The sequence below is a fragment of the Miscanthus floridulus genome, chromosome 4 (genome assembly GCF_019320115.1).
Source record: "Miscanthus floridulus cultivar M001 chromosome 4, ASM1932011v1, whole genome shotgun sequence".
Classification (NCBI taxonomy): Eukaryota; Viridiplantae; Streptophyta; class Magnoliopsida; order Poales; family Poaceae; genus Miscanthus; species Miscanthus floridulus.
Genome location: NC_089583.1, coordinates 16,202,505 through 16,267,305, shown reverse-complemented (window position 1 = coordinate 16,267,305; position 64,801 = coordinate 16,202,505). Strand labels below are relative to the sequence as shown.

Genomic DNA, 64,801 nt, shown 5'->3' with positions numbered 1-64,801 from the left:
AAACGTGGTAAGTGAAAGTGATTTGAATAGGGCTTAAGTTGGAATATGCAAACTACAGCGAACATGTGCATTCCCCGAGCATCCCCGACATTCGTACATGTGCATCCATGATATTTATCTTGCGTATTCATGCAATAGGTGTGCCGGAGGGAGTGACGTTGCTAGGAGTTCGAGGGAGCCAACCAGGAGGAGGAACCCGAAGTGCAGGAAGCCGACGAAGCAGTCGTCCGCGGAGGAATTGCCCGAGTGCCCTGACCACCAGCCTTCCTCGTTCCTGAAAGGCAAGCCCCGGAGCATATTAAGCCTCCTATGTTTTCACAAATACATTGAGTATCTTTTATTGTTGATGATGCATTAAGTATAGGAATTGGTTGAAACCAATTGCTGCATTATATCCTTCCTTGTCCAGATATCGCACTGGAATCCTATTTAAGTTCAGGAATGGGTTAAATGCTTAGCCATGCTTAGTGCGGTAGAAGTCAGGTGATTTCCTGTCACCTGCGAGCTTTAGGATGAGGTGGATCACGGTTGGCTATATTTGCTATCGTGGAAAAGAACCATGTAAATAATGAATTAAGACCGGGCGGGGTCTTGTGTAGGTTTGAACATAGTGACTCCGTCTGAGTCGTTTAAGGACCGATACACTGTACGTCCTCATGTCATGTTGAACGCAGCCTAACACTTAGCTGGCCGGATAAGTCGTTCCGACCGCGAAGCCTAGTAGCTCGATTCAGGCCAGGGAACGCGAGCAGTGGCGGCACTCTGGAGGTAGTAAGGATGTGCGGAGAGCCATTGGCATAAGTCCAAGGCGGGTTAGAGTCCCGAACAACCTTGGCAGAGTGGTTCTCTGAGAATGCCGATCTGTTCGGACCCGCGACTTCTGAATTGTACCAAAGGTGACTTGTTGTGACCCTGACGGGGGAAGCAGGGTTTGTGTTTAGGAATAACCCTCCAGCTGGATAGGAATCGATTCGAATCGCCGTCTCTCCCGGATAGTGAGAACTTGACTGAGCAGCGGCAACGTAGATTCAATTAATTTAACGATATGGTTAAATGGATGATGACAAGGTTGCCACGATGAATACCTGATATGGTTATTAATGTTTGCACCCTAATAAAATGATTGCTTAGTACAGGTGCTAATATAGATGACAGGTTAATGGCTAAAAAGTTACTGCTAGTTCAGGTTAAGAGTTGATCATTATTACTTATGCTTTTCTGCAAAAAGAAAATGTCAGCCAGCTCCACTACATTAAGCTATGCATAATCCTTGGTGTCATTTGTTTGGTTTTCGACGGGTAAGTCTAGCTGAGTACATTCCCGTACTCAGGGTTTATTCCCTCTTGTTGCAGATGACCTCCTATATCAGGGATTCTGCAAGTATTGTCTCCACCCGGCGGGTGATGACGACTAGATCATGGGCATGATCTCCTTTCTCTTATCTGAATGCTTTTGCGGTCTGTGATCAGCGAACCAGTATGTGTATTTAAACTCGGTGTGTGAGTTAAACTATTTGCTTCCGCATGTTTTACAAGACTCGTTTTGTAATAACAATGACTCTGTGATGATGTAATCTATTTGCGAACATCTGTGAAATGTTGTAACGTACGATATGTTATGTTGGATTACTGTGATCTTGGTTGTATGCAAGTTGGTTTGAAATCCTTCGAGATTTCGGTTGACTACCGGGTTTATATGGGCTCAAGTTCGAGAATTTGATCGTTCCGGCGATTGTTTTTTGTACTTGTGCTCTTATAAATTGGTCGGTTCTGTGACAACTCCATTGGTACCCCGTGGCCCCAGCGACACGGCTCCTGCTCCTCCCACCGGAGACGAGGACGACGGTGGTGGCTCCAACGAGATAGGTCGGTTCTTCTCTGAATCTGAGCCTTCCTCCTCCTCCACCTCCTCCTCTGGATCTAAGCGCTCCTCCTCCTCCTCCTCCTCTGGATCTGAGGGACGCGGCGGTGGCTAGAGTTCCGGCGAGCTCGGTTGCAATAGCCTTGTGTTGCTGTTGCAACAAGTAATATTTCTTTGTTGCATTAGTCTCTTTTTTTGTTTCTGATGTTGCATCTCGCATTGCAGTATCCTTGTTCTAATGTTGCAACAAGTGATATTTCTTTGTTGCATTAGTCTTTTTCCTGATGTTGCTTTCTCACATTGCGCTTTGTTCTGTTGTTGCAGTAGCCTTGTTCTGATGTTGCAACAAGTAATATTTCTTTGTTGCATTAGTCTCTTTTTTCTGATCTTGCATCTCACATTGCAGTAGCTTTATTCTGTTGTTGCAGACGTCTTGTTCTGATGTTGCAGTAGACTTGTTCTAATGTTGCAAACAAGTAATACTTCTGATGTTTTGCATCTCGTATTGCTCCATGTTGCAAGGTGATGGAGCACGGTGGGGATGGGGTGTGGATGGCAACGGGCGTGCAGGGGATGGCGGCACGGCGGGGGATGGCGACACGACGAGGCACGACAGTGCAGCGGTGGATGGGCCGCACGCGGGGGCGCGCTCGTTCTATTCGTATCGGATTGGTGGTCCCGTGGGGCGCGGCGGGAGGACGAGCCGCGGTTGGAATCAAAACGTTACGTGGATTTGGTGCATCCGGGCGTTAGTTGCGTCGTATATTCATATCATAATATTACTAACGGGATTGCTGGACGCCCCTAACAGAGGCACCCCACCACGTCACCCCTATGAGAGACCACGCTAGGGAAAAAAAAGTATGAAGACCAAAAATTCTCATAATAAATTCATATGGATCTAGCCATCAAGTTTTTTTTTTTTTTTGCGCAAAGATCCGGCCACCAATTTCATAGACTCTAATCACCATTCACCAATGACAACGCTAGCCAGTAGATCTATTCTTAAACTCGTGGGCCTTGCTAGTGTTTGGCTTGGAGTGATTTGTGGGCGCTAGGCCTAGTGGGCTCATGAAGAAATTGGAACAAATGGAACCGGATGGCAAGCCACAACCAGGCCCGTCTCTGGGGAGGTGCACCGGGTGCGACTGCTTTGGGCCCAGTCCAGGGAGAGGCCCAAACCCAGGTATGCAACCCCCAATAGGCCATTAGCAAATATGACCTTCCCAGTGCCCAAAGCCGACGAGAGCCCAAGCAGGAAACTTGAAACATTCGCGCGAACTCTGCTGCCCTGTCCTGGGCCTCCTGGCCCACTCCATCCGTGATCCGTCGCATCGCTTCAGTTCCCTGACGCGTGCATGCTCGCGACACTGCAACAGAAGTCACCCTCGCTGATCGCCGCGGCCTTGGACGCTAGAACGGACACACGGATGGCAATGGGACTGGCAGTCTGTCACACCCGAGTCGGAGTACTGGCCACAAGGCCACGGGAACGAGACACTCAGGCTGCCGATCAGCAAGTTTGAGGAATGCAATCGACGTAATTTCCTTGTTCGGTTTTCACACAATTTAATCTTTCTAATTACTCCATCCGTACACAAAAGAATGTAGTTTTTATTTTTCAAAGAGCCAAGCGATTAAATATTTGACCACTCCTAGTGCTATATAAAAAAAATACTACTTGTTTCATTCTAAATTTTAAGTCTTTCTCGGACATAGTTTTTATATGTATCTAGACATAGACATAACTCCTCGCAAAAAAAATGTATCTAAACATAATATATCTTTAGATACATAACAAAAAAATCTACATACCTAGAAAAGCTAAACAATTTACAATTTGGAATGAAGGGAGTAACATTTATGATACAAAACAAGTATCATTAAACTAATTATGAAATATATTTTCGTAGTAAATCTAGGTTGGAGACATAAATGTTAATACTATTCATTACAAATTTGGTCAAAATTAAACTATTTTAGCTTGCACGAATCTCATAGTTTTATTACTGTGTGGACAAAGGGAGTTTGTAGTAGTCTAATAGGTTACATATACATACTGGTAATTCATATAGTCATATGTTTTACTAAGAAGGATATTTTGAATACTCTTGAGATTAACTCTCGAAGGAAATGTAAATTTTGAGATCATGTCCCGATGGCAACAAGTGGAAGAGTCCAATTCAATATGAATTTATGAGAATGCTAAAGTGCAATGGGATTGTAATCATGGAATAACACCTTGTTGTTCTTGTGTTGCTATGTATAGTGATTGTAATCTTGGAATTATTCTATATTCTTGCTATTCTTTTTGAATTTGAAATGCTCAAAATCGGCCGCATCCGCATGAGCCTCTTCTTGCTGGCTGCAGTAGCTAGGCTGTGAAGTAGCAGCCGATCAAACTGACTATTTGGCCGTCGTTGCAACCACAGTAGTTGGATAGCAGCCCCAAATAGCATGAGTTGTGGCAATTTATAACATTTTAAAAGAAAATTATAACCGTATTTGCTAAAAAATAACCATTTTTAAAAACAATCAAAAAGATAATAATGGTCAAGTTTCAAATACGTTGACCGGCTCGTTTGTGGAATGTGGGAACACGAAATTTTCTTGTCGCGCATACGGAGTATTTTGCACCACGGCGGCCGTCGACAAGCACAACCGTCCCGACTCCTGAAACTTCGAGAAAAACACGGCAGCCGGCCGACGAGCGCGGTGACGTGCGTAACCCCGCGCACGCGCCCCGCAATGTGGACCCGCCAGGGCTTTTCGGTCATTTTCCATCCCAGTCGCTGCGCCTATAAATGCTGCGTGCACGCGCCCCGGATGAGGCCACCAACGAAATCTTGCAATCCAGCCCTCGATAGAAACCTTAATCCACAGAAGCTTTCGATCCCAACGAGGAGGAAGACGACAGAAATGGCGTCCGAGGAGGGAGTCGTGATCGCGTGCCACACCAAGGAGGAGTTCGACGCCCAGATGGCCAAGGCCAAGGAGGCCGGCAAGCTGGTACGCGCCCCCCGCGCCTCGTCTTCCCCGATCCTCATCTGTCGTCTCCTTGTAATTTTCCCCGTGTTTTTGTTTGGAGGAAAGCTGTTGAGGGGATTCGTCGCGCGCGCTAACGGCTAGGTTTTACTCGATTCGTCTTTGGTTTCCTTGTATGCGGTCGCCCCCCGTGTTCAAATTTGTTCGGAATCGCATCTGAGATGCTCGCGTTCGGGCGATTTATAGGGTGTGGCGCGTGTAGTGGGGAAGATTTTGGTTGGTCGTTGCCGATTTTGGCAAATACTCCGTACAATCCAGGGGATGCTGTTGATTGATGTACCCTAAGAGGATTGGATGTCCACGGTGTGCGCAGATTTATTGGTGGAGTGGTGATATGGGGATGCAACGAATTTATTGCACATGCTTTTCGAATCGATCCCCAATTTGTAGCTGAATCTCTGGTGGTTATTTATATACTAGTAGTCATAGGCGTGATTTAAATTATTTTGCCTACGGTTGATCTCTATATATTGAACCGGAAACCCATATGAGCCTTGCGGTAATTTTGTCTCACTGATTTGAGCTGTCGGTTGTTCTGTTTGGATATCTGTATTTCCACTTAATTTACGAAGTAGTAGATGAATAAACTTAGCTATCATAGGAAGTCATTTAAAATTTGGCGGAAACTTAGCAGTTACAGATGTTATGAACCCATGATGTCATGTTGAAATTTGGAACACTTAGGGAGCTCGTTTAAAATTTGGGGGAAAGCTTAGCAGTTACAGATGTCCTCTGTTGATGTCATGTTGAAATTTTGTACACTCAAGGGGAGTAATTTGGAATTGGGGGAAGAATTCAACGTCTGCAGTTGAGATCTGCTAGGAAGTCATGTTGAAATTGGACATGGCTGGTGAGGGTTTCCAATGCTACATACTGTATGTGCCCATGCTGTATAATTCAACCATAATTGAGTTGTTGTTCTTGTTGTTTTCTTCTGATGTTACAGTTGACCTGCGTTACACTCGACCTTAGGAATATACTCCTACAGTATAATATATAACAAATCTACAGCCTCTAACATGGTGCTTTGTCAACTTGTGCAACCTTTCAGGTGGTCATTGACTTCACTGCCTCCTGGTGCGGTCCTTGCCGCGCCATCGCTCCACTGTTTGTTGAACACGCCAAGAAGTTCACTCAGGCCGTCTTCCTGAAGGTGGACGTGGACGAACTGAAGGTGAGAGCACAGCGTCCCGACAGCGATTCGCCACTTCCCTTGGCCTCCTCCATTACAGTGTACTGATGCTGGTCCCCTTGTTCCACAGGAAGTTACCGCGGCCTACAAGATCGAGGCGATGCCGACCTTCCACTTCATCAAGAACGGGGAGACGGTCGAGACCATCGTCGGTGCCAGGAAGGACGAGCTCCTGGCCCTGATCCAGAAGCATACCGCGTCTGCGTCTGCCTAAGGACATAGTCTGTCGTCGTCAATAAGGGCCAGCGCATGGCTGTAAATGTTGTCCTTATCAGTTTGGTTTTGTCATTTGTGGGCGACTGTGAACCAGTAAATATATGTTCGTTCTAGCCGGAGGCGATCTGTTGGCTCACGTGTCAATCTGAATACCTTAACTATGGATACTTGTTGTGAGTTGTGATTGTGAATTTGTGACTGGAATTGGAATTTGGATGTCTGGCTTCATTTCTGTTGGAGTAATGAGCCACATGGTGATGGCAACGCTGCTCACCCCTGCATTAGGTTATGGTGACAGTGATTTCCTGTCATGAATGATCTTATGGATATACATCACGTTGCGCTGCAAGGGGCAAGCTCGGGAAATTATTTACAATGAAACTAGTGGGCAAATTCTGTATATAAGCCCTCTCTGAAACTGAGATTTTGTTTCATGTGTTTTTTCTGTGAAAATTAACTAATCCACTAATTCTTGTAAAGTTTGTATATAAATTTTTATAGATTTCTGCGTTTATGTTAAAGTAATGTTTACGATGAAGTTATCGCGTTGATCTGCACAATCTCAACAATTCTTTTTTTCTTTGACACTGCCGATGTCATGGAAATCTATCCCCGTCTTTTGTTTGATGTCTCTAGTTCTGTTCTCATTTTTCATTTTGGCTGCATTGCCCATGGCCACTGCCAAATGAAATGCTAGCAGAAAGATCAAGGAAAGGAGATCTGTAGAGATCTAGTACCATGGCTAAAATTCAGATGGAGCGGAGTATTAGTGGTGCTGAAACATTTTGATCTCCTGTGTACACGCTGGCGTTTGCAGGTTGCAGCTCTCTATAGTTCGAAGCTATCTTTAGTGAAGCATAGACTCAACTGAACCTGCGGTGGACACGAAAAGCATTTTCAGTGTCGGATGTGATGTGATTACCGCATTCGCATCCATGAGTCGAGCATACAAGACTTGATGCTAATTTTCTACCCAGCCTTGAAAAGCATATCGCAATTCTGCTTACAACATCTGTTCGAGGAAATGCGGCCTGGTTCTAATGTCTTCCTGCAACCATTGTACTGGTTTGGATATGCTGCAAAATGTCTCTGTGGCAACTCATGCCCATAGAACAACCTTCAGTGGAATCGACCAATGAGAAACTGAGAGTATGCTGGTGTTGTGGACTTGTGGTTGTGTTGTGCCCAGTGCTGAGAGTTGGTTAGCAGCTATGGCCTCTGCACCTGCGACCTACCTACGAAGCATAGTGATGGGTTTGCTTTGCGCCCAATGCCATGGCCGTCTCTCAACATGATTGATGAGGACTCTATTAGTTGTTATTTGAGTTCAGGTTCAGCCTTGAAGGCCACCTCCAGGCCTAGGAAGTATCAGGTGCGCAGTGCTCCCATGCTGGAACTGCAGAGTACCTGGAACTGGAATGCAGTGTGGTGATGTCAGTGAATATTGGGTGCTCTGAACATCCAGATCATGGTGCTTGCAAAGAGTACTACCATTTTCACCTCCCTGGCGAGGTGACTTGTACTATTCTGTTTCCTGTACTTTAGTGGAGCATACGGAGATCGTGACTGCCGACTGATCATTCAAATAAAGCTTTGTGGTCTATCACATCTTACAAGTGTGCTCAAGCATCTGTCTAATTGGACATTTCATTGCCAAACAATTTGCAGATTTAAGTTCCTGGTATGAAGTGAAAGTGCAGCTTAGGCCCAAGGGTATACTAGTATCACACAAAGATACAACTATACTCCAGTAATATGCAGTGTGGCAGCATCCGAGTTCAAGTTTAGTAACCTGACTTCCTTGCAAGCTGAAAAGGCTGTTCTGGGATTAAGTGCTCTACAGGATGTGGTAGTTCCATGGATACATTGTGAGCCAACAATGAGATCCAAGGCAGCACAAGTGTGCTTAAATGCCACACGAATATCAGGTCAAGTTTTCAGTGGAACTGGTTATAACAAACAAGTACCAATTATCTATTCTAACTCATATGCAGAACAGTGAAGTCCTTCATGAGCTTACTTGTGCATCACGGGAGAACCCAATGCCCAGAACCACTTTTCATGATGCTCTTTTTTTTTCTAAAAAAAAGGTCAGATGATAATACCAATGCACTTTTGTTTTGGCTAGTGCTCACTGGATTGATTCTTCAACTTGAGTTGATAGAAAGAAAAGCCATGAATAAGAGCTTTGGTCGTAAAGAAGCCAAAGTTTCAGAGTAGCACCATCATGTGGCTTACTTTATTTGCATTGAAAGTTCTGCTAACTGCAATTATCCTGCCATTTTTCAAAGATGCTGCACTTAATGGCCCTCAGCAAAACTATTATCGATCAGCTCCTGCTACATATGTTCGAGTTGCTGCAGTTACATGGGCAAAACTGGCCAGATGCTTATTGTTTCAAGTGTACTATAGGGAGTACAGATTGCTGTTGTGAGGGAATTTTCTCTATTGTCCGTATGATCATCAGAGGGATATATCTACTGCTGGAGGCTTGGAGCTCCCTGGTGCATTTCATTCCTCTGGGAAATAAAGGAATCAGTAGCAGTCACTGAAAAAAAAGAAGAAGTAGGTAAAGCAAGGAGGAAATCCAGCTTATTAGCCATTCTCCAGCGACTCTCTGAACGGTTGTCAGACCTTTGCACTGGTCAACAAAGCCACAGGCCAAGCCATCAAGCATGGCGTAGGGTATTGGATAGGCTGGTCCGCTGGTTGAAGTCATTGCAGGGTGTGCTACAGACAACTATTGTTCAAGGTCATTTCCTTTCTCTCGTCATCACGCCAACATGGGCCCCACCTTGACTTGCCATCATGGCTACACTCTCTTCATCAAAGCAACTCTTCTTAAGAAGACCCCTATCGCTTCTTTGATCAATAAGCACTGGGCTTTTCGCCTGAAAGGATCAAGATGCCCAAGAGAAAGGTGAATTGGATTAATTCTTAATTTTCTTGCAATAATCAAATCCTACGGATAGCTCAATTAACCCCTTGTGCCTAGAAAAGTGTTTCTATCAAATTAACGCACAAAAGACTTATAACCTATGTTCCAAACTTACTCTAGCATGGCAATTCTATGAATGTAAAGACAAGTATTGAATTGCTCAAAGTAAATACTTAAAGTAAATGCTCAAAGTAAATGGAGAGAGGAACGCGGCGATGTTTTGCCGAGGTATCGGAGAGTCGCCACTCCCCACTAGTCCTCGTTGGAGCACCCGCGCAAGGGTGTAGCTCCCCCTTGATCCGTGCAAGGATCAAGTGCTCTCTACGGGTTGATTCTTCGACACTCCGTCGCGACGAATCACCCAAAGCCGCTCACAACTTGAGTTGGGTCACCCACAAGCTCCGTCGGGTGAACACCAAGCTTCCAATCACCACCAAGCCGTCTAGGTGATGGCGATCACCAAGAGTAACAAGCACGAACTCTCACTTGACCACGCGAAGCCTAATGAGAAGATGGATGCACACTTGTCTACTCTTGATTCACTAATGAGGTTTCACTCTTGGATTCTCAAATCACAAACACCTCACTAGGACCTTGCTCTTCTTAGCACTCACAAACGTGTTTCTCAGCTGTTGGAATGAGCAAAAGTAACTCCACACACGAGTGGAGCTTCTATTTATAAGGCAGCCTGAAAAACGAACCGTTATAAGCTTCTACGGGGTGACCGGACGCTCCGGTCGTGTTGACCGGACGCTCCGGTCAGTTCAACCCGCGAACCAGTAAAAATGTATTGACCGGACGCTCGCAGGGTCCGGTCAGCACTGAACGGACGCGTCCGGTCGCATAAAACCCTTACTGGAACCTTACTGGAGTCGACCGGATGCTGCCTTTCAGTGTCTGGTCACATGACCCCTTCAGCGTCCGGTCGCACCGAACGCAGACAGCTGATCAAATGAACTGACCGGACCCTGCGGCCAGCGTCCGGTCGCACCGGGGCCAGCGTCCGGTCAGCATTTGACCCTCCATTCACTTCCAACTCTTGATCATATGTGAATGAAGTTTGCTCCAAAGGATCTTAGGCATTTATAGGAGCTACCTAGAGCTAGTTTTAACAAGTGTGCACCACACCTAACTCACTAGGCTCAACTAGGTCAAGCTACCCGTCCATACCCCCCTTAATAGTATGGCCAAAGGAAAAAAAAGTCCTAAACTACTCTAAGTGTTTCTCCAACTCCAATCGACACTTAGAACTAGTCATCCTTAACCTTGTCGTCCATCCTTTGAAAACCGAAACGATTTCCATCGTAGGGGCATGACAACTTTGATTGGCCGATTGATCTCCATTACCATGACCTAACTTAATTGCATCTGCAAAACACATGTTAGTCATAGTAATCTTGTATTGTCATTAATCACCGAAACCCAACTAGGAGCCTAGATGCTTTCAATCTCCCCCTTTTTGGTGATTGATGACAATACCACCTCGAGTATGTGAAAGAGTGAGGTTTTTAACGGGCTTAGTTCATATAAGCTTTTGTCGATAAAAACAAAAGTGTTAGTCAAGCTTATATGACCCAAGCCAATATAGTGTACTCAAATAATATGAATTAAGCATGAGTATGAGTAACAAAGCTCATTTCCATCAGAGTAAAACTGCGGAAGCAAAGGCAAATGAGCATAACACAAGTGATATGACACATAAATAATGTAAAGTAGATATCACTGTCACATGGATATAATAATATGCATGAAAGTAATCACACGAATGCATAAGTAAGTGTATCTCACAAATAAAACTCCAAATGTATATAATACTCTAATACTATATAACTAGCTCCCCCTAGATCACGCTCCCCCTGAGTCTACATACTCAAACCCTCTCCTCCTTTGGCGTCAAACACCAAAAACTAAGGGTCGGTCGGCGGGGCTGCAGCGGATGAGTCGGGCGCTGAAGTACGTGGGGGCAAGCTAGAACTAGGCACCATCATCATCTGACCCTGAGCTCTGTACTGACTGACCCTCTGTGGCAGGAAGTGTCGCTGAAGCGGTCTGGGTCTGAGCTAGGACAGGTGCTGCCTGTGAAGCTGCTGGTACATCTATAGGATCTGATGATGCGACTGAGCTAGGAAGCCTTTGAGTAGTCACTGTGACTTGGGCTGCTGTAGAAGGACCGGCGGCATGCATATGAGGTGGTGTAGGCATGCCGGTCAGCTCACTGAAGGATGCTCCAAGACTCCTGAAGACTGACGTGTCAGGCACAAATAGCGAGGGTGACTGCTCTGGTGAGAAGCCCGTGTGATATGGAGTGAACTGCAGGGCAACCACCGGTGAGGACAACCACTGGGACACCTGAATTGTAGGTGAAGCAAACTGAGCTGGAGGCTGTCCCTAACTCTAAAGCCCACTGGGCTGTATAGCTGGAGTCATCGTGGTGGAGGCAGGCTGAGCAAGCTAGGGCGAAGACTGTGGCAGTGGGGCCCCAAGTGCTGTCACGACATGCTGTATGAAGCCCATAAGCTGCTGCTGCATAAGTATCTGCTGGTGATGCATCTGCTGCTGCTGCTGCTGCTGGAGAAGCTACTGCTGCCTCTGGAACTTGTCCTGAAGAGCCTAGAACTATGCGAAGTTGGCAGCAGTCTCCTGTGCCTGTCGTGCCTGGTCCTACTGCATCCGCTCAAGAATAGCTATCAATGCGGGGTCCATCTGCGGTGCTGGTGGAGCTGAGCTAGAACTACCAGCCTCTGCATCATATCTGCGTGGAGGCATCTGAGGAATCAATAGATAGTCATCATTCAAGCTATCACTGGACTCGGTCATCTCCTGCTGTGCCTCAAGCTGCTCCTCCTCTATAGCGGCGATGCCTCTAATGATCTTGTCCTGCTGAGCTACTGACTCGAGAACATCTAGACGACGGCTGGGCCAAGCTGGTGCCTATGGAGTGCTGTGCCTGATCCTCTATGCCATGTTGTATGCTGGAAACTCTATGGTGGCAGCCCTGTACTCGGCAACTAACTCAGGAGTCCTAACCTGCACACACTTGAGCATCAAGAATGTGACCCAATGTGCATAAGGAAGTTGTCGGTGACCCTTGAAACCCTTAGCAATAGTATCCTCCATCTCTGATAGAAGGAGGTCCCAAATGTCGAACACTGTCTGCTGCATCAGGGCATTAAGAAGCCAGAGCTGTAAGCGAGTCAGGCCCTCCCTGTATCCCAACCTGGGAAGCAGTGTCCTCCTGATAATGACCTCTAGCACTCTCGCTGTAGGAGTCAAGTCACTGGGGTTTCTGCTTGACCCCTCACCAAAGGGCTCCTTGAAGCAGTGTCGCACTAAATTTGTAGGGGGCACCAACCCTCCATGAGGACATCTAGGAGGCTCCTGCTATCCATAGCATACCTCATGCAGCTTGACAGGCTGATCTTGTAGCCGTAGTATCTCTCAGGCCCTGGAGCTCCTCACCCGGTAATCTCTGGCGTTGAATGCAAAATGAATGAAGTTATGATGCGGATCAACGTAGAGTGAAGCATAGAACTGCCGGACCCAAGATGGTACATATACTCCTATCCGGCCAATTAGATCTGCAAGCCCCGGTAAATATGACAAGTAGGGGCGGATGTGCTCTCCAGCTGCTACCACAATAGACTCCAAACTGCAGACCCTCTGTGATCTGAATAGTACCCTACTGTTGATATAGGCATTGTAGAAGTCCTAAAGCGGTGTATAGAACCCCTCAACTGCTCTCTCATCCCTCATCGGAGGGAACCACACGTCGAACTCAACAAAGCGCAGCTGGTGAACCTGCCTGGCTATAGCGGCCCTCAAGTCGAGGTGTACCACTAGAGGCGGACCCTGTGGTCTGGGAAGAGGGCGTGACCCCCTACGCTGTGTAGCTAGCCTCGGTGGAACTGTAGCACTGGTACGACCTGAGCGGCATAGCTGGGGTGCCGGCTTGGTCTCCTCAGTCTGCTGACTCTCCTGAGTCTCCTGGGCTGGCTGAGGCTCTGCTGGTGGGGGCTGCTGCTGTGCCTCCTGCTGGGACTCCCCCCTAACGCTGAGGCTCCTCAATGACTAGACGACGTCCTACCATCATGATAGTCCCAGGTGGACTACCATGAAACCACTCAATCTTCCTCAGTCTGCCCTACGCATCTGGTGCTAGCTGATCTGCTATGACGATTCCACTACGGGCATCGCCTCTCTCGGCACGCTCTACGGCCTCTGCAACAGCTGCTGCTCTCACTGTCTCTGCGTCGGGGTACTTGCGCTTCTTGGATGTCACCTGCTTGGTTGACTTGCCCTTTGATCCTGCAGGCTGGTGAGGTGGGGGCCTCCGATCATCATCACCTGGACCACCACCAACATTCTTAGTGCGAGCCATCTGATCTGACAAGAGGGTGAACTGCCGCTGATGAAGATCAACAGACAAACTGACACTCTCGAGGCTTGGCCTCGATCCTTACTTGTGAGCTTGGCTCCGAGTTGACTGCCAACTGCCACAAGAACCAAAATGGAACCGACTCACTGCATGATAGAATAGATAGATATACGAATAAATACAATATATCTAATAGATGCGAAAACATAGGAAGCAAGCAATGTAGGTACGAAATTGAGACGACGGGCAAGCTACCTGACGATCTGGCGATCCAAGAAAAGAAAAGACATCGCGCGGGGAACCTCGGAACCGACTAGGGTTAGGGATCGTGAACCGCTTCGAAGAATTTCGGCGGCCCTGAATGATTTAGGTCAATGCATTGAACTTTGAACTAGATCATGTGCGAAGAAATTTGTGGAGGAACGGATTGGCACTTACCAATCGAATGGGGGAAGCTAGGGCAAAGCAACTGCCCTTGGTGGTAGAGAGGCCAACGGTGGCACTTGAATTGGCCTTGAGACCCCCTTGGTCTTGACTCAGGCATCACATGGCTTTGCAGTGGAGCAGGGGCGAGCGTGGGCAAGGGTAGGCGCGGTGGCGACTTCGGCTGCGAGCTTAGCTTCGGTAGCGCGGTGGTGAGCGTGGCTAGCGCAAGGAGTACGGCAAGGAGGTTGCGGCGGTGTGGCGAGCTCGGGCGTGGGAGCGGTGGCGCTGGCACGGCATGGCACGGCGGGATTCGGCAGCGCTGGGGGCTATCCAGATTAGGTCAAGGAGAAAAGAACCCAAAGGCGTGGTTATATGAGGGTCCCAAACGTGATAGAGAAGGAAACGGAAAAGAGTCCTAAAAACGCGCGAGATCCACTGACCGAACGCTCCGATGGTAGCGACCGGACGCTACCACCCAGCGTCCGGTCGATTCCAGAGAGGTCCAATTCCTCTAGAATTGGGACCGGACGCGTCCGGTGGTCCATGACTGGACGCAGGCAGGGTCCGGTCAGTACAGTCTATTCTTCCTTCGATCGACCGGACGCTGGATCCCCTCCTGACTGGACGCACAAACGCAACGTCCAGTCACTCCTTCGGCAGTAGTTCACCTCCTATGAACTGACCGGACGCTGGACAATAGCGTCCGGTGCAGCGTCCGGTGCACCTTTTCCAGCAAATCTTCAACCTTCCTTTGCGCTGCCTGTTCCCAATCAAGTCCCAACTTGAATAAGATCCAAATAAACACCAATTGGGACTGATATGAGTGACCTCTCTCAAACCCTCATATTTTTAAAAATATTTTGCCTTAGGCTATAATTCTTTTTAAGAAAATAGGCAACAAGAGGGCAAATGGAACAAAACGACAGAACAACATTCATGCATATGCAATACTTGTAAGTAAATCTAGTTGCTTGTCAAGTTTGATCCAAGGTTAAGCTTCTTCACGCGCTTTTCGGCGGTTATCTTAACTATGTTAGACAAGCCCTATATGTATTGCCACAAATTAAGCATGTTGTATATTACAATAAATGCAAGGGACAACACAAGCTCAGTTTTTAGTGAAGTTACTAAAATCAAGTACATTGAGCTCATTCCGCAATCTACAAAATGTAGCCTCATCTAGCGGTTTAGTGAAGATATCCGCTAATTGATCTTTGGATCTTACACCTTCTAGTGATATATCATTTTTAGCAACATGATCTCTTAGAAAGTGATGGCGGATATCTATGTGCTTGGTGCGAGAGTGTTGAACCGGATTATTTGCAAGTTTTACCGCACTTTCATTGTCGCACAAAAGAGGTACCTTTTCTAGAACAATACCATAGTCTAGCAAAGTTTGTTTCATGTATAATATTTGTGCACAACAAGCACCCACGGCAATGTATTCCGCTTCGATGGTGGACAAAGCCACACTATTTTGTTTCTTGGAGGACCAAGACACAAGTGATCTACCAAGCAAGTGGCACCCTCCGGATGTGCTCTTTCTATCAACTTTGCATCCGGCGTAATTCGAATCGGAATAGCCAATTAATTCAAATAAAGCTTCTTTGGGATATCAAAGGCCAATGCTTGGTGTGTGCTTAAGATACCTAAGGATTCTTTTTACAGCAATTAAATGTGTTTCCTTAGGACTAGCTTGAAATCTAGCACACATACACATACTAAACATGATGTCGGGCCTAGATATGGTTAAATATAACAAGCTACCAATCATAGAACGGTAGAGAGTTTGATCAACCGGGTTACCTCCCTCATCTAGGTCGAGATGTCCATTGGTAGGCATTGGTGTCTTAATTGGCTTACATTCATCCATCTTGAATCTCTTGAGAAGATCTTTTGTGTATTTCTCTTGAGAGATGAAGATGCCTTCTTTCATTTGCTTGACTTGAAAACCAAGAAAGAATGTAAGCTCACCAATCATTGACATCTCGAACTCCTTCGACATTAATTCACCAAATTCTTTGCATGAGTCTTCATTTAATGATCCAAAGATGATATCATCAACATATACTTGACAAATGAAGATATACCAATCAAGCTTCTTGGTGAATAGTGTAGTGTTGACCTTCCCAATGGTGAAGCCCTTCTCAATAAGGAAGTCCCGAAGGCGCTCATACCAAGCTCTTGGGGCTTGCTTAAGCCCATATAGTGCATTGGACAACCTATAAACATGATTAGGGTATCTAGGGTCTTCAAACCTGGGAGGTTGATCAACATAGACTAGTTCATTAATAAAGCCATTTAAAAATGCACTTTTCACATCCATTTGATATAGTTTCATTTCATGATGTGATGCATATGTAAGAAGGATACGGATGGCTTCTAATCTTGCAACCGATGCAAAGGTCTCTCCAAAATCCATACCTTCAACTTAAGAGAACCCCTTTGCTACTAGTCTAGCCTTGTTCCTCACAACAACACCTTGATCATCTTGCTTGTCGCGGAACACCCACTTTGTTCCAATGACTCTTGCACCTTTTGGTCACTCTTCAAGAGTCCAAACTTCATTGCGAGTGAAGTTGTTCAACTCTTCATGCATGGCATTGATCCAATCCAGATCTTTAAGAGCTTCTTCTACTTTGGTAGGCTCATAGCAAGAGACAAAAGAGTGATGAGCAATAAATAAAGTAAGTTTTTGAGATCGAGTCATTACACCCTTTGATGGACTCCCTATGATGAGATCTTGTGGATGATCTTGTAGGAGAGGTGTATTTCTTCTATTGACCACTTGAGGAGGAGGTTGTGGAGCATCAACATCTTGTGCTTCTACCACCATTTACTCATGGGAGATATGAGTATCTTCATTTTCTACTCTCCTATCTTTTTCACCATCTTGTGATACACTTGATGAAGAAGGTTGGTTAATGACTTGTACATCATCTTCATCATCTTTTGGCTTGATGTCTCCCACCAGAATATTCTTCATAGCCTCTCTCAACGGTTCATCACCTACATCATCAAGATTCTCATGTGCTCCTTGGGAGCCGTTAGATTCATCAAATTCCACATCATATGTTTCTTCAACCAAGCCGGTGGCATGATTAAATACTCTATATGCTTTGGACTTCAATGAGTAACCAACAAGAAAACCTATATCACAACATCTTTGAAACTTCCCTAGGTGTTGCCGCTTCTTGTAGATGTAGCATTTGCAACCAAACACCCTAAAGAATGAGACGTCCGGCTTCTTCCCATTGAGCAACTCATAAGGTGTCTTGCCAAGGAACTTTTAAAGGAATAGGCGGTTGGATGCATAACATGCGGTGTTGATTGCTTCCGCCCATAGAGCTTCAGGGGTGTTGTACTCATCTAGCATTGTCCTTGCAAGAGTGATCAAAGTCCGGTTCTTCCTCTCAACTACACCATTTTGTTGAAGAGTATAAGTTGCAAAGACTTTATGTTTGATTCCAACTTCATCACAATAAGCTTCTATGTTTGTGTTGTCAAACTCTTTACCATTGTCACTTCTTATCTTCTTGAGCTTCACTTCAAATTCATTTTGAGCTCTCTTGGCAAACTTCTTGAAGCACGAGGCAACTTCGGATTTGTCATGAAGGAAGAACACCCATGTGTACCTTAAATAGTCATCCACAATCACAAGACAATAGAGATTTCCTCTCAAACTCTTGTATGTTGTTGGTCTAAATAAATCCATGTGTAGGAGTTCTAGCACTCTTGTGGTTGACATGAAAGCTTTGGTTGGATGAGTGTTTGCAACTTGCTTGCCGGCTTGACATGCACTACAAAGCTTGTCCTTCTCAAACTTCACATCCTTCAACCCTCTCACCAAATCATTCTTCATAAGCTTCTTGAGTGAGCTCATCCCAACATGAGCAAGTCTTCTATGCCATAGCCACCCAAGTGTTGTTTTGGTGAATAGGCAAGTCTTCAAGTTTGTATCTTCGAAGGTGAAGTCAACTAGATATAAGTTGTTGTATCTAAATCCATTGAATATTACTTGATTGTCATCTACCTTGGATACAACAACCTCCTTCTCGGTGAATAAGCATTGAAAGCCAAGATCACACAATTGCCCAACGGATAGCAAGTTGAAGCTCAATGAAACAACATAGAGCATATTGGAGATGGAATGATCATTTGATATTGCCACTTTGCCCAATCCTTTAACCTTGCCCTTTGAATTATCTCCAAATGTTATTTTCTCTTATCCATCTACCTCTTCATCTAGTGAGGTGAACATACGAGGATCACCGGTCATATGTTGAGTGCAACCACTATCAATAACCCAATGACTTCCACCGGTCTTGTAGTTCACCTACACACATGAGATTCAAACTTTAGGAATCCAAACTTGTTGAGGACCCTTCACCTTCTCAACAAGTGACTTAGCCACCCAAATCTTCTTAGGCCTACTCTTGTTAGGGGGTCCTAAGAATATAACTTTCATCTTTCCACTAGAATCTTTTCTAAGCATATAGTGAGCATTGAAAACAAAAGGTCTAGCATTCTTGGGCAAGGGTTGTGGCGGTGGAGTTTGACACTCATGAGCAAAGTGGCCTTCTTGTCCACACTTAAAACATCTCTTTGGCTTTGGCTTTGGCTTTGATTGTTGTTGTTGAGCTTGAGCCTTCTTCTTTTCTACACTTGCCATATATCCAATGCCACTTCTATCCATCTTCATGACGGTGTTCATGAGTAGCTCACTTTGGAGATGCTTGCCTCTAGCAAACTTGCTCAATCCAATCTTGAGATGCTCTTTCTCCAACTTAAGCTTCTTATTTTCTTCTTTTAGAGCATCATCTTTCTTTTCTTCCTTGAGCTTCTTGTTTTCTTCTTTGAGCTTCTCATTCTCAAGAATCAACTCTTTGTCATGATCAAGAGTTTCTAGCACAATGATGTTGTGGCTTTTCATCTCTTCAAGATATTTCATGAGCTTCTCATTATCACTCTTGAGCTTGACATACTCATTATAATCATTGCACTCAACCACTTGCTTGCCTTTGCTACTAGATCCATGCTCAATGCTTTCATCAATTAAATCATCACATGAAGTAGCTATATCAATCTTGACAACATGGTTAGTAGCATCATATGGCTCATTTGGTAAAATTCTTGAGCAATAACAAGAGTATCATGATTAATCTTAAGAGTAGTGTATTCATCTTTTAGCTTGTTGTGGCTAGTGATGAGTTCATTGTGCACCCACTCAAGTTTATCATGTTTATCTTTAAGCTCTTTCTTGGAGGATTTGAGCTCCTTGAGTTTGGATGATATAGCATCATTAGTTTCTCGAAGCTCATCATTAGCCTTTTCCAATGTATCACACTTAGCTAAGAGTGAATCATTTTTAGCATCAAGCTTTTCATTTGTAGCTCTACTCTTTCTAATGATCTTAGTGTATTTTCTTAATATTTTGACAAGATCATCATATGTGGGTGAGTCATCATCATCGCTATCGCTATCATCATCACTAGCATATTCATCATCACTACTATCATCACTCTTAGTTACCTTGCGTTCACCTTTGGCCATAAAGCATAGGTGTGTAGAGGATGATGGCGATGGTGGCGGTGAAGATGCAAGATCAATAGCAATGGCGGTCACCTTTTCATCGTCACTATCTTCATCGGATGATCCACTTGATGAATCTATATCCGTGAGCCAATCACCGACAATGTAGGCCTTTCCACTCTTCTTCTTCTTGTGGAAGTCCCTCTTCTTGCCATCTCTCTTCTTGTATGGCTTGTTCTTTTTCTTCTCATCTTCATCTTCATTGCTTGAGTCATGTTTCTTGCCCTTGTTCTTGTTCTTAAACTTGTCTTTCTTGGGCTTTGTGTATTGATGAGCAAGATGGCCAAGTTCGCCACAATTGTAGCAATCCATCTCAGAGATTGGCTTTCTTCTTGAGCTAGTGAAGAACTTCTTCTTCTTGCCATCAAACTTGATGCCACTCTTGTTTAGCTTCTTTAGCATCTTGGCAGTCTTCTTCACCATGAGAGCAAGACTTTCTTCATCATCTTCTTCATCACTTGAGCTCTCATACTCAAGTTTAGCTTTGCCCTTATCTTGACTCGCTTTGAATGCTAAGTCCTTCTCTTTCTTCTTTGTAGAGGATGAGCCATCTTGTGGGGTGATGTGCTTGTACATCTCATGAGCATTGATCTTTCCCAAGATTTATGTTGGTGTAGCGGTGGAAAGATCACCTTGGTGTAGCACGGTCACAATATGGCCATATTTGTCAATGGGGAGGACACTCAAGATCTTTCTCACAACGTCGGATGGCGACATTTGAGTAAGTCCAAGCCCATTGACTTCCTCTACAAGAACATTCAAACGTGAATATATCTCATTATCACATTCTTTGGGAAGCATCGAAAATGAATTTAGCTTTTTAATCATAAGATGATAGCGTTCCTCACGCTCACTCTTAGTTCCCTCACAAACATCCGACCATAGTGCATGGGCGTCTTTATGGTTCCTTACGCGGTTGAACACATCTTTGCAAAGACCTCTAAAGATGGTGTTGTGAGCCTTTGCATTCCATTTTTCATAGTTCACTTCATCGCCTTGAAGTTGTGCGGGATTCTTAGGTGTTGGGAACCCTTGAGAGGCGGCTCTAAGTATTCCAATGCCTAGAGCTTCTAGATATGCCTCCATGCGAATTTTCCAATATGGAAAATCATCCCCCTCGAAGATAGGAGGAGGTCCATCCCTGTGAGACATCTTACTCTAAGCGGTTAAGCTTAAAAACGTGAGCATGAGGCTCTGATACCAATTGAAAGGATCAAGATGCCCAAGAAGGGGGTGAATTGGGCTAATTCTCAATTTTCTTGCAATAATCAAATCCTACGGATAGCCCAATTAACCCCTTGTGCCTAGAAAAGTGTTTCTATCAAATTAACGCACAAAAGACTTGCAACCTATGTTTCAAACTTACTCTAGCATGGCAATTCTATGAATATAAAGACAAGTATTGAATTGCTCAAAGTAAATACTTAAAGTAAATGCTCAAAGTAAATAGAGAGAGGAATGCGGCGATGTTTTGCCGAGGTATCGGAGAGTCGCCACTCCCCACTAGTCCTCGTTAGAGCACCCGCGCAAGGGTGTAGCTCCCCCTTGATCCGCGCAAGGATTAAGTGCTCTCTACGGGTTGATTCTTCGAAACTCCGTCGCGGCGAATCACCCAAAGCCGCTCACAACTTGAGTTGGGTCACCCACAAGCTCCGCCGGGTGAACACCAAGCTCCCAATCACCACCAAGCCATCTAGGTGATGGCAATCACCAAGAGTAACAAGCATGAACTCTCACTTGACCACGCGAAGCCTAATGAGAAGATGGATGCACACTTGTCTACTCTTGATTCACTAATGAGGTTTCACTCTTGGATTCTCAAATCACAAACACCTCACTAGGACCTTGCTCTTCTTAGCACTCACAAACGTATTTCTTAGCTGTTGGAATAAGCAAAAGTAACTCCACACGCGAGTGGAGCTTCTATTTATAAGGCAGCCTGAAAAACGAACCGTTATGAGCTTCTACGGGGTGACCAGACACTCCGGTCGTGTTGACCGGACGCTCCGGTCAGTTCAACCCATGAACCAGTAAAAATGTATTGACTGAACGCTGGCAGGGTCCGGTCAGCACTGAACGGACGCGTCCGGTCGCATAAAACCCTTACTGGAACCTTACTGGACTCGACCGGACGCTGAACCCTCAGGGTCCGGTCAGCACTGACCGGATGCGTCCGGTCGCAGATTCTCTTCTCTAGAACCTTACTGGAGTCGATCGGATGCTGTCTTTCAGCGTCCGGTCACATGACCCCTTCAGCGTCCGGTCGTACCGAACACAGACAGCTGATCAAATGAACTGACCAGACCCTGCGGCCAGCGTCCGATCGCACGGGGGCCAGCGTCCGGTCAGTATTTGACCCTCCATTCACTTCCAACTCTCGATCATATGTGAATAAAGTTTGCTCCAAAGGATCTTAGGCATTCATAGGAGCTACCTAGAGCTAATTTTAACAAATGTGCACCACACCTAACTCACTAGGCTCAACTAGGTCAAGCTATCCGTCCATACCCCCCTTAATAGTACGGCCAAAGGAAAAACAAAGTCCTAAACTACTCTAAGTGTCTCTCCAACTCTAATCGACACTTAGAACTAGTCATCCTTAACCTTGTCGTCCATCCTTTGAAAATCGAAACAATTTCCATCGTAGGGGCATGACAACTTTGATTGCCCGATTGATCTCCATTACCATGACCTAACTTAATTGCATCTACAAAACACACGTTAGTCATAGTAATCTTGTATTGTCATTAATCACCGAAACCCAACTAGGGACCTAGATGCTTTCACCGCCTTGATCTCTACTCCCCCCCACACCCTAAAAAAACGCAATTCTAGCTTTGAATCTGGACATGCGCCGTGTACAGGTTCAAAGCTAGAATTGCGTTTTTTACGGACACTACTACAATAATGATTTGTGAGGCACTGTCCAAACATTAAATGAGGCGGTCACAAAATCCAACCGTCTCAGTTAATGTCTGGCGATTAATGGAGGCGGTTGTTTTTATTTACAGAGATGGTCAGAAAATACCCATCTCTGAAAATGTATTTACGGAGGCGGTTGTTTTAAGACAACCGTCTCCAAATATGTTCTATTTTCGGAGGCAGTCGTCTTAAGGTGCCCGCCTCCGTAAATTGATTTTCGGAGGTGGGCACACTATAAGGCCCGCCTGGGAAAATCTTGGCCTAGCTCCAAGCCCAGCAAAGCCCGTATCCAATCCTCCTGGCTTATATATACCCGGTTAGGGTTTCACCTCTCCCTCACTTCTCCCTAGCTCAGCCGCACTTCACCTCTCTCAGTCTCTCTTATCTCCCTCGTAGGTCCCTTTCGGTCCCTCCCTCTCCCACCCTCGTAGGTCGTCAGCGCGCCCTCCCTCAGCCGCACTTCTCCTCTCTCAATCTCTCTTCTCTCCCTTGTAGGCCCCCCTCTCCATCGTAGGTCCCTCCCTCTCCCTCCCTCATGGTGAAGCCAGGCTGCTGTGCTCTGGTCGCCATGGATCCAGGGTAGAGAAGGTGGTCATTGAACTCTCTCCTGCGGAGCAGATCCAGGGCAAGCCGGCCCCCACCTACGTCCGCGGCGCAAATCCACGGCGGGGCGGTCCCCACCCGCGGAGACGGCAGCCGGACCTAGCTCCCTCCCTCCCTCGGCATGGTGGCGCGGGCTCAGACTCCCTCCTTCGCTCAGTGGCAGCGTGGATCTAGCTCGATGGCTTCGTCGGCGGCGGACACGGCGAGCTCATGCTCGGGAGCGGCGGATCCGGCTCGGGCGTGGCGGATCAAGCACTGCCGAGGCAGATCCGACGAGCGGCGACGGCGCACGCACGGATGGGCTCGGTGGGCTTGTCAATGGGCTCAAGGGCCTCATCGACGTGCTCTCTGGATTTTTTTGTTTTTTTATTGATTAACCGAGGGCGGGAATATCAACCATCTCGGAAGTTCGCGATTTATTGAGGCCTTTGATTGGAAGCGGTTGCGTTGCCCGTCTCTATTAATCGTTTTTGTCTGCCTCCATTAAGTTTTCTATACTAGTGGGAGGGAGTATGTATCTTTTTTTTAATCATTTCCCTAATATCTTTTTTTAGTTCGCAATGCACTTTGTCTCTAAATTGCATTAAAGAAAATAGAGGGAGAGAGAGGGAGTAGACCGATCCTATCACCTATAACGAATAGAAAGATCTTCGTCATGGACTTTGCCTTAAACTAATGAAACAAAGCTAATAAGTAGGCTGGGTGAAAAAAGGAAAGGGACAAGGGCGGTCCTCCCTTGGTGCGAAGGCTGCTGGTTCGGTATGGTACTAAAGATTCTCGGACTTTCAGGCGTTTTTTCTTTTGGGCTGCTATGAACCCAGCGTGTTTGGTTCAAGGAACCATATCATGAGGAATGAGTTGATCCCGGTGGGTTCATCTTGACTAGGATCGGACATACGGAGAACGTGGTCGTCCGATGATTTCTTTCTGAGGAGCTAGATGGTCACAGGAAACAACTTGCACATAGATTAGTCGGTGACGAATGGATCCGTCCAATAAGGCAAACCAAACGGCACGGCTAGCTTTGGTTTTTGGATCGGATCATTCCGGATCATACGGCGACGCAAACCAAACACGACGGCAACTTCAGGTTAGCTCCGGACCAAGTGGTTTGGCCTTGTTCGAGCTGCATCCACATGGGAATATGGGATCCGGATGGTTACATTTCCATCGGCTTGGGCGTAATGCCGAATTCTGAGGAGAGAGGATTGTCAGGGTGGTCTTGTGGGCTGCATCCACTATGGGCCAAGGAAATGCAGGCTGGACGCCTGGACTTGGCAGCGGCCCATCGTTTTTTTGTAAGAGCAGTGGCCATTGGTGGAGGTGTCAATTTAAGCTCGCAATGCCATCAGACAAAAACACAGAACATCAAATCGATGCCCTTCTCCGATGGTGTTGCGAGCCGTAAATGGAGTAGGTGGAACATCAATCCTGTCTACATCGATGCCCTTCTCCCACCTTCGTCGTCTTCTCTGGGCTGCTTCTCTACTGTTTATTCTCTTCCCTCCAAGATATTCCATCTAAGCTTCCATAGTTCCATGTACCTTCACCCTAGCTAGTCTGATCTGCTGACTCCTTGATTGTTGCCTATCCCTCACTCTAATTCCTCCCATATTGTATCAGATCGTACGGGTTCAGTGCTTGTAAATGGAGTTGTGAGGAGGATTGATAACAGGCTTTCTAACAAAACGTTCCCAGGTCATGCTTCAAGGCAGAACGTGTGTGTTCATCTCTATGCACCTGCAGCTCTGCACACCACATCGTGTGGGCAAATACATACACGACGCACTCATATGTCATAAATATATATGTGCAGATGCAACTGCAAAGAATTTGTATAACCTACTGGTTATCAGTCTCCTCCATTATCTAAAAAAAACTGGTTATCAGTCTCATGGCAACACAACAAGAGCTCTGCCTTAGGATCTCCTTACTGCATAGTACTGAGCGTTTTAGACCTTTTATAAGTTGATGAGTCACCTATTTCGGACATATGTTGTAGCAAATGCTTTATGTTGCAAGTGTTTCATGAGCAAATGCGGCAAGGGGCGCAGGCGAAGGTGGTCCCCTCGGGCGCAACGGTCCCCGCATGCGCACAGGAAGCGAAGCGGGCGTGGTAGCAGGCGCGGAGCACGAAGCTGTATGCATGGACGTGGCAGTAGGCACGCATCACGAAGCTGCATCCATAGACGGGCAGCAGATGCGGAGCACGAGGCGAAGCGGAGCACGAAGCTTCATTCATGGGCAGGCAGCAGTCGTGGAGCACGAGGCGAAGCAGAGCACGAGCTGCATCCTTTATGAAAACGGATGGGCAGCAGGCGCGGGCGTCCGGACATCCGGATGCTAGTCTCTCCGTTTTTTTATCGGTACAACTTGAATGCACACAACAAACGCACTTCACACGCACACATACGCATGTATGTCCGTACACAACGCTGTTAAGTGATTAAGTCCTCCTTCATGAGAGGGCCAGGCCAAGATCGGTGACATGATTAGAATGTGCACCGAGGTGTGGCAATGTCATCGCCCATGATCAACAGACCCAGAGTCTTTGCGACGTTATTCATCGAGAGACACACCTGGAAAAGGTCGTAGGAGAGTATATCCTTTCTAATTTGTTTTTGTGAATTGTTTATATCATGTTTAATTCCACCATATATTATTCAAAAATACTGCCTACCGTTACATTATACTATAATAACGAACTTGTGTTTAGGGGCAGGCATGTCTACACCCAGCTTGTGTAGCAAAACACCGACGAGTTCCGCCCCCAATACAGCAGTAGCACTTGTTATTTTTGCAAGGAAACAATACTTGTCTACATTGTGCTCTTGTTTGTCAAGTTGCAGGCGGGGCGGGTTGTTAACGTAACCCGCCCACCCGTCCCGCAAAACTGAGCTTCGTGGCTGTTGTGGACCAGCTGCAATTTTTTTCGTGGGCCGAAGACTTCCAGACCTCCGAGCCCGTTGGGCGAGCGAGAAGGCTCGCAGCAACCCGTGAGACCCGCGACGCCCTCTTCTGCTCTCCCTTCCATCGCCGGGCCACCGCCACCGCCGGGCCAGATCTGAGGTTGCCTTCCGCCTCCCGGACGACCTGGGCCTCGGCGGCGGCCCCGACGGCGACGCCTTCGACGAGATCGGCTCCGAGGACGACCTCTTCTCCACCTTCATGGACATCGAGAAGATCTCGTCCTCCGGGCCCTCCAACCGCGACCGCGACGGCGCCGCCGAGACCTCGTCTCCGCCGCGCCCCAAGCACCGCCACAGCAGCTCCGTCGACGGCTCGGGCCTCTTCTTCTCGCCCGGCATCGGCGGCGGCGCGGGGAAGGATGCCGCGGCGTCGCTGGCCGAGGTCATGGAGGCCAAGAAGGCCATGACTCCCGAGCAGCTGGCCGAGCTCGCGGCCATCGATCCCAAGCGCGCCAAGAGGTACTGCATCCTCGATCGCGGCAATCCATCCATTTCTTTAGTTACCATTACCGTGCGGCAATAAGTCTAGTCTATAAGGTTTCTGTGAATGCTACAAATCCATCCTGATTTTCTCCAAACAGATCCACACATGGGTAATGGAAAAATAATTACATAGAGTTGTGTGGAACTTCAATTGTTATTACCTTTCTTCTTAGAGAAGAATCTGGTGACACGAGTTCCTGAGCTCGCTGTTCTCTGACCTTATTCCTCTTTCTAATGTTATTGTTGGTCTTGCGTAGCAGAAACCATCTAAATAAAGGTATTGCAAAAAAGGAGCCAGCGTATATCTAGAAATGATCACATTGTATCAGTACATATCATTAATTTATAGGTAATTCAATAATCATCAATTTTGCAACATTCACAACATTTGGAAACTCCCTTAAAAAGAGAAGGGCTAGTGATTTCTGTCAGGCCAAATATGCATAAATGGAGTGACTAGAGTAATGACCACGATATGTACTAAACCGGCATATCAAGCCCAGCCATACCTGAAGCAAAGGATATAACTGTGCCGCAAATGAGATTAGTCCACTAGGTGTCACTGTCATTTGCCTTCATGATAAATTTTAATACATATTGTTAGCATTACATATCAATGATATGTGGGGCCAGAATTATTATAATTCTTACTTCAACAAGTTTCCAAGAATGATGACACCAAAGAGATTGAGTCCTCCCAAACCAGCAACTATTGCCTTCTCTGATGCATTCGCTTTACTGCAAAATCAACAGGTAGGTGTATGGAAGGGCATAGAATAGATTAAAATAGCAAATTTAGAGCGAATGAAAAAATACCACTTAATGAATCAACCTATATAACAACGCCTAATCTCTAGATCCTCATGCATTATGCTCCTGATGTAACGTATTTACAATATAACATTTAAAATCCACATACACTAATTGTATTACAAATCTAAAAAAATTATCATGGGAGTTTCACACTTCTTTATTTGGTAAAATTGCAGCCTGGGTTAGTTCAACTTCACTAAGGATGACAATGATATATACTGACCTGAATTTCCACGGTTTCTCCTCTAAGTACTTTTCAATTCCACTGAACATTGCTGACCATTTGGTACCCACATATTCCCTGCTCCTACCACTTTTTGATGAAGCAGTACGTTGCAGCGATGGGAATCGATACAGGATATTGCCCTATAAGAAAAACAAAACCATTAAGTTACTCAGAAAAATGCCATCTTTAGTATGTAGCTGGCACAGGCAGAGCTATCTGTCAGCTAAGGTGGGCAACATTTAACTCGCTGTGTACTACTGATGTGTGATGGTTGCACCCCATATGCTTGTATTCCCCTTCTTCCTCAACCTCAAATGAAGGAACTAGTGCATGTAATGTAAGGGTGTTTTTGCTTTGGCTGATGCCTCCATGGCATCTGAAACCACCACTGCACCCTTCATCATCCAGGACATGGCATTTCCCAGAACCTTTTTTCTTACATCTACTCACACATTGCATGTTCCTTTATCATTTTTCTTCGTTGGAAACTTGCAATAAATCTCAAGGATTAGATACTTAGGCATGCAAGTCAATTGAGATCTTCTAGTATTTTATAGTAGAGAACCTGACATGATTGGGGTTGTTTGTTTATTCCAATTTTTTGATGCTACCTAATAGAGAGAAAAAAAACAGTAATACCCCCCCCCCCCTCACCCCCCCCTGGCCCTTGGCCAGCGTTAGCTGGGTGGGTTGAAAGTGTAGGCCATATTTGACAATCGTCCTGCAGTTCAAGAAATGATATGAAAATATGAATACGATAAGCCTCCCCTCAGTTTATTATTCAAAGGAAGAGTAAATTGCTTTCCCAGGTGCAGGGAGTAGAGAACTTAATCTCTTAACAAAACAAGCAATACTTAGGGAAAGAGTTCCCATGCCTTGGACTCTTCTGATGGAGGTGGCACATCAAGAAACGGTGCCAGTTCTTCAGCTGTAACAACTCCACCATTTGATGAAATGTACTGCCCAATCTGTGAATTCAAATAGGAATTAGAAATCTGTAATAGCAAAAATGAATATATAATAATGTGGGATCATCACTTTGAAAGCTATTTTCTAATTTTACATGTGTTAAGTGTTAGTAAGATAATGTGATCAAAGACTTTTTATTGATTTGTGCGGTGGTTGTCAGGATCAGATTTTTCTTGCATGCAAAGTACAAATGGCACCTTGCAAACATTTGTTAGTCTTTTGCTGATCAAAACTGCTACACGAAATTTGATTGATCAGTCCTCTACAGTTCTCTCTTGATCAGTCCATTTGGTTGTCCTCTAGCTTATCATGTTATTGTATTCTATCTAGATGTGCTGGTGTGGACATGGCAACCCTGCCATCTGAGCTTGCGATAGAAGAATTTAGTGGTCAAGAAACAGATCAACAAAGCAGTAAGCATACAACTTCAAGGAGTGTGAACGTGAAGAAGTCATTGCTAGTGAAACGGATGTCATCTGCTGTTAATGCTCCAAAGCCTCCAACAGAGAAGCGGAGGAAGTCATCTGCTTCGAACGTGCAATTTGTGAGGTCCCCGCTACTGAATAGGATCGTAGCATCGCCAAGGATGCGTCACTCCAGAGCCAAACACCAGAGGTCACCATGTGCAGGATTGTCATCTTCAACCTTACCTGATGATACAAGAACGACTGCTTCTCCTAATCTTGGCAAAGATGCAGCATCAAGGAGTGTGGATAGGATCAAGTCCTTGCTGTTGAAACGGAAGTCATCTGTTGTTAATGCTTCAAATCATTCAGAAGGAATGCAGAGGAAGTCATCTGCTTCACGTGTGCATTATGTGAGATCTCCGGTACTTAATAGAATGCTACAGTCACCAAGGATGAGCCAGTCTCCAGTACTATCTGCAAGATCATCATCTTCGTCTTCATCTGATGATACAAGAATGGTTATTTCTCCTGATCTTGGCCCAGGTTAGATTTAACTTCCTGCATATTGAAGCAACCAGTTTATGTCTCAAAATTTTCATTAGCATCTTTAATTTCCATTGTTGCTGCATCTATGAATCATTTGAGTTGGGGGCAAACTGATTCATTGGTACGATAATTCATTATTACTTGGTCCTGTTTCTACTATCCTGGTCCTTTAGATGAATTTTCTTGCTGCATGAGATGCCTTTAGTTACTGACTATGTATACTTTAGTAAATGCTTGTACTAATCAATATTTACATACTTATTGTATAGATGCATCAAGACCAATTAAGAGACGTAAACTTAGATCTGATGTGTGGAAAGAATTTGAGCCTATTTATGAGGGGAATCTAGTAGTACAAGCTAAATGTATTCATTGTTTGGAGTTCTTGTCTGCTACTCGAGATAATGGTAGAAGTGCTTATCGTAGGCATTTGAAAGTGTGCAAAGAAAGGACTAGAATGAACCAGTTGGTTGAAAGCATGAACACAGGACTATCCCCTGATTCACTAGCTCTGAAGAATTGGAAGTTTGACCAAGAGGTGTCACGTAAAGCCATGGTCAACTTCATCGTATTGCAGGAGCTGCCCTTTAGTTTAGTTGACCATGCACCGTTTCAGAAATTTATTGCTACCTTAAATCCTTGGTTTACCATAGTGTCTAGAACTACAGTTGCTGAGGATATTATGAGCTCATATGAGGATCGAAGGTTAGCCCTTCGGGAAACTATCAAAAATTCAAATTCAAGGGTCTGTCTAACTGCTGATATGTGGACTTCAAATCAGAACCTAGGTTACTTGTGCATTACTTACCACTTCATTGATAATGACTGGATGATGCAGAAGAGAATAATAGGTTTTGGTCTTGTAGCTTCGCCCCATGATGGTTTTACTTTGTTTAATGCATTGTTGAAGTGTTTGCAAGAATGGAAGTTAGAGCACAAGGTATTTAGCATCACATTAGATAATGCAAAGAACAACAACAACATGGTTGGTTCCTTAAGGAAAAATCTTTCAGAAAGACACCTTATGCTTGGAAATGGTGATCTGCTACATATGTGTTGTGTAGCGCATGTGTTGAACCTTATTGTCAAGGAGGGATTTAAGGTGATAGATGGTGCTACTGACCGCATTCGAGATAGTGTCAAGTACATTAGAAGCTCACAAGCCCGTAAACAGCGTTTCGAGGAAATCATTGTACAATTAGGTATATCCTGTGAGAAGAGACCGTCTCTTGATGTTCCAACTCGGTGGAACTCAACTTATTTAATGCTGAAGTCTGCAATAGAGTATAGGACAGTCTTTGATGTTATGGAGTCACAAGATCCTAATTACATGGACAAGCCTTCTAATACAGATTGGAACATGGCAGACCTACTTTGCAATGTGTTCAAACCCTTCTATGATGCTACAAATGTAGTTTCTGGTACATTATACCCAACAACAAACCACAGTTTCCATGTCCTATGGGAAGTCAAAGGAAAAATAGAAACTTTGGAATCAAATACAGATATTTCCATTGCAGTTATGGCGAGCAAAATGAAACTAAAGTTTCAGAAATACTGGGACATATGTTTGTTGCAGATATGTGTTCCAGTAGTTCTAGATCCTAGGTTTAAGCTCAGTTTTATATCATTTCGTTTGGACGCTGGTTTTGGTGATAAAGGTCCAGCATACACTGAAATGGTAAAGGCCACATTGCAAAATCTGTTTTCTGCATATTCATCAATGGCACCTGATTTAAACTACTCACAACCAGAGCCCAATGATGGAAGTATTGATGAAGATGACTGCTGGGCAGACTTTGAACAACATCTTGCAGCACAAAAAAGGAAGAGAGTGAAAAGTGAGCTTGACACATATCTGCAAGATGATCTTTTCCCTCGACAAAAGAAATTTGATATTCTGCAGTGGTGGATGATGCATTCTACAAAGTATCTTGTGGTTTCTCGTATGGCAAAGGATGTGTTTGCAGCACCCGCATCGATTATAGCTTCTGAATCTGCATTTTCCACTAGTGGAAGAATTGTTAGTGACTACAGAAGCCAACTAACAAGCAAGAAAGTTCAAGCCTTAGTATGCCTGCAGGATTGGTTGAGAGCAGAAGGTACATTTTCTTTGAATTGTACAAAGTAGCATATTGTTAGTTTGAGTATTGTTGTTTGAGCAATAACGACACCTTATAACTCATTACTCGCTCTTGTTTCAGGTTTATCAGATGTTAAATTATCAGAAGATGATATTGGCGATGGTGACGATATTTGAGGAAAGGAGGTGTCAGGTTGAGCAAAGAAGGGTGGCAAAGAAGGGGTGCAAGACACGGAGAACTGGAGAAGAAAATGACATTTTTTTGTCTTTGTAGATATAGAACTCCTTTCAGTTTAGCATTTCAACTTTATTTATGTTACTGTCTTTTGGAATTCTTAAATATTTGGTCCTGGATTATTGCAGTGGGGGCATGGCTCCTTTTCCAGATCTTGTTATTCCTTTCTCAGGCTATCTATCATATTTTTTGTGCCATTGCTTATTTCCTGGACTTATATTATGTAGTTGTTGATGGAAAGTTATCTCAAACATGCTGCTTGATGGCTCTAGATTCATGTTATAGACAGTTTTGTACCAAGTAAGCTTGCTGCGATTACTATTGTATTGGTCTTGAGTAACATCCTATTCATGCATGGTGAGTGACATTAGGTATGAAAAGCTAGTCGGAGAACAGTTCTCAATATCTGATGCAGATTATTGCGTGTTCCATTCTCCATATAATGCAGGTGGTTATCATCCAATGCGCATGAACTCCGGAAATGAGTAAGCATTATCATCTCTGTTTTTGTTTCCTAAATTCTGAACTTTTCATTATAAGTCATTATATTATGTAGTTGTTAACTTGATATGATAGTACTGCACAATCAGCTTGCTACAATTAGGACCAGATGGCTCATCAAGAGACTCTATTAGATCCTTAGGGCAGCTCTGGAATTTCAGCCTCTCCCCATTTACCTCGTGGTAAGCTTCAGCTTGACTTGCCAGTGATGATGGATGTAAAGTTATGCATTTGTGATCTGCTTTCAGATATGTGGTATATTCATATTTAAATTATTTGCAGGCAAAGCGTATATTGTCACTGGACGTTGGTCTACTTATTGCTGGTGCAAAGGAGAGGGGTGAACTGGAGTCTAGGGTTACTAATATAATCCGTGAAGTCCGGGAAGTAGGTCAGTCAGTAGTGCATTCTGAAATGTTACCAGATACGGAGCTTCTGCACGTGGTCATGAATGAATATTAAAAATCATAAGAACTTTATGCAGGCGATGTTATTCTTTTTATCGATGAGGTTCACAATCTTATTGGATCTGGAACTGTTGGAAACGGTAAGGGTTCTGGTCTTGACATTGGCAACTTACTGAAGCCCGCACTTGCTAGAGGTGAACTGCAGGTATTAGATTCATCTGATTTCTTGCTTAGTGCACTCGTTCTGTGTATATAGAAAATCATACCTTATCATATTTCCTATCTTATGGACAATATTTGTTTGCATTTTTAGTGCATTGCAGCTACAACTCTAGATGAACACCGGATGCATTTTGAGAAGGATAAGGCTTTGGCCCGCCGCTTCCAGCCAGTATTAGTAGATGAGCCTAGTCAGGTACTGTGGTTGTCTTATGAAAGTGAGGTAGTTTAACATGTAAATTTCTCTCTCAGCTATTTTTGAAACTAACTGCAGGAAGATGCTGTGAAGATATTACTGGGTCTTCGTGAGAAATATGAAACTTACCATAAATGCAAATTCACATTGGAAGCCATCAATGCAGCAGTTTATTTGTCAGCAAGATACATTCCTGACAGACAACTTCCTGATAAGGCTATTGATCTGATTGACGAGGCTGGAAGTAGAGCTCGGATGGAATCGTTTAATAGGAAGAAGGAAGGGCAGTTTTCAATTCTCTTGAAGTCACCAGATGAATACTGGCAAGAGATAAGAGCTGCTCAGGCCATGCATGAAGTGGTAATGAAAAATTTATGCACTGCTTATATGATTTTATCTTTTTGGTCCATCTAGTGAGAAAAAAAATTCTAATATTATTGTCCTTGATTACTCAGGTGTTATCTAACAAGGCAAAATATTCTCCAAATGAGAATGCTCAAGAAAGTGGTAGTGCTAACGTTGAAGCACCAAGTCGAGACAATATTGAGTCAACATCTGCTTCATCACTCTCAGCTGATGAGTAAGTTTTATCAGTCAACATGTCATACAAGATAATCTCATGCCCTACATATCTTCAGATTCGGACATTTTGCTTGATTCCCTAGACCAAGATGATATAGGTAACTGTGATTCTCATCCGACGTATGTATATCATTCGACCCTAAGTGCAGCAATCCTGCTGAATCATCGGTGTGCCTGTCAATTCTTTTTTGCAGTTGAATATTTTGCTGACGCCATCAACGGGTCTCAGTCATACGAAGAGAAATCATAGTGAAGCTATAGTTTCATAGACGTCCCCCATGCATTCAGCCATTCAGGTTCAGGCAGGGCTGTCATCTCATCTCATGTAGTGTAAGCTTGCTGCTTCTCTCATGTAGTGTAAGCCTGCTGCGACGCCTCGGCAAATCTAACTGTGTAAACCACAGGAACTGTTTTTGTATTTCTTGCGGGTACATATCTGGAGCCTATGCGGGTCTTGCGGGTTTTGCGCAGGCAAGCCAATCGCGTTCGATATGTACAATATTCTCGTTCGATATGTACTGTTTTTGTATTTTGGCAAATCTAACTATTTTTGTACACCATACATACATACTGTACTGTACGTCTTGCGGGTCGTGTGGGTTTTGCATATAAGTTTGTTGTATCCGCGGAACACTTGTCCGCAAGATCCGCATCTTTGTGGCAAGCCGCAAGCCCGCTAATAAACTTTGCGGCAAGCGAGGCGGGTTAGCGGCCGTCCGCGAATGAGCCCGTCTACAAGTTGACTTGTTTGCATAATTCCTTCTACAGCTGGAGCTGGAGCGCCCACTTGATCTGTGCCATGACCTATTTGTGAAAGGTAATAAAGGATAAGCGCTCTACCGACAAATCACAGATGGGTTGAGAATAGTTGTAAAATATTTTAGCAACAGATTATTGCAGATATATATGTCCGCATTATTTGAGTAATTTAACACATATGATATATGGCCAATAATTCGCAAAGATCTATACGGTATCTTCTAAATTATCTACATCTACCTAAGCACACATAGTTTTCACTTACCATTCCCCTGCGTATGAGCAGCAAAGTATCCGAGGAGAAGTAACGAGAAAAACACTAGCGCATCCACGCGCCTTGTGTAATTCACCATGTCGGAAGAAAAACAAAGAAATTCCTCGCGATCCTAGAAGAGTTTATACGTATGTTATAGCGTAGTATATGCAATGCTGGCTTGTTCTACGCAGTACATATATATAGATGAGAAACCTAGTAAGTAGTAACTGATATGTAGTATTGATCAAAGACAGGCTACTACAAAGTTAGTAGTGGTTTATCTCCTGACACTTTTGTGACAAGTTTTAAATCCTTTCCTTTTATTTTAGACAAAACCGCAAACTATTGATCACAGAGAGACACTGGCCATACATATATAATCCTAGTTAGATTTTATTTATTTTGAGCTATGTCTGTGACAAGATACCAAATGATATCCTGCTATTTTAAGACAAGCTGGTCACTAGGCAATTAGTAGCGATTTATTTTCAACGGACTCCATCCCAAAATACACCGAGTTTTAGTTTATTCTAAGTCAAACTTTTTTTGAAGTTAACCAAACTTGTAGAAATAATAAGGGGCTCTTGCATTTTTACCCCTGTTTTGTATCGAAATTGTGATTTTGCCCCTGTTTTTTGACTTTGTAAATTTACCCATGTGATTTCAAAACGAAGCACCAGTTTATTCCTACTCCGTCATCCTCCACTAAGGGTATTAAATTTTATATAAAAAGACAGAAATGCCCATATAATTTTGCCCCTATTTATTATGCCTATTTGTGATTTTACCCCTGATTTGGAATTAGACATTTACATTGTATGTAGACAAAATTGATTAAATTTGGTCAAATATATTTGGCACAACTTGTAATTATTTCAATTCAGATTTAATATCTAAAAATACCCAAAATCATCATGCCCTAAATGGCCTCCCCTGGCAATAGTTTTCAGTCCTTCAAGGCCTTGTGCCGGTCGTGGAGGAACATGGCGAAGGCGCGGTCCGAGACACCGAGCTTGGGGAGGAAGCCCATGGGGTCGACAGCATCGCCACGGCCACCGGGGTGCTGCTGCCTCTGCTACCGCGACCTGGGCAGGCGCTCGCGAGGCGCGGGCGAGGAAGAACACGAGTCACAACGGAATGCAGCCATCCACTGAGCAGGATTGCAGCCATGCGGTTCTCTGCGCACCTTGACGCCCCTCCCGTGTCCAGAAGAACAAGAGGCGGGCGCCCCTGACCCGAGCCCAGAAGAAGAAGAACGGCGAGCGGGCAGGCACCGCCGTGAGCCCCGGCCGGGCACCGCAGGAGACCCGCCGCCAGGCACCGCCGCCGCCTAGCGAGATCTACGACCGCCCTGCCGCGCGTGCGCCCCCATGCTCCGGAGCAGGAGCCGCACCGCGCACGAGCCAGAGGCTGGGAGCCGCCGCATCGTCGCCAGGCACCGCGCCGCCCGCTCCCCATGCGTGCGTGTGGTCATTTGGCCTTTTCTTTTTAGGTTTTGAATTTTTTTAATTCATTTATTCCTTCCATGTGACTGACATCCAAAGCATGGACGGTTCATTTCAAAATAACAAGGGTAAAAACACAATGTTGAAAAAACAGAGGCAAAATCACAATTGAAGTACTGGACAAGGACAAGAACACAATTTTACCAAATAATAATTAGCATCTGTGATACTAAATAAGTACAATGTGAGAATTTATTTCATAATCCATATAGTGCTAATTTAGTCGTAGATGTTGATATTTTGTCCTGCTCCCTTCATATTGAAATATAGTGTATTCTAAATATTTTTAAGATAGATTAAGAAGAAGTCACAAAAAAGATAGATTAAGAAGAAATACAAAGATGCAGTAACCCTTACTTCATTTTTTTAAAAAATAATTCCCAATGTATAGGCGTTGTTATCCGCATGATTAAATGAGGTTGTTTGCATAAATGACAAGTAACAATATAGGGCCTGTTGGGGACTATTCCGCTTCGCGTTTTTCAACTAAACAGATGCAGCTCCACAGACCCTACTCCAGGAAAAAAATAGAGTTATGAGAGCACCAAGGGTGCTCCAGAAACTCTAGTTTTTTGTAGAGCTGCTCCACGATAGAGTTTATGGAACAGTACCAAATAGGCCCATATTGGCTAACTAATTTATGCACCTATTTTAAACACAATTATCCTTCTATTACCAAATCTTTTATATTTGGGTATAATTTTTGAACGCTTCTATACACTATATTCTAAGACGGAGAGAGTACAAATTCAGCCAAACCTAATATAGTTATATTTTGGGAAGGAGAGATTATTCTTTGGCAAAATTTCTTTCACTTTAAGCAAAAGTATAAACTCTTCAACAGGTTGGCCAAGTATCTAAGTCCTTCCATAGTTTAATACTCACCCCATCCCAACAAATGTAATTCTAGCATTTAAAATCTGTTCTATAAAGAATGAAATTATAGCTTCTAGACTAGTTATATGGGTTCCATCTAACAAATGCAATGTCCCCTCATCTCATCCAATTGTCTGCTACCTCATGTCTGATTGATGTTTGGTTTGAGAAATGAGGTAGTTCATCATCTTTTCATCCTTTCAATGCCCGACTGGACGGACCAATTGATGAGGGGTGAATAGCCCATAAAAAATTTCCTTGAAGGCACAACCACTAGGCACAAAAGTTAGTAACAAAGGTGAGCCCAGCAAGGACTCCACCCCATCCATCTAGCTAGCACCATGTGTCATCTTCTTGACCTACGTGACGCTAACTCAATGGTCGTAGAAGGATCCATAGAGTCGTCACCCGCGAACAATACTAGCGCAGCTTAACAGTGGGATCAAGTCGTAGATACACACACTATGTACACTCCCATCAAGTATCATCAAACCTTTAAATCTAATGGTCCCAACTCAAATACACAACACGTCTTCTACTGCTCCGCTCACGTATGCTCGCTACATCAGAGTTAACCGCAGCTGTTGGAGGATGCCCATCCCCCTGCTCTGCTATACCGTCGACTTCACTCAAGTTTGGCTTGAGTGATCACCAAGTCTTTAGCACCTAAAAACAACTTAACGGTAGCATCGTGAATAGGATTGTACTCATAGGGGTTATTCCAATATAAGTGTTTGGTGGATGCAAAGGAGGTGATTAATAGGTATTTGTGACTTTAAGGCATGGCGTGAGTTAAAGGATGGCATGCTATGCTCACGTTGCTATTGTATTAAGTGAAACAATTCTAGTAAACTTGTGATCATATGAACAACTTGAGTACAATTTAACCGTTTGCTCTCACTTCTCTAAAATTAGAAGTAAAACAACCAAAACATCGTCCGAGAACATTCATGCTTTTGGTGAAAACTCAGCAGATGTGTATAATTGTACCCACATGTAAAACCTAGGGCAAACCTCCATATACCTGTGCCTAGATATGGGTTGCCTCGAGGTTCTAACCTTTCTCTAGTGTGGCCAATACATTCCGAGCTGAATCCACACGATTGGATCAGCACCACCACTCTAACTCATTATCACAAAGAGACGGTCCATAGCTACTCCACAAGCTACGCCACTCGAGATCCACCACTTGTTGTGACCTTACCCCTTGTTGAGTCAAATCCTCGCAACAATTTGTACACATGCACAAAAAGGAGAGCTATTCATGAGAGAAAAAGGAAAGTTCAATCGCTATGCAAGGGAACTAACAAGTTGGAAGAGCCCCATGATCAGAAACTGGCTACTCTCGAATACTCTCATTCTTCCTCTTGGAATTAACCATCCAATTCCTCTAGGTATCCTAGATTGAGTACCTCTATCAGATTGAGTCACTTGTATCGCATTCCTTTTTTTCTATTCATTTGGGATTGTGAGTTGTGTGTGATTTGGTGTGGAGGTCTGTGATAGTGGGCACTGGCGAAAAGGTGACTGGAGGGACCACGCGCGAGGCCTAGATCAACAGTTTGGATGTGCTCAATCTTGTTAGCACCAATGCCATTGCTGTTCAGAGCGTTGGCAAGCTCGCGCATTGGATGCATGCGCGCGTGAGTGATCTTGGCTTTGTTTGCACTCGAGTTTGCTCCAATCCACATGGAGTTTTAAGGGTCCCTCCCAAACCCACGTGAATCAAGGTAGATTAGAGTGTTGCCAAATTTGGTTGTTCTATGCCAAAGCGCATATAGAAAAACCTTGCACCAGGACCTCAAACATAGAGACATCCAAATTCATGGTCGCATAATGAATCCCTCCTGTACCGCTAATCCAGCATGGCCTCTATCCCCAAGCAACTCCATGTGTGGACTCCTCTAGCTCCAATCATCAATCATCCTAACTTCATGAGAAATTTGGAACCCATTCTTTTAACAAAACGGGCAGGAACCAATCATCCTAACCACGTGGGAAATTTGTAACTGAGTGGAATGTATGGGTTTTCCATTGCAAGGAAACGGCGAATCAAATACTTTTGGCCAAAGAAAACAATCAAAGATGAAGTGGAAATGTGGCAGGGGTAACACTTTGCGGCCTTAACACACAACGGTGTTGAGTCACTCCACGAGGGGCTCAGGCTAGACCAAGCTGGTGACATGATTAGAACGTAGCGATGTCATCCATGATCAATCTAGTAGAGTTGTTGCTATGTTATTCACCCAGAGTCACACGTCTGCAAAAGGTCGTGAAAGGATCAAGATGCCTAAGAGGGGGGTGAATTGGGCTAATTCTAAATTTTCTTGCAATAATCAAATCCTACGGTTAGCCCAACTAACCCCTTGTGCCTAGAAAAGTGTTTCTATTACTCTAACACACAAAGGATTTGCAACCTATGTTCCAAACTTACTCTAGCATGGCAATTCTATGAATGTAAAGACAAGTATTGAATTGCTCAAAGTAAATGCTCAAAGTAAATAGAGAGAGGAACGCGGCGATGTTTTACCGAGGTATCGGAGAGTCACCACTCCCCACTAGTCCTCGTTGGAGCACCCACGCAAGGGTGTAGCTCTCCCTTGATCTGTGCAAGGATCAAGTGCTCTCTACGGGTTGATTCTTCGACACTCCGTCGCGGTGAATCACCCAAAGCCACTCACAACTTGAGTTGGGTCACCCACAAGCTCCATCGGGTGATCACCAAGCTCCCAATCACCACCAAGCCATCTAGGTGATGGCGATCACCAAGAGTAACAAGCACGAACTCTCACTTAACCACTCGAAGCCTAATGAGAAGATGGATGCACACTTGGCTACTCTTGATTCACTAATGAGGCTACTCTCTTGGATTCTCAAATCTCAATCACCTCACTAGGACCTTACTCTTCTTAGCACTCACAAACGTGTTTCTCAGCTGTTGGAATGAGCAAAAGTGACTCCACACGCGAGTGGAGCTTCTATTTATAAGGCAGCCTGAAAAACGAACCGTTATGAGCTTCTGCGGGGTGACCGGACGCTCCGGTCATGTTGACCAGATGCTCCGGTCAGTTCAACCCGCATTCCAGTGATAATGTGTTGACCGGAAGCTGGCAGGGTCTGGTCACCACTGACCAAACACGTCTGGTTGCATTAAACCCTTACTGGAACCTTACTGTACTCGACCGGACGCTGAACCCTCAGGGTCCGGTCAGTACTGGCCAGACGCGTCCGGTCATAGATTCCCTTCTCTGGAACCTTACTGGAGTCGACCGGACGCTGCCTCTGAGCGTTCGGTCACTTGACCTCTCTAGCGTTCAATCGCACCGAACATAGCCTGCTTGATCAAATGAACTGATCGGGCCCTGCGACCAGCGTCCGGTCGCACCGGAGCCAGCGTTCGGTCAGCATTTGACCCTCCATTTACTTCCAACTCTCGATCATATGTGAATGAAGTTTGCTCTAATGGATCTTAGGCATTCGTAGGAGCTACCTAGAGCTAGTTTTAACAAGTGTGAACCACACCTAACTCACTAGACTCATCTAGGTCAAGCTACCCGTCCATACCCTCCTTAATAGTACGGCCAAAGGAAAAAAACAAAGTTCTAAACTACTCTAAGTGTCACTCCAACTCCAATCGACACTTAGAACTAGTCATCCTTAATCTTATCGTTCATCCTTTGAAAACCGAAACGATTTCCATCGTAGGGGCATGACAACCTTGATTGCCCAATTGATCTCCATTATCATGACCTAACTTAATTGCCTCTGTAAAACACACGTTAGTCATAGTAATCTTATATTGTCATTAATCACCGAAACCCAACTAGGGGCCTAGATGCTTTCAATCTCCCCCTTTTTGGTGATTGATGACAATACCACCTCGAGTATGTGAAAGAGTGAGGTTTTTGACAGGCTTGGTTCATATAAGCTTTTGTTGATAAGAACAAAAGTGTTAGTCAAGCTTATATGACCCAAGCCAACACAATGTACTCAAAGGATATGAATTAAGCATGAGTATAAGTAATAAAGCTCATTTGCATCAGAGTATAAACGCGGAAGCAAAGGCAAATGAGCATAACATAAGTGATATGACATATAAATAATGTAACGTAGAGAGAACACATGTCATATATCACAATCACGTAGATATCACTATCACATAGATATAATAATATGCATGAAAGTAACACACGAATGCATAAACATAATAGTGTATCACACAAATAAGACTCCAAATGTATATAATAGACTAATACTAGATAACTAGCTCCCCCTAAATGTCGCTCCCCATGAGTCTACATACTCGAACCCTCTCCCCCTTTGGCGTCAAACACCAAAACCTAAGGGTCGGTCGGTGAGGCTACAGCAGACGAGCCGGGCGCTGAGGTACGAGGAGCAAGATGGAATTGGGCGCCATCATCATCTGACCCTGAGCTCTAAACTGACTAACCCTCTATGGCAGGAAGTGTCGCTGAAGCGGTCTGGGTCTGAGTAGGGGCAGGTGCTGCCTATGATGCTGCTAGGATGTCTGTCGTAGGATCTGACGAGGCAATAGACGAGGGGAGCCTCTAAGTAGTCATGATGACATGGGCTGCTGTAGAAGGACCGGCGGTATGCATATGTGGTGGTGTAGGCATGCCAGTCAACTCACTGAAGGATGCTCCAAGACTCCTGGAGACTGACGTGTTAGGCACAAATAGAGAGGAAGACTGATCCGGTGAGAAGCCCGTATGATATGGTGTGAACTATGGGGCTACCACTAGTGAGGAAAACCACTGGGACACCTGAACTATAGGTGAAGCAAATGGAGCTAGAGGCTGTCCTTGACTCTGAAGCCCACTGGGCTATACTGCTGGAGTCGTCATGGTGGTGGTAGGCTGAGCAAGCTGGGGCGAAGGCTATGGCTGTGGGGCCCTAAGTGCTGTTACTACATGATGCATGAATCCCATAAGCTGCTACTGCATGAGTAACTGCTGTTGCTGCTGCTGCTGAAGAAGCTACTGCCTGAAACTGTGTGAAGTTGGCAGCGGTCTCCTGTGCCTGTCGTGCCTGATCCTGCTGCATTCGCTCAAGAATGGCAATCAAAGCGAGGTCCATCTATGGTGCAGGTAGAGCTGAGCTAGAACTGCCAGCCTCTGCATCATGTCTGCGTGGAGGCATCTGAGGAATCGGCTGATAGTCATCATTTGAACTGTCACTGGACTCGGTCATCTCCTGTTGTGCCTCAAGATCCTCCTCCTTAGTAGCGGCTATGCCTCTGATGATCTCGTCCTGCTGAGCTACTGACTCTGGAACATCTAGACGACGGCTAGGCTGAGTGGGTGCCTATGGTGTGCTGTGCCTGATCCTCTGTGCCATGTTATAAGCAGGGAACTCAGTAGTGGCACCCTTATACTCTGCAACCATCTCAGGGGTCCTAACCTGCACAGACTTAAGCATCAGGAATGTGATCCAATGTGCATACGGAAGCTGCCTGCGACCCTCGAAGCCCTCAGCTATAGTATCCTCCATCTCTGATAGAAGGAGGTCCCAAATGTCGAACATGGTCTGCTGTATTAGGGCATTAAGGAGCCAGAGCTGTAGGCGAGTCAGACCCTCTCTGTAGCCCAACCTAGGAAGAAGTGTCCTACTGATGATAGCCTCTAGCACATGAGCTGTAGGAGTCAGGTCACTGGGGTTCCTCCTCGACCCCTCACCAAAGGGCTCCTTGAAGCAATGGCGCACAAGATCTGTAGGGGCCACCATCCCTCCATGAGGATGCCTGGGAGGCTCCTGCTGTCCATAACATACCTCATGCAATCTTATAGGCTGATCCTATAGCCTCAGTATCTCCCAGGCCCTAAAACTCATCACCCTGTAGTCTCTGCCGTTGAATGCAAAGTGTATGAAGTTATGCTGCGGGTCAACGTAGAGTGAAGCATAAAACTGCCAAACCCAGGATGGTACATATACTCCTGTCCAACCAATCAGATCTGTCAGCCCCGGCAAATATGACAAGTAGGGGCAGATATGCTCTCCGGCTGCTGCCACAATAGACTCTATACTGCAGACTCTCTGAGATCTGAACACTGCCCCACTGTTGAGATAAGCATTATAGAAATCTTCCTGCAGTGGCGTGTAGAAACCCTCTACTGCTCTCTCATCCCTCCTCAGAGGGAACCACATGTCAAACTCAACAAACCTCAGCTGGCGAACCTATCTGGCTGTGGCGGCCCTCAAGTCAAGATGTACCACTAGAGGCAAACCCTATGGTCTAGGCGGTGGGCGTGAACCCCTACGCTGTGTAGCTGGCCTTGGTGGAACTGTAGCACTGGTACGACCAGAGCGGCGTTGCTGGGGTGCCGGCTCGATCTCCTCGGCATGCTGGCCCTCCTGAGTCTCCTGAGCTGGCTGAGGCTCTACTGGTGGGGGCTGCTGCTGTGGCTCCTGCTGAGACTCCCCCTGACGCTGAGGCTCCTCAATAGCCAGACGACGTCCTGCCATCATGATAGTCCCAGGTGGACTACCATAAAGTCGCTCAATCTCCCTAAGTCTACCCTGTGCGTCTGATGCCAGATGATCTGCTATGACAACTCCACTATGGGCACCTCCTCTCTCGGCACGCTCTATGGCCTCAGCGATTGCAGCTGCTCTCGTTGTCTCTACATTGAGGTACTTGCGCTTCTTAGATGTCACCTGCTTCGTTGCCTTGCCTTTCGGTCCTACAGGCTGGCGAGGCGGGGGCCTCCGATCATCATCTCCTAGAGCACCATCAACATTCTTCGTGCGAGCCATCTGATCTGACAAGAGGATGAACTGCCGCTGATGAAAATCAACTATCAAACTGACACTCCCGAGGCTTGGCCTCGATCCGTACTCACGAGCTTGGCTCCGAGTTGACTGACAACTGCCACAAGAACCTCAACGGCACTGACTCGCTGCACGATGGAATAGATGGATATACAAATAAATACAATATATCTAATAGATACAAAAACCCTAGGAAGCAAGCAATGTAGGTATGAAATTGAGGCGACGGGCTTTCTACCTGACAAACCGGCGATCCAAGAGATGAAGAGACGTGTCACACGGGGGAAACCTCGGAACCGACTGGGGTTAGGGTTGCGAAGAACTTCGATGAACCGGCGGCCCTGGATTATTTGAAATCAGTGATTTGCAATTGATCTAGGTCAAAAACAAGGCAAATTGAAATCTAGGGTTTGGCCTTACCAATGAGGAGGCAGGGCTAGGGCATGGCAGATCGGTGTGGTGGAGCTGCTCGCTGGCTGGCGGAGCCGGGCGCACAGTCGCAGGAGGAGGAAGGCGCATGGCTGCGGTGCTCGGTGCAACACGGGAGGAGGTGTGGCTGTGATGGCACGAGGTGCTCGGCGGCGTGGGCACGGGAGCTGCTGCGGTGAGCTTGCAGTGGCGCACGGTCGCGGGAGGCACGGAGGAGCTACGGCGGCGTTGGCTAGGGCTCGGTCATGGCGGCGTATGGGGTTAGGTTAAGAAAAAACTCACGATGGCTGTGGTTAAATGAGGACCCCATGCGTAACGGAGAAGGAAACATGGAAAGAGTTTTGATTCCACACGTTCTCTACTGACCGGACGCTCCGGTGGTAGCGACCGGACGCTACCACCCAGCGTCCGGTTGATTCTAGAGAGGTCCAATTCCTCTGGAATCGCGACCGGACACGTCTGGTGGTCCATGACCGGACGCAGGCAGGGTCCGGTCAGCACATTCTGTTTCTTCTTCAAATGACCAGACGCAGGATCCCTTCCTAACCGGACGCACAAACGCAGTGTCCGGTCACTCCTTCAGCAGCAGTTCACCTCATGTGAACTGACCGGACACTGGATAGCAGCGTCCGGTGCAGCGTCCGGTGGTCCTTTTCCAGCAAATCTTCAAAGTTCCTTCGCGTTGCCTGTTCCCAATCAAGTCCCAACTTGAATAAGATCCAAATAAACACCAATTGGGACTGATGTGAGTGACCTCTCTCAAACCCTCATATTTTTCAAAATATTTTGCCTTAGGTTATAATTCTTTTTAAGAAAATAGGCAATAAGAGGGCAAATGGAACAAAACGACAAAAACATCTATGCATATGCAATACTTGTAAGTAAATCTAGTTGCTTGTCAAGTTTGATCCAAGGTTAAGCTTCTTCATACGCTTTTCGGCGGTTATCTTAACCATGTTAGACAAGCCCTATATGCATTGCCAAAAATTAAACATGTTGTATATTACACTGAATGCAAGGGACAGCACAAGCTCAATTTTTAGTGAAGTTGCTAAAGTCAAGCACATTGAGCTCATTCCGCAATCTACAAAATGTAGCCTCATCTAGCGGTTTAGTGAAGATATCCGCTAATTGATCTTCGGTTCTTACACCTTCTAGTAATATATCATTTTTAGCAACATGATCTCTTAGAAAGTGATGGCGGATATCTATGTGCTTGGTGTGAGAGTGTTGAACCGGATTATTTGCAAGTTTTATCATACTTTCATTATCGCACAAAAGAGGTACTTTTTCTAGAACTACACCATAGTCTAGCAAAGTTTGTTTCATGTATAAAATTTGTGCACAACAAGCACCCACGGCAATGTATTCCGCTTCGGTGGTGGACAAAGCCACACTATTTTGTTTCTTGGAGGACCAAGACACAAGTGATCTATCAAGCAAATGGCACCCTCCGGATGTGCTCTTTCTATCAACTTTGCATCCGGTGTAATCTGAATCGGAATAGCCAACTAATTCAAATATAGCTCCTTTAGGATACCAAAGACCAATGCTTGGTGTGTGCTTAAGATACCTAAGGATTCTTTTTATAGCAATTAAATGTGTTTTCTTAGGATTAGCTTGAAATCTAGCACACATACACACACTAAACATGATGTCGGGCCTAGATGCGGTTAAATATAACAAGCTACCAATCATGGAACGGTAGAGAGTTTGATCGACTGGGTTACCTCCCTCATCTAGGTCGAGATGTCCATTGGTAGACATTGGTGTCTTGATTGGCTTACATTCATCCATCTTAAATCTCTTGAGAAGATCTTTTGTGTATCTCTTGAGAGATGAAGATGCCTTCTTTCATTTGCTTAACTTGAAAACCAAGAAAGAATGTAAGCTCACCAATCATGGACATCTCAAACTCCTTCGACATCAATTCACCAAATTCTTTGCATGAGTCTTCATTTGATGATCCAAAGATGATATCATCAACATATACTTAACAAATGAAGATATGTCCATCGAGCTTCTTGGTGAATAGTGTGGTGTCGACCTTCCCAATGGTGAAGCCCTTCTCAATGAGGAAGTCCCAAAGGCACTCATACCAAGCTCTTGGGGCTTGCTTAAGCCCATATAGTGCCTTGGACAACCTATAAACATGATTAGGATATCTAGGGTCTTCAAACCCGGAAGGTTGATCAACATAGACTAGTTCATTAATAAAGCCATTTAAAAATGCACTTTTCACATCCACTTGATATAGTTTCATTTCATGATGTGATGCATATGCAAGTAGGATACGGATGGCTTCTAATCTTGCAACCGGTGCAAAGGTCTATCCAAAATCCAAGCCTTCAACTTGAGAGAACCCCTTTGCCACTAGTCTTGCCTTGTTCCTCACAACAACACCTTGATCATCTTGCTTGTTTCGGAACACCCACTTTGTTCCAATGACTCTTGCACCTTTTGGTCGCTCTTCAAGAGTCCAAACTTCATTGGGAGTGAAGTTGTTCAACTCTTCATGCATGGCGTTGATCCAATCCGGATCTTTGAGAGCTTCTTCTACCTTGGTAGGCTCATAGAAAGAGACAAAAGAATGATAAGTAATAAATGAAGCAAGTTTTTGAGATCGAGTCATTACACCCTTTGAAGGACTCCCTATGATGAGATCTTGTGGATGATCTTGTAGGAGAGGTGTATTTCTTCTATTGACCACTTGAGGAGGAGGTTGTGGAGCATCAACATCTTGTGCTTGTACCACCATTTGCTCATGGGAGATATGAGTATCTTCATTTTCTACTCTCCCATCTTTCTCACCATCTTGTGGCACACTTGATGAAGAGGGTGGATCAATGACTTGTATATCATCTTCATCATCTTTTGGCTTGATGTCTCCAACCGGAATGTTCTTCATAGCCTCCCTCAATGGTTCATCACCTACATCATCAAGATTCTCATGTGCTCTTTGGGAGCCGTTAGATTCATTAAATTCCACATCATATGTTTCTTCAACCAAGCTGGTGGTATGATTAAATACTCTATATGCTTTGGACTTTGATGAGTAACCAACTAGAAAACCAATATCACAATGTCTTTGGAACTTCCCTAGGTGTTGCCGCTTCTTGTAGATGTAGCATTTGCAACCAAACACCCTAAAGAAGGAGACGTCCGGCTTCTTCCTATTGAGCAACTCATAAGGTGTCTTGCCAAGAAACTTTTGAAGGAATAGGCGGTTGGATGCATAGCATGCGGTGTTGATTGCTTCTACCCATAGAGCTTCGGGGGTGTTGTACTCATCTAGCATTGTCCTTGCAAGAGTGATCAAAGTCTGGTTCTTCCTCTCAACTACACCATTTTGTTGATGAGTATAAGTTGTGGAGACTTCATGCTTGATCCCAACTTCATCACAATAAGCTTCAATGTTTGTGTTGTCAAATTCTTTTCCGTTGTCACTTCTTATCTTCTTGAGCTTCACTTCAAATTCATTTTGAGCTCTCTTGGCAAACTTTTTGAAGCAAGATGCAACTTTGTATTTGTCATGAAGGAAGAATACCCATGTATACCTTGAATAGTCATCAACAATCACAAGACAATAGAGATTCCCTCCCAAACTCTTGTATGTTGTTGGTCCAAATAAATCCATGTGTAGGAGTTCTAGCACTCTTGTGGTTGACATGAAAGCTTTGGTTGGATGAGTATTTGCAACTTGCTTGTCGGCTTGACATGCACTACAAAGCTTGTCCTTCTCAAACTTCACATCCTTCAACCCTCTCACCAAATCATTCTTCATAAGATTCTTGAGTGAGCTCATCCCAACATGAGCAAGTCTTCTATGCCATAGCCACCCAAGTGTTATTTTGGTGAATAGGCAAGTCTTCAAATTTGCATCTTTGGAGGTGAAGTCCACTAGATATAAGTTGTTGTATCTAAATCCATTGAATATCACTTGATTGGCATCTACCTTGGATACAACGACCTCCTTCTCGGTGAACAAGCATTGGAAGCCAAGATCACATAATTGTCCAACGGATAGCAAGTTGAAGCTCAATGAAGCAACATAGAGCACATTGGAGATTGAATGATCATTTGATATTGCCACTTTGCCCAATCCTTTAACCTTGCCCTTTGAGTTATCTCCAAATGTTATTTTCTCTTGTCCATCTACCTCTTCATCTAGTGAGGTGAACATACGAGGATCATTGATCATATGTTGAGTGCAACCACTATCAATAACCCAATGACTTTCACCGGTCTTGTAGTTCACCTACACACAAGAGATTCAAGCTTTAGGAATCCAAACTTGTTGAGGGCCCTTCACCTTCTCAACAAGTGACTTAGCCACCCAAATCTTCTTAGGCCTATTCTTGTTAGGGGGTCCTAAGAACATGACTTTCATCTTTCCACTAGAGTCCTTTCTAAGCATGTAGTGAGCATTGAAGGCGAAGGGTCTAGCATGCTTGGGCAAGGGTTGTGGCGGTGGAGTTTGACACTCATGAGCAAAGTGACCTTCTTGTCCACACTCAAAACGTCTCTTTGGCTTTGGCTTTGGCTTTGGCTTTGATTGTTGTTGTTGAACTTGAGCCTTCTTCTTCTCTATACTTGCCACATATCCAATGCCACTTCTATCCATCTTCATGACGGTGTTCATGAGTAGCTCACTTTGGAGGTGCTTGCCTCTAGCAAACTTGCTCAACCCAATCTTGAGATGCTCTTTCTCCAACTTGAGCTTCTTATTTTCTTCCTTTAGAGCATCATCTTTCTTCTCTTCCTTGAGCTTCTTGTTTTCTTCTTTGAGCTTCTCATTCTCAAGAATCAACTCTTTGTTATGATCAAGAGTTTCTAGCACAATGGTGTTGTGGCTTTTCATTTCTTCAAGATCTTTCATGAGCTTCTCATTTGTGTTCTTGAGCTTAACATATTCATCATAGTCATTGCACTCAACCACTTGCTTGCCTTTGCCACTAGATCCTTGCTCAATGCTCTCATCAATCAAGTCATCACATGATGTAGCTATATCAATCTTAACAACATGGTTAGTAGGATCATGTTGCTCATTTGGTAAAAATTCTTGTGCAATAACAAGAGTATCATGATTGATCTTAAGAGTTGTATATTCACCTTTTAGCTTGTTGTGGCTAGTGATGAGCTCATTGTGCACCCACTCAAGTTTATCATGTTTATCTTTAAGCTCTTTCTTAGAAGATTTGAGATCCTTGAGTTTGGATGATATAGCATCATTAGTTTCTCTAAGCTCATCATTAGCCTTTTCTAATGTGTCGCACTTTGCTAAGAGTGAATCAATTTTAGCATCAAGCTTTTCATTTGTAGCTCTACTCTTTCTAATGATCTTAGTGTATTTTCTTAGTATTTTGACAAGATCATCATATGAAGGTGAATCATCATCATCGCTATCGCTATCATCACTAGCTTGCTCGTCATCACTACTATCACCATCATTTGATACCTTGCGTTCACCCTTGGCCATAAGGCATAGGTGTGTAGAGGATGATGGTGATGGTGGCGGTGAAGATGAAAGATCAATAGAAATGGCGGCCACCTTCTCATTGTCACTATCATCATCGGATGATCCACTTGATGAATCAATGTCCATGAGCCAATCACCGACGATGTAGGCCTTTCCACTCTTCTTCTTCTTATGGAAGTCTCTCTTTTTGCCATCTCTCTTCTTGTATGGCTTGTTCTTCTTCTTCTCATCTTCGTCTTCATTGCTTGAGTCATCTTTCTTGCCCTTGTTCTTGTTCTTGAACTTGTCTTTCTTGGGCTTTTTGCATTGATGAGCGAGATGGCCAAGTTCGCCACAATTATAGCAATCCATCTCGGAGATAGGCTTTCTTCTTGAGCTTGTGAAGAACTTCTTCTTCTTGCCATCGAACTTGATGCCACTCTTGTTGAGCTTCTTTAGCATCTTGGCGGTCTTCTTCACCATGAGAGCAAGACTTTCATCATCAACTTCATCTTCACTTGAGCTTTCATACTCAAGTCTTGCCTTGCCCTTCTCTTGGCTAGCTTTGAATGCCAAGTCTTTGTCTTTCTTCTTGTTAGAGGATGAGCCATCTTGTGGCATGATGTGCATGTACATCTCATGAGTATTGATCTTTCCCAAGATTTGTGTCGGTGTAGCGGTGAAAAGATCACCTTGGTGTAGCACGGTCACAATATACCCATATTTGTCAATGGGGAGGACACTCAAGATCTTTCTCACAACATCGGATGGTGACATTTGAGTAAGTCCAAGCCCATTGACTTCCTCTACAAGAACATTCAAACGTGAATACATCTCATTAGCACATTCTTTGGGAAGCATCTCAAATGAATTTAGCTTTTTAATCACAAGATGATAGCATTCCGCATGCTCACTCTTGGTTCCCTCATGGAGCGCACAAACGTCTGACCATAGTGCATGGGTGTCTTTGTGGTTCCTTACGCGGTTGAACACATCTTTGCAAAGACCTCTAAAGATGGTGTTGCGAGCCTTTGCATTACATTTTTCATAATTAACCTCATCGCCTTGTAGGTTAGTAGCATCCCGAGGTTTTGGAAAGCCTTGTGAGGCGGCTCTAAGAATACCAACGTCTAGAGCTTCTAAGTACATCTCCATACAGATTTTCCAATATGGAAAGTCATCTCCCTCAAAGATAGGAGGAGGTCCATCCCCGTGAGACATCTTGCTCTAAGCGGTTAAGCTTAAAAACGTGAGCACGAGGCTCCGATACCAATTGAAAGGATCAACATGCCCAAGAGGGGGGTGAATTGGGCTAATTCTAAATTTTCTTGCAATAATCAAATCCTACGGTTAGCCCAATTAACCCCTTGTGCCTAAAAAAATGTTTCTATTACTCTAACGCACAAAGGACTTGCAACCTATGTTCCAAACTTACTCTAGCATGGCAATTCTATGAATATAAAGACAAGTATTGAATTGCTTAAAGTAAATGCTCAAAGTAAATAGAGAGAGAGGAACGCGGCGATGTTTTGCGGAGATATCGGAGAGTCGCCACTCCCCACTAGTCCTTGTTGGAGCACCCGCACAAGGGTGTAGCTCCCCCTTGATCCGCGCAAGGATCAAGTGCTCTCTACGGGTTAATTCTTCGACACTCCATCGCGGCGAATCACCCAAAGCCGCTCACAACTTGAGTTGGGTCACCCACAAGCTCCGCCGGGTGATCACCAAGCTCCCAATCACCACCAAGCCATCTAGGTGATGGCGATCACCAAGAGTAACAAGCACGAACTCTCGACCACTCGAAGCCAAATGAGAAGATGGATGCACACTTGGCTACTCTTGATTCACTAATGAGGCTACTCTCTTGGATTCTCAAATCTCAATCACCTCACTAGGACCTTGCTCTTCTTGGCACTCACAAACGTGTTTTTCAGCTGTTGGAATGAGCAAAAGTGACTCCACACGCGAGTGGAGCTTCTATTTATAAGGCAGCCTGAAAAACGAACCGTTATGAGCTTCTGCGGGGTGACCGAACGCTCCAGTCATGTTGACCGGACGCTCCGGTCAGTTCAACCCGCATTCCAGTGATAATGTGTTGACCGGATGCTGGCAGGGTCCGGTCACCACTGACCGGACGCGTTCGGTCGCATTAAACCCTTACTGGAACCTTACTGTACTCGACCGGACGCTGAACCCCCAGGGTCCGGTCAGTACTGACCGGACGCATCCGGTCGTAGATTCCCTTCTCTGGAACCTCACTGGAGTCGACCGGACGCTGCCTCTGAGCATCCGGTCACTTGACCTCTCCAGCGTCCGGTCGCACCGAACACAGCCTACTTGATCAAATGAACTGACCGGACCCTGCGGCCAGCGTCCGGTCGCACCGGAGCCAGCGTCCGGTCAGCATTTGACCCTCCATTCACTTCCAACTCTCGATCATATGTGAATGAAGTTTGCTCCAATGGATCTTAGGCATTCGTAGAAGCTACCTAGAGCTAGTTTTAACAAGTGTGCACCACACCTAACTCACTAGACTCATCTAGATCAAGGTACCCGTCCATACCCCCCTTAATAGTACGGCCAAAGAAAAAAATAAAGTCCTAAACTACTCTAAGTGTCACTCCAACTCTAATCGACACTTAGAACTAGTCATCCTTAACCTTGTCGTCCAGCCTTTGAAAACTGAAATGATTTCCATCGTAGGGGCATGACAACCTTGATTGCCCAATTGATCTCCATTACCATGACCTAACTTAATTGCCTCTGCAAAATACACGTTAGTCATAGTAATCTTGTATTGTCATTAATCACCGAAACCCAGCTAGGGGCCTAGATGCTTTCAGGTGGTATTTTTCATAATTTATTTTTTGTCAATTGTTCAGGGTTAAAAAATTTGGCAAAATTTCACAGAAATTTTGTGAATTTTGGTATATCGTGGGTGGTCGTGGCCGGAAGAAAAATCAGAACTTTCATATTATACTAATACACGCATGTCCTATATAACTCTAGATTTGTATTTTCTATTGTTTAATGTTGCATACTCTATACTACTCAATAGGTGTGTAGTCATGAATCATTCTAAGTTGTTCTTGAAAGTCGTTCTAATTCTTTTCTCTTATATATTAATATAATACGGCAACTCTCTTGCAGTTTTTCAAAAAAATATCATTCTAATATTTTGTTTAGTAAAAAATTTAGGAAAAAATATACTTCATGTTTAAGTATCTAAAAAGATTGGCAAAATTTTGGTCGGATTTCATGAATTTCTGTAGTGGCCGATCAAACATTCTAATTCTGAAATTGAAATTCCATTATATTTTATTCAATAACATTGCCAGCCGTTACACTGTACACTAACACTTTGTGTTTGATTTACAGCATTGCAAGCACTGATCCATTGTAGAATAACAATCATGATTATTAACTCTGCCCCCAATACAGCAGAAGCACTTGTTTTCTTTGCATGAAAGATGACGATTGTTTTGAGCACATTGTGGTCCTGTTGTTCGCATAATTACTTCTTCAGCTGTAGCAGAAGCGCCGACTTCATCTGTGCCATGACCTATATGTAAAAGGTAAAGGATAAGCCTTCTACCAACAAATGGCTCGCGAGACTAATTGTAAAATATTTTAGCGACAGATTATTGTAGATATATGTCTGCATTATTTGAGTAATTCAACATATATTTGATATATCGTCAATTCGGCATGATAGATATACGGTATCATGATATTATCTTCTAAATTATCTACATCATCTCTACCTAAGCACACATGTTTGTATAGTTTTCACTTGCCATTCCCCTGCACATGAGCAGCAAAGTATCCCAGAAGAAGTAACGAGAAAAACACTAGCGCATCCACGCGCTTTGTGTACTTCTCCATGTTGCAGGAAAATTAAAGAAACTCCTCGCGATACTAGAAAAGTTTATGCCTATATATGTTATGTAGCGGTATGCAATGCTGACCTGTTCTATGAAGTTACATATATAGAGGGGAAACCTAGTCACTGACAAGTACTGACCAAAGACATGCTACTCCAAAATTAGTAGTGATTTAGTTCTTGCTACTTTTATCACAAGTTTAAATACTTTCCTTTTAGACAAAATTGCAAGTTATTTATCTCCAAAAGACTGGTCATGTATATATAATAATCCTTCTATAGTTAGTATTTATTTATTTTGATCTATTTCGGTGACAAGATACTAGATGATATCCCGCTATTTTAAGACAGGTTGGTCACTCGGGAACTAGTAGTCATTTACTTCCTACTCCCTATGTCCTGTAATACAGTGCATTCTAGAAATTTAAAGACAGATTAAGAGAGAACACAGAAGACGCATGTGCCAACAACATGATTAATGGTGTTTGGTTGATAAATGGAAAGTGTTTAATTAAAAATTAGTTTTTGTCTTTAGAATCCCTTATATTTGAGTACAAATATAAAATGCTAGTATGCACTATGTTATAGGACGGAGGAGTACCTCCAAAAATAACTAATGTTTAGGTTTATCCTAAACCCAGTCATTTTAAATTTAACCAAATTTATAGAAAAGAACATTAATATTTATTACACCAAATAGGTATAGTATAAAAGTATATTTGGTGACAAATCTAATAATATTTATCTAGTATTATAAAGGACAAAACTAAAACATTAGTAATTTTTGGGACAAAGGGAGTATTTTCTACCAGCTCCATCCCAAAATATAGTTAGTTTCAGGTTGTCCTAAGTCAAACTATTTTAAATTTGACCAAACTTTTAAAAATAAGAATTAACATTTGCGATACATACATTGTGAGAATTTATTTTAAAACCCATATAATGCTACTAATTTGGTTACATATGTTGATATTTTCTCCTACTCCCTTTATCTTGAAATATAGGTTGTGTTTGGTCTGGGGACTAGGAGGGACAGGACCGGTACATACTAAATTTTTGGGATGGTATGATCTCATATGTGTGTTTGGTTGAGGGGATACAGTGGTCTCCTTGGTAGGAGGGACGTGGACAAAGAGGAGTCATAATAGTTTGGATCTCTTAGACATTCTTTAAATGAGATCCACATGTCATCCTCTCGTTAGCTTCTTCCTTCTTCTACACAGTGGACCCCGCCCGTCCACATCCGCACCCAACCCCAGTCGCACTGTCCGCCGTCGCCCCTGGCCCTAGCTGCCTCATCTGCCACGCCACCCCTAGGCCCCAAGCCCAACCGCTGCTTCCACCCCCGCCCCCATCTATTGTGCTCTTAGTCATCCACATGGACCCCGGCCCGCTCGATGCGCCCCCGCCATGACCACCCGCATCGCGCACTCACGCTAGGCTGAGCTTGCTTGTCCGTGTGCCGAAGCGTAGCTCGCCCAACCATGTCGGCTCGAGCTCGCCTGACTGCATTGGGGCGAAGCTCGTGCTAGGGTCAGGGCCGCCCACCTCCATCATCGGAGCAAGAAAGAAGAGAGGCAACACAAGGAAAAAGAGGAAGATGCACGAACAGAAGAAATGATGTTGAGACGGGATAAGTATGCCCCTACGATTTTTGGGCATGGCATGTCCCTTATTCTCTTTTTTTGGGATGACTCCATCCCTGGTAAGTAAAATCTATTTCCCAACAAATTCATGTGCCACTGTTTTATGCATAATTGCCCTTCTATCCAAAAAGTACTCTTGTATTTGGGTATAACTTTTTGTGAATTATACAAATACAGACGTAGATGCTCAACACGTTTGTACACCCACCCCTATGAACACACACTAGTAGAGAAACGACATTTGATCCCATCTCGAAATTTGGCTTTAGTCCCGGTATTTTTCGCGCCCGGGAATAGAGAGACCTTTAGTCCCGGTTTGTAGCTCCAACCGGGACTAAAGGTCCCTGCCCAACGATTACTGCGGTAGGTTTTTGCTGCAGGGGACCTTTAGTCCCGGTTGGAGCTACAAACCGGGACTAAAGGTTCACATTTACTCCCGGTTTGTACCTCAACCCGGGAGTAAAAGTCTACTCCCGGCTGGAGGCTCCGTCCGGGACTAGAAAGGGACATTTAGTCCCGGTTTCTGTCTACAACCAGGACTACAGGTCCCCTCCTATATACCCCTTGTTCCTTCCCGAGCCCGAGCCACTTCGAGCTCAGTGTTCTTGCTTCATCGCCGGCCTCTCTTCTTCCTCATCACCGGTGATCACAAGATTTCTTCCATTCCTCCATCAATTCTTCGGTTCTAAAGGTTACCAACTTTATACTCTCTTGTTTCATCAGTAGCTTATTTCATTTTGTGGACTAGATATATGTAGGTTTTTTTATGGTAGATTTTTTTTATTTGTAAGCCATTTAAGCTCAAAATCATTTTAAAGTTTGCATATTTGGATGAAGAAAGGTTAAAGTAGTTATTCAAAACTAGTATTGAGCTTTCATTTCTAGCATGCATAGCCCACTTCATGCTTTAGAGCTATAGAGAATTTTAGAGTTTTTTTTTAATTTTATTTGTTTATAAAATGAGAAATTTATATTATATTAAAAATGAGTATAGAGAGTAGATGACAACTGCTTCCGGGTCCTCGGCCTCTTATCGGGTTACAAAGCGACTGAGGCCGGATCTCCCTCTCATTGCATGCAGCAAGTGTGAGGAGAAGATTGTGATGGAATATCGGTTGAGGAAGGAGTGTCTCAACAAGGGCCGTATCTTCTACAAGTGTCCGGATCGCAATGTGAGTTATTTTGTCGCATTTGATGATTATGGTTAATTTATACTTATTTTCATGATGATTGTGATTAAAGTTCTAATTTTTTTGTTTTAATTTCAGTGGGATGGCACTGGATGTTCAGGCTAGTACTGGGAGGAAGAGTATGTTGAACATGTGCAAAACTCTCTTACACAGGCGGCTACGGTGGCTGATGAGGCAGTGATCCTGTGGAAGAAGCCCATTGATGTTGAACAAACGCATAATATGTCTGTTTTAGTTAGGATTGGTCGCGAAATCCTTATGCTGCTGAAGTGCATTTTAGCTTTAGTTTTTTTAGTGGTAGTTGGGATTGTCTACATTATAGCGAGACTTTCATAAATTAATACCTTGTGTGGTGGCATGCATGTCGTATAATTAACTAATTATGTTCTAGGTTTTAATATGGTATGTATGTCATGTAATGCAGATAAGCCGGCATTGGATGTACAATGCTGATCGCTGCTCCCAAGAGTTCATTGAGGGCGTGCATTCTTTCTTGCGTGTGGCCGAGGCAAAGAAATGCGATGGTTTCATGTGCTGCCCATGTGCCATATGTAAGAATTTGAAGGAATATGCTAGCTCAAGGAGTCTTCATTCACACTTGTTGAAGTCGGGTTTCATGCCAAACTATATTTGTTGGACGAAGCCCGGAGAAACCGGGGTTGTAATGGAAGAAGGTGAAGAAGAACAATGGGACGATGATGACATTATTGCTGAATATGGGGGCCTTCAATGATACTGCAATGGGGGAAGATGAAGAAGAGGTCGGGGCAGAAGATGAGCCCGCTAATGATCTTGGTTAGGCCATTCATGACGCATAAAGAGAATGCGAAAGTAAAAAGGAGAAGATCAAGTTCGAGCGCATGCTAGAGGATCACAAGAAATTGCTATACCCAACTTGTGATGCGGGGCAGAAAAAGTTGGGTACCACACTAGAATTGCTGCAATGGAAGGCAAAGAATGGTGTATCTGACAAGGGATTTGGGGAGTTACTGAAAATCCAAAAGAAGATGCTTCTGAAGGATAACGAATTGCCCGCCACTACGTACGAAGCAAAACAGGTAGTCTGCCCTTTGGGATTAGAAATCCAGAAGATACATGCATGTCCTAATGACTCCATCCTCTACCGTGGCGAGGAGTACAAGAAGTTAGATGCATGCCCGGTATGTCATGCATCACGGTATAAGATCAGGCGAGATGACCCTAGTGATGTTGAGGGTGAACGTCCCACGAAGAAAATCCTAGCCAAGATTATGTTGTATGCTCCTATAATACCACGCTTGAAACATCTGTTCAGAAACAAAGACCATGCAAAGTTGTTGCGATGGCACAAAGAAGACCGTAAGGTAGATAATATGTTGAGACACCCTGCTGATGGGTTCTAGTGGAGAGCAATCGATAGAGAATTCCTGGAGTTTACAAATGACGCAAGAAACTTAAGGTTTGCTTCAAGTACAGATGGTATGAATCCTTTCGGAGAGCAGAGCAGTAGTCATAGCACTTGGCCTGTTACTCTATGTATCTACAACCTTCCTCCCTGGTTATGCATGAAGCGTAAGTTTATTATGATGCCAGTGCTCATCCAAGGCCTAAGGCAACCTGGCAACAACATCGATGTGTACCTGAGGCCACTAGTTGAAGAACTTCTACTTTTGTGGAACAGACTAGGTGTATGTGTGTGGGATGAGCACAAACAGGAGCACTTTGACCTGCGAGCATTGTTGTTTGTAACAATCAATGATTGGCCTGCTCTAAGTAATCTTTCAGGACAATCAAACAAGGGATATAATGCGTGCACGCACTGTTTCGATGACATTAAAGGTATATTCTTGAAAAAATGTCAAAAGGTCATGTACCTTGGCCATCGTCGATTTCTTCCTGCGAATCACCCCCTAAGAAAGAAAGGCAAGCATTTTAAAGGTAAGGCAGACCACCAGACCAAGCTAGGCAACCAAACTGGTAAGGATGTACTCAATATGGTCAAGGATGTGAAAGTAGTATTTGGAAAGGCACATGGCAGCAAACCTATTCCAAATGACGCCGACGGTCACGCACCCATGTGGAAGAAGAAGTCCATATTTTGGGAGCTACCCTATTGGCAAGTTCTAGAGGTCCATAGCGCGATCGACGTGATGCACCTGACGAAGAATCTTTGTGTGAACCTGCTAGGCTTCATGGGTGTGTATGGGAAGCCTAAGGACACACTTGAAGCACGACAGGACCTGCGATGTTTGAAAGAATGAGACAACCTGCATCCAGAGAAGACAGATGATGGACGCCATTACTTAAGTCCTGCCAGCTACACTCTTAGCAAAGAAGAGAAGGAAAGCATGTTTGAATGCCTAGCAAGCATCAAGGTACCATCTGGATTCTCCTCGAATATAAAGGGTATAATAAATGTGCCAGAGAAGAAATTCCTAAACTTAAAGTCCCATGACTGCCACGTGCTCATGACACAATTGCTTCCCGTTGCATTAAGAGGAATTCTACCTCCAAATGTACGTCTTGCCACCGTGAAGCTATGTGCATTCCTAAATGTAATTTCTCAGAAGGCAATCGATCCAATGGATCTAGCTAAACTACAGAATGATGTGGTTCAATGCCTTGTCAGCTTTGAGTTGGTGTTCCCTCCTTCCTTCTTTAATATCATGACACACCTCCTAGTTCACCTGGTCAAGGAGATTAGCATTCTCGGTCCTATGTTCCTGCACAACATGTTCCCCTTTGAGAGGTTCATAGGAGTCCTAAAGAAATATGTTCACAACCATGCTCGACCAGAAGAAAGCATCGCCAAGGGCTATGGAACAGAGGAGGTCATTGAGTTTTGTGTTGACTTTATTCCCGACCTTGACCCGATTGGTGTTCCTGAATCGTGACACGAGGGGAGACTAAGTGGAAAGGGGACACTAGGGAAGAAACCATATATTGGTATGCAGGACAATTATTTTAATAAAGCACACTACACAATTCTGTAAAACTCCTCTTTGGTGGATCCGTATATCGAGACACATAAAGAGTTGCTCCAATCTAAGTTTCAAGGGAAGTCTGAAGCTTGGATTACGTGTCAGCATATGGAAACTTTCAACGACTGGTTGCGAAAAGAATATCAAGGTGATGAGAGTATTGATGAGTAACTTTATTTGTTGGCTAGGCAGCCATCATGGCATATCCTCACATACAAAGGGTACGAGATAAATGGGAATACATTTTACACAGTAGCCCAAGATAAAAGGAGCACCAACCAAAACAGTGGTGTCCACATAGATGCCACCGACCCTAATGGAAATAAGCAAACATATTATAGCCGCATAGAGGAGATATGGGAACTAAACTATACACCTACTTTTAAGGTACCTTTGTTCAAGTGCCAATGGGTAAAGGCGACTGGAGGCGGGGTAGCAGTTGACAACCAGTATGGAATGACAACCGTGGACCTCAACAATATTGGGTACAAAGACGAACCGTTCATCCTTGCCAAGGATGTGAATCAGGTGTTCTATGTCAAGGACATGGCTACAAAACTGAAGAGATGGAAAAACAACAACGACCCAATCAATGAGCCAAAGCGCCACATAGTTCTTTCAGGGAGAAGAAACATCGTCGTAATTGAAGACAAGTCAGACATATCAGAAGATTATGAAAAAGATGACCGAATTCCACCCTTCACAGTGAACAAAGACCCAAGCATCTAGCTAAATGATGAGGACACTCCATGGTTACGGCGCAATCATAACCAAGGGATATATGTTAAGAAGAAGTTTACTACTGTACCCACTTGATATATATAGTGATGTATTAGACCTATTATGTAATAATTGTGACTTCAGATTTTATTATCGTGTTTTCATATTTTCTATGGTTTAAATGAATTTTCTGCTAGACGGTGGATTTCCCGTGGATAATGTGTGATAAAAAACCAAATGATGAACGTTAATAAGATGTGAAAACTAATTTCCTGTCGAAAAACAATAGTTTTAATGATTTTAATTAAGTAGTATATTTTTGCATGGTGTAAATTATAATTATTATTTACACTATGTCAAATATTTATACAGTAAAACAAAAGAGTTTAGTTTACAAATTTTTGTTGCGTATAATAATGCAAAACCAAGTCCAAGAATTTTTTTTATAATTTTTTTGGATAATATTTTATTTATTAGGCAATTAATAACTCTCTGCATATTTATATAAAAGAAATATATAAAAAAAGAAAAAACTTATGGTAATTGGAGAAAGCCAACTGCAGCTCCCCCTTTACTCCCGGGTGGATCAACCACCCGGGACTAAAGGTGGAGCTTTAGTCCCGGGTGTATCCACTAGCCGGGACAGATCCCCTTTACTCCCAGGTGGATCAACCCTGATCTCTTAACTGCAACAATTATTAAAGGCCAAATTAATTTTTTTATTTTATTGGGCATAGTGTTTGGAAAAGTTTCATTGAGGAACACCACATAAAACATTGCAAAGTGCCACTAGATGTAATCGCACACAAAGTAAGTACTAGCTATATATATATATATATATATATATATATATATATATATATAATTCAATTAACACCATGCATGCTTTCAATTCACCGGATCTTTTTTCTCGTAAAAGTGGGTTCTGTGGCAAGAACAGGGGAACAACTACTGCGGATACTATGTTTGCGAGTTCATCATGGCATACGCAAAAAGAACTCCTAAAGAGATTCTCAAAGTACGTTATATAAATATATGCATATATTCACAATTTTTTTTGTTGCTCATATATATATATAAGTAATCACGTGACCAACATATATATATATATATATATATATATATATTAATACTTTTCCTTTAACTTTTATTGAAGACTCTATGGTTGAAGGAAAAAGTCATACGACGTGACCAACTGAAAGCAATTCAAGAGACCATAGCAGGATTTCTTAATGACCAGGTCCTCAACCCCGCCGGCGAGTTCTACAATGACGTCAACGAAACATGGAAGCCAAACCAAATAGAGTGAATTTGTTATCCCAAGGATATGATAGAATATACAATGCAAGCTTTATTTGTAATATATATATATATATATATATATATATATATATATATATATATATACAAATATTATATGTACATAAAACAACGTAAAATATATGTATATGCATGTAATATATACGTTAGTTTCATACTTTAGTTTGTACAAAATGTTCCAACATTATAAACGTGTAGAATACGTATATTACTAACATCGTAGAATACGTATTCGAAAACATATTCGAAAACCAAAACGAATCATCAATTAAAAATAGAAACAAAAAAAGAAAAAAAAAAACCTTTAGTCCCCAACCAAGACTAAAGGGCCACCCCACGTGGCCTGGCCGGGAGGCCTCTTTAGTCCCGGTTGGTCTTACCAACCGGGACTAAAGGTGCATCTTTAGTCTTAGGCGAGAAGCCGGGACTAAAGGAGGGGCCCTTTAGTCCCGGATTCGTGCTCCCGGTTGGGAAACCAGGACTGAAGGGGTTTCCCAACCAGGAGTAAAGCTCGTTTCTGTACTAGTGACACGTACGCAAACCCTACCCCTATAAGCAAATCCGAAAGACTGCTGGCACATCTCGAGATTGACTAAATCACCACAGGCTCCTCGCTTTCGACGGAAACGTCGCCTGCCACTGAAAGCATAACGCCGTTAAAATGCACTTAATCCTAGTTTGTATCCTTCTTTTGTTGCATTACTCTTTCTTATCATTTACCCCTCTAGACTTTGGTAGTTGATTATGATGTAATAAAAAAAACTATACTTATCAATATTCTTAGCCACAATTTTTTTAGTATAAAAATACAGTACCTTGAAATACACGTAGGTAAAATGATATAATGATATTCTATGTGCTTGCGGAATTTATCTACTTGAGCATAAGAAATATCAACAATGAGTACGCGATGAAAAGCTTATTTGATAAACTTTCAAAAAGATCTTGTCTAGTTGTCCCACCCTAATATCACGTCAGCAGGGCCACAAAATTTTTATGACATGTAGCTGTTATTTCAGTTAGGTATTGCATCACCTTCTGTTGGCCCGCGAGCCCTGTAATTCAACAATAGGGCTTAGGCCCATAGTGTGCATGACCCTAGGTCGTCCACCCCCTTGGACACCATCTCCTCCTTTGACGCTGCTGCCCGCTGTCTTATATAATTTGCTTTCTATATTTTTAGACTTGGATTTTGTTGAGTTCGAGTTTTTTGTGAAGTAGATATTCTGACTACTGTAAATTAGGGTCTATGTTCTTGTTCTTTTCGACTGTGTCTATTAGTCCGTTTGTGACTTCGATAATTCATACATATTTGCAATTTTAGATTGTTTGTTTTACATTCTTACTAGTGTTCTTCGATATGCTTGCAGGAAAAGCCTTATTGGCCAGGTCAATCGTGTTTTGCACAAAATATTCAGTACATCAGTTTCCAAGCATAAGATTGTGATACATATTTGCATGTTTTAAAACACAATCTTTTAATATTTACTAGCATGTTTTAGAAGATTCTCACCCCTTGAATAATAACACCATCTTTTTCTAGGAACACAAGGTTGATATGTGTCCCTATAGTTCGTTTTGTGATGAGTGATTGTCAACGTGATCCACGACCTAGGTTTAGTTTGCCATTAACCATGGCGTGAGTGTGTTGTGCAACATGTCTCTTGGCTTGCGTTGTGCAGGTGTAGAGCTCAGAGGCGGTGGTCGATGGTGAGGTGAAGGTCAAGTAGGGACATGCCGTGCCGATGGACCAGGAACGATGAAGGACGGACGTGAGGCTTGGATTGAGGGACTAGGAGGTCGGGTGACCAGCCATGGTGGCTAACATCTGGGACATCGACAAGCGCAAGTGTACATGGGAGTGATCATGTTGACTGAGTCAAGACGGTAGACGTGTGAGTCATGCGGGGCTCAGGAGGACTTGGCGGTCAGCCGGTCGAGGACGGCGGTGACACTGTCGAGTGGCGGGAGACACGTATAGAGTACGCTACTCGCGGGCGGTTTGGTGGTTTGGGCCTCAAAACCATCGGTGGCCGGTTTCATGGGTTTAGGCCTCAAAACCCGGGAGGAGGTTCCGAGGAGGAACGAATGGCACATGGCGGCATTGAGGAGTTCGCGTCGAGACGAAGCTATCTCATGAAGGGTGCGGTGGCCGTCGGATGAAGATTACCTCAGGTTGGACCATAGCGCCCTCGGGTTAAGTGGTTTGACTCAAAAATATCTAAGTGCAAAACTGTGATTGTATAATAGCCCTGTTAAATAGAATGAGGGAGCTCCCATCTCCCTCACCTCTTTCATTTTGCTTCATCCTTCTCTAGGTTTCCCCCCTAGGTTTTCTTGTGAGAGAGGTCCATAAATTGGAGAATTTGTGTAAGAACCAAAGATTGCAGCGGGAATGGAGGCCCTAACCTCCTCGTGTCCTCTGGGATTCAATTTGTGAGTTGTTCTTGTGAATCGTGTTTGTGTTCTTCGCATTCTTCCTTTCCCCCTTCTCTTGTGTGGTTCGATTCATCGTTTTGAGACCATTTTGATTCATTCCTTTTGCACTGAAATGAACTAGGACATGAGTTGAGCCTTTCCACCGAGGGATTTCATCTAATTCCTCACGAGTTCATAGATTTGGGCGAATCAAGCTCTAGGGTTGGAAAACCGGTGTTTTTCGTGTTCATCCAATTTCCTGTTCATTGGCTTCAAATTGTCCGATGATCTCCTAGAGGTAGCTCACCTATTGCCTTGTGACCATGTGGTTAAAATTTGGTGGCAATTGGTTTTGATTTGGCCGTAAATCGGGATTTTCCTTGGTCCGGGCGTTTTTCGGGTGATTCTCTTCGTGCTGATTTCGTGACTCACGGACAATCCGCCCCTGACCCCCGGACAGTCCACTGTTACTGTTCATGTCACGAGCAGAAGGTCTTATTTTGGTCATGCTTTGCTGCTCTGAACGCCGGACAGTCCGGGCCTACCCGCGGACAGTCCGAGGCTGCTGCTGAAGCGTGTCCACAACTATTTTAGCAAGTTCATTTTCTGGTGTTTGACTTGCGGACAGTCCGGCATTCAACTACGGATAGTCCGCCATTCTTCTTTCTGTCTAGGTCAGAACTGTTTCTCATCGTTCAATTTTCGGGAGTTGAAAGCCGGATAGTCCGGCCCTCAACTCCGAATAGTCCGGGACCTGACCCGCGGATGGTCCGGACTCCCTACGGCA

The 64,801-nt window shown here is 44.1% G+C and overlaps 3 protein-coding genes across 3 annotated transcripts; all 3 read left to right on the top strand.

The window, feature by feature from the left end:
* The first annotated feature begins 4,686 nt into the window (after positions 1-4,686).
* Positions 4,687-6,541, top strand: LOC136549469 (thioredoxin H-type-like). The gene is made up of 3 exons (XM_066540765.1): positions 4,687-4,869; positions 5,957-6,079; positions 6,168-6,541. The coding sequence occupies exons 1-3, from the start codon at positions 4,687-4,689 to the stop codon at positions 6,309-6,311; spliced, it is 450 nt and encodes a 149-aa protein (XP_066396862.1). The 3' UTR covers positions 6,312-6,541.
* A 22,434-nt stretch (positions 6,542-28,975) lies between these two features.
* Positions 28,976-31,842, top strand: LOC136548121 (zinc finger BED domain-containing protein RICESLEEPER 2-like). Its single transcript, XM_066539753.1, has 3 exons — positions 28,976-29,579; positions 29,852-31,684; positions 31,787-31,842. The coding sequence occupies exons 1-3, from the start codon at positions 28,976-28,978 to the stop codon at positions 31,840-31,842; spliced, it is 2,493 nt and encodes an 830-aa protein (XP_066395850.1).
* A 770-nt stretch (positions 31,843-32,612) lies between these two features.
* LOC136548120 (chaperone protein ClpD1, chloroplastic-like) lies at positions 32,613-33,511 on the top strand (the record flags this gene model as incomplete). Its single annotated transcript, XM_066539752.1, has 5 exons — positions 32,613-32,618; positions 32,684-32,792; positions 32,886-33,013; positions 33,122-33,223; positions 33,302-33,511. Coding segments are annotated over exons 1-5 (555 nt in total), but the record flags the coding sequence as incomplete, so codon positions are not given.
* Between the last annotated feature and the right edge of the window lie 31,290 nt (positions 33,512-64,801).

What these genes read in the sequence shown, in the direction of transcription:
- LOC136549469 (XM_066540765.1), top strand. Translation starts at nt 4,687, where the DNA reads ATGAGGCCACCAACGAAATCTTGCAATCCAGCCCTCGATAGAAACCTT. An exon ending in CCAAGGAGGCCGGCAAGCTG is followed by an intron (nt 4,870 to 5,956) that starts GTACGCGCCCCC and finishes GCAACCTTTCAG; the next exon opens with GTGGTCATTGACTTCACTGC. An exon ending in TGGACGTGGACGAACTGAAG is followed by an intron (nt 6,080 to 6,167) that starts GTGAGAGCACAG and finishes CTTGTTCCACAG; the next exon opens with GAAGTTACCGCGGCCTACAA.
- LOC136548121 (XM_066539753.1), top strand. Translation starts at nt 28,976, where the DNA reads ATGGCAACCCTGCCATCTGAGCTTGCGATAGAAGAATTTAGTGGTCAA. An exon ending in TTCTCCTGATCTTGGCCCAG is followed by an intron (nt 29,580 to 29,851) that starts GTTAGATTTAAC and finishes CTTATTGTATAG; the next exon opens with ATGCATCAAGACCAATTAAG. An exon ending in GGATTGGTTGAGAGCAGAAG is followed by an intron (nt 31,685 to 31,786) that starts GTACATTTTCTT and finishes CTCTTGTTTCAG; the next exon opens with GTTTATCAGATGTTAAATTA.